Source organism: Helianthus annuus, chromosome 12, assembly GCF_002127325.2.
Source record: "Helianthus annuus cultivar XRQ/B chromosome 12, HanXRQr2.0-SUNRISE, whole genome shotgun sequence".
Classification (NCBI taxonomy): Eukaryota; Viridiplantae; Streptophyta; class Magnoliopsida; order Asterales; family Asteraceae; genus Helianthus; species Helianthus annuus.
The window spans coordinates 137,254,407-137,315,547 of record NC_035444.2 but is presented as its reverse complement, the minus strand read 5'-3'; the positions used below and the strand labels follow the sequence as shown (position 1 = coordinate 137,315,547).

General features: G+C 41.2%; 2 protein-coding genes across 2 annotated transcripts; both read right to left on the bottom strand.

Moving 5' to 3' along the window:
• Window positions 1–7,311: 7,311 nt before the first annotated feature.
• On the bottom strand, window positions 7,312–7,740 carry LOC110893359 (cysteine-rich and transmembrane domain-containing protein B-like). The gene has a single exon (XM_022140470.1). The coding sequence runs from the start codon at window positions 7,738–7,740 to the stop codon at window positions 7,312–7,314; it is 429 nt and encodes a 142-aa protein (XP_021996162.1).
• LOC110893358 (bromodomain-containing protein 4B-like) lies at window positions 7,741–47,747 on the bottom strand. Its single transcript, XM_022140469.1, has 3 exons — window positions 47,563–47,747; window positions 46,343–46,531; window positions 7,741–8,536 (listed from the first exon to the last, which is right to left on the bottom strand). The coding sequence occupies exons 1-3, from the start codon at window positions 47,745–47,747 to the stop codon at window positions 7,741–7,743; spliced, it is 1,170 nt and encodes a 389-aa protein (XP_021996161.1).
• Between the last annotated feature and the right edge of the window lie 13,394 nt (window positions 47,748–61,141).

Genomic DNA, 61,141 nt, shown 5'->3' with positions numbered 1-61,141 from the left:
AGCAAAAAGTTTGGCATTAAAATGTTATGTAAAACTCATTTTACGGATGAAAAAGGTAAAACCGGCAATTACCGAAATTAGGCTATAATCCTATGTTATGCTCAGCCTAAAAATAATTAAAAATCTTCAAAAATCCCAAAATTTTATTTAACATCAGTAGATAAAAAGTTTGGTATCAAAAAATCGGGTTTAGATAGGCTTTATGCTAATTACGCCTTTTAAATACTAAAAAGTTCCTTAGATACGCTATTGAGCATAACTCCCATTCTAGACTTCCAACTGATGTCAAATTTTCGGGACATGTCTAAATATCATTAGCAAAGGTTTTAGTTCATTCATATTGTTAAAAATCTCGGTTTTATGCAAAAAGGGCGTTTTAGGCACTAATGAGCATAATTACGATCAAGAGCATATATTACAAATGATTAGGCACCATGCAATATAACTTCAGAGGGTTATATTACAATGAAACGTGGTCCTAATGGAAGCTTAAAACATAGAATAATTAAGCTTGAACGGGTCAGAACTGAAAGTCAAAGCAAAAGTCAAGCTTTTGTGACTTTCGGTTATAAACTGCCCTTAGACTATTAAATTGTCGGATTAGGACTGATAAAACATGATTAAATATTAATTACCAAGTCATTAGAATGTTAAAATATAATTTAGAACCTCTGGTTTATTAATTTTAATCAAATTTGCAATTTCAGTCCAGTTTGACTTTTTGTCAAACTACTTTGACCCGACAATTAACTGGTCAAATGAGATAATTAGGAGACACCCTTTTAAGGGTTAATCACCTATACTAATGTGGTTACATAACCACTTTCAATTTGATCAGTGGTTAAGCCACATGTAATTAAAACGAAAGTCAAACTGATTTTACTAAAAGTTTGACTTTATAGTAATTAAGCTAAATTAAACAACTAAACAAGTAATTAAAAGCTTACTAATGGTCCTAGCAATCTTTTCTACACTTGTAATCCTCTTGTTACTGATGAGAGCTCCAGAGCAAGTCCCACAAGTGAAGTGTTTGTAAATGTGTTCAAGAACACAAGACTAGGTTCACTTATATAGTAAATTCCATGCTTCTTGATTAATTCCAGGTGTTTTTGGGGGCCCTAGGATCACCCCAGGTGTCCTAGCTAGTAAATTGAACCGACATATAGCTCCAAAGGTCGTTACAACCTAGACTAAGGCGGTGGAACAGCCAAACCCGCACCTGGCAAGGAATTTCTGTTACTGGCACTCTTTGGCGGGCCGCGTAAGACTTAAGGGTGTCTTACGTGGGCCGTGTGGACCGGTTTAACTGGTAAAACAAGTTTGAATATTGGCAGTTTCAGTCCCTGCTTGTTTTTAACCCTTTTTAACTTTGTTGTTGACATATGAGGCCCTTGTAGTCACTATATTAAGGCTCCATGATGAATAAACAAACTTCGTTAGGCTCGGGTTTGTTAAATTTCTTTATGAAAGTAAGTTTTATCAAGTTGACGCTTTTAACCCAAAGTTTGGAAAACATGCTTAACGATCTCGGAATCACGTGAAATTTTTACCACATATTCTCGGGAGCATATTTGAATATTCCGAAGCTTCAGTTTCGTTAAAAGGTCACTCGGAGGTCTGAATTGACATATTGACAATTTTAACCCTTGTAATTTATAATCTTCCGATTATTTTCACAAACGGCTTCTTATACCCAATCAATCACCCATTTAAGAATATTTTCTTCACGTGTGGTCATCCAGAGGCCCAAGTTTGGCATGTTGATACTTTTAGTCCTTTCGTTTGCATATTTTCACTCGTTGTCAACTTTATTCCCTTAAACTCAATCTTTTGCATAATCAGAGTTTAGAACACGTGTCTATGTATAATTGGACACGTTTTTACGTGGTGTTACATCCTCACCCCCTTAAAAGAAATCTCGACCCTGAGATTTACTGGAATAGGTGAGGGAACTTCTGTCTCATAGTGGACTCAACTTCCCACGTATACTCGGGACCTCTACGAGCGTCCCATTTAACCTTTACTATAGGTACATACTTCCTTCGAAGCTTTTTGACTTGACGATCTTCTATCGATATAGGTTTCTCAATGAATCTCAAGCTTTTATCAACTTGTACGTCTTTATGGGACATAGCTAGCGATTCATCCGCTAAGCATTTCTTGAGATTACAAACGTGGAACACATCATGAATTCCACTCAGCTCCTCTGGCAAGTTTAGCTTATAAGCTACACTGCCTACACATTCGATGATCTCGAATGGTCCAATATATCTAGGGCTCAACTTCCCATTTTTACCAAAACGCATCACACCTTTCCAGGGTGACACCTTCAACAGAACTTTATCGCCTACTTCAAACTTTAGAGGTTTCCGTCTCTTATCAGCATAACTTTTCTGCCTGTCCCTTGCAGCTTTTAGGCGATCTCGAATCTGGACAATCTTGTCCATTGTCTCAAGGACTATATCAGGTCCTGATATCTGAGCTTCTCCCACTTCTGCCCAACAGACAGGCATTCTCCATTTCCGACCATATAATGCCTCAAAAGGGGCAGCCTGAATGCTGGTATGATAACTATTGTTATAGGAGAACTCAATCAATGGCAGGTGGTCATCCCAACTACCACCCAAATCAATAACATATGCACGAAGCATGTCTTCCAAAGTTTGAATAGTACGCTCACTCTGACCATAAGTCTGAGGATGGTAAGCAGTACTAAAATTTAAACGTGTGCCCAAAGATTGTTGGAAACTTTTCCAAAAATGAGAGGTGTATCTAGTATCTCTATCAGAGATAATAGCCACTGGTACTCCATGAAGAGCTACAATCTTATCAACATACAACTGGGCTAACTTATCAGAGCTATGAGTCTCCTTGATGGGTAAGAAATGAGCTGACTTTGTCAGTCTATCAACTATAACCCATATAGTGTCATTTCTGTGCCTTGTTTTAGGTAACTTGGTTATAAAATCCATGGTTACCATTTCCCATTTCCAAGTGGGAAGTTCCGGCTGTTGTAGAAGACCTGACGGCTTTTGATGTTCAGCCTTAATCTGGGCACATGTCAGGCACTTAGCTACATGGGTGGCAATAGATGTCTTCAAACCTATCCACCAATAATTTGCCTTTAAGTCTTGATACATCTTGTCACCTCCAGGGTGAACCGAATACTTAGAGTTATGAGCCTCCTGAAGGATCACATCTCGAAGTCCTCCTTGAATAGGAACCCAAATTCTTCCATTCATTATGAGGATTCCATCCTTCCCAGGTGTTAACTGTTCAACAGTTATACCTAGCTTTTCATTTGGAAGATTAACTTCCAAAATAGCATCCTTCTGTGCAGCCAAGAGTCTTTCATCCAAATTATTCTTCAACTTAATGCTCTTGGCATTGATTCTAATCGGTTTAACTCTTTCCTTTCGGCTTAGAGCATCCGCAACCACATTTGCCTTACTTGGATGGTAGCGGATCTCGCAATCATAATCATTTAAGGTTTCCATCCAACGGCGTTGTCTCATATTGAGCTCTTTTTGACTGAACAGATGTTGGAGACTTTTGTGATCCGAATAGATCACACATTTAGTTCCATATAAGTAATGTCTCCACAGCTTTAGTGTGAATACTACGGTGCCCAATTCTAAATCATGGGTGGTGTAGTTCTTTTCATGCACCTTTAACTGTCGAGATGCGTAGGCAATTACATTGCCCCGCTGCATAAGTACACACCCCATGCCGGTGTGTGAAGCATCGCAGTAAACAACAAAATCTTCAACTCCTTCCGGTAGTGATAATACCGGAGCATTGCTCAATCTTTGCTTCAGGATCTCAAAGGACTCCTGCTGCTTTGGTCCCCAGTCAAACTTTACATTCTTACGGGTCAAAGAGGTTAATGGTGCAGCTATTCTTGAGAAGTTCTCAATGAACCTTCTATAATATCCTGCTAAACCCAGAAAGCTGTGAATTTCTGTAGGTGTCTTAGGTATTTCCCAATTCATAACAGCTTCCACTTTGGCAGGATCTACTTGGATACCTTGTTCACTGACAACATGTCCAAGGAACTGAACCTTACGCAGCCAAAATTCACACTTGGAGAATTTGGCATACAACTTCTCCTGTCGAAGCAGTACTAAAATACACCGAAGGTGCTTTTCATGCTCCACTTGGCTACATGAGTAAATAAGTATGTCGTCTATAAAGACAATGACAAACTTATCTAAATATGGCTTACAGACTCTATTCATGAGGTCCATAAATGCTGCAGGCGCATTAGTGAGCCCAAAAGGCATCACTAAGAACTCGAAGTGTCCATACCTTGTTCTGAATGCCGTCTTTGGAACATCTTCGGTTCGAACCTTGAGTTGATGATACCCGGACCTCAAATCAATCTTTGAGAAATAACTTGCTCCTTGGAGTTGATCAAATAAGTCATCGATCCTGGGTAAAGGATAACGATTCTTAATCGTTACCTTGTTCAGTTCGCGGTAATCAATGCATAAGCGCATTGATCCGTCCTTCTTTTTCACAAGCAAAATAGGAGCTCCCCAAGGCGAAGAGCTGGGCTGAATGAAACCTTTTTCCAATAAATCATCCAGTTGAGTTCTGAGCTCTTTCATTTCGATAGGCGCTAAACGATACGGAGCTCGTGCAATAGGCGCAGATCCAGGGAGGATGTCTATCCTGAATTCTACTTGCCTCTCAGGAGGTAATCCAGGTAACTCGTCAGGAAAGACATCAGGATACTCCGAAATGATTGGAATGTCTTCAATCTTCGGCTTTGGATCATTCACTGTCACATGTGCCATGTAAATGACACCTCCATTTTTCAAGCACTGAGATACTTTGAGAATAGACACATTGCTGGGTAATCCGTACTGTGTATCTCCTTGAATAATGACCGATTCACAAGAAGGGGTTTTGATAATGACAAGCTTTTTATCGCAGGCAATTTGGGCTTGGTTATGCGACAACCAATCCATGCCTAAAACTATATCAAAACCAGCTAATTTCATTGGCAGAAGGGATAGCGGAATAGAATGATTCATAATGGATATGGAACACCTATCAAGAAGAGTTGAGGCTGATTCTAAGGTACCATCGGCAAGTTCTACCTCATACTTTATGTCTAGAGTCTTAATAGGCAATTTCAATAACTTACAGAACTTATGGTCTACAAAGGACTTATCAGCACCGGAATCAAATAAGACTCTAGCATAAATATTATTGATGAGGAAGGTACCTGTTATGACGTTCTCGTCATTCACCGCTTCCCTTGCCTGCATCTGGAACACTCTGGCGTTGTTTTTCTTAGCCTCCTCAGGCTTCTTCGCATTCTTGGGGCAGTTGGTTTTGATGTGCCCCTTTTCATTGCAACCGTAACAGGTTGCATCCTTAATATTCCGGCACTCGACAGACTTGTGCCCCTTTTTCTTACAGATCCCACATGGTTTGGCCTGTGGGTCTCGGTTGCACTTGCCAAAATGCCTTTTGTGGCAAGTCTTGCACCTGGGTCTATCACCTGTTTGCCCTTTCTTGGAACCAGAGTTCCCTTTTCCCTTCTTGTTCGATTGAGAGGACTGATCATCCTCTCTCTTCCTCTTCCCTTCTTCAGAATCCTTCTTCGCCCTACTTCTCACAATATCCAAGGTGAGGGATAAAGATAGATCCACAGCGGATCTATAGGTGGTTGGCTTTGAAGCCTTAACATTCCCCTTAACTTCAGGGGCCAGACCACCAATAAAACGCGCAATGCGCTTGGGCTTAGGTGTGACTAGATACGGTACAAGTCTCGACATGGAATTGAAACTAGTCACATAGGATCTACAGTCTAGATCCTTCATCACGAGGGTAAGAAAATCAGTCTCTACGCGCTCTACTTCATGCTGAGGACAATAAGTGTCCTTAACCAGATCAACAAACTTCTCCCATGAGAGATTATACAAATGCACTTTCCCAGTGGATTGTACAAGCGCTTTCCACCATGTAAGGGCATCACCCTTAAAAGATTAGGAGACAAACATAACCACATCCTCTTTAGCGCAACCGCTAATATCTATCACCGTTTCCATTTCATCTAACCACGTCATACAGTCTATCGCCCCTTTTTTCCTGTAAAGTCTCTTGGCTTACAGGATATAAAATACTTGTAGGTACAACCCTTGGCGTGCCTAGGGGTAGGCTCAAGAACTACCTGCTTTTTGGGTACACTACCCTGGTTAGACGAGTGCAGGGACTCACTTTTCTTGTGAGTATGTGGCTGAGAATGGGTTTTTGAAAGAGTTTGAGACCGAACAACACTCGGCTCTTTAAACTTAGCCTCTACCGCTTGAGAAACTGCCGCGGTGATTAGAGCTTGAAGTTCGGCACCAGTAATATTGATTCTGGTGTTGCCTTCTGCTAGATGACTGTTTGCTTCGTCTGAGCCAACCATTTCTGGATACTATAATAAACAATAATAATATTTAAATTATGTATAGATACATCGCATTGATGATCCAATGGTCATGGTATTATTAAACCTTTTAGACCATTTCATGATATAACTAACAGTTAGTAGAACACACGATTCTTTACATTATTAGGCAAGGGAAAAATAGAATTTTCACAACTGCCAATGTCATAGAAGACATTTTATCATTAAGCTTGTCTCTAAGGACATTTAAATAGCTTAGGAAGCTTGCCACAGGGACGACTTATGATCTAATCACCGATCTCTTGGATCGATGATCTTTTAAGGGTCGAACAAAGTTCATAGCCTTATTGACAAGAAGTTTATAACTTGAACTTTCGTTATCATTATCACACCTTAGCTTATAAGCATGCATCTCAAATGGATGTGTTGGTGTATACATCATATTGATGTTTACTAGCCATGATTCGCATTGATCATTTAAGCTATATGTGACTTGGAAGGATCCAAGTACCTTTTGGAAGCTTGTGTGGTTTCTCGTACCGCATAGCTAGGAATGTTAACATGTTTTCAGATGTTAACAAGGATTTGTTATCTTAAAAAGGTTGTACCATCATAGCCAATTAATACTTTGGCTAGGATATACCTCTAAGAGTTTCTTTGGCAGATCAATTAAAAATTGAAAGGATATAACATGGTGTAATAAAATACACAATTAAAACCAATACTGAAACTTCATTAAGAGAAAACAATTACAACTGCCCTAAACGGGACTTAGGAAAAGACAAACTACCCGCGCAGGGGCATACAGAAAGGAAAATAAGTCCACGCAGGGACTTGATACAGAAACCAAACAAATGTCCTCGCAGGGACACGATTACAATCAACCAAGAAAATAGAACAATCCTCTACTTCTTCTTCCCTTTGATAAGGTTCGCAAGGCCTTTCATGAAACTAGTATGCCTTTCCTTGTTCTTCCTAGCCTTGTTCTCAACCTTATCTAGCCTCTCTAGAATTTCTTGTGTTTGTTGCTGTTGATGTAGCTGCTGGGGAGGAGGTGGCTGGTACGGCGGGTACTGGTAACCCTGAACCGGGTATCCAGCTGGATGCATAGGAGGGTAAGTAGAAGGATAGAGGTGGTGATACTGCACAGCCGTAAGGTACGGGTCTTGAGATACATAGTCCGAGGGGTACCCCGATGGGTTCTCATAAGGATTGTACCCGGAAGGACCTGGGTACGTCAGGATTGGGTTATCAAAACCCACAGGCGGCTGAGGTGGTGCATAAGAAGCTTGCGGAGGATTAGCCTCCGGTGCCGCGTTTGAGGGCCCACCCATCTAGGGGTCCTCTGGAATAGGGGGATAGGAACTCCAACCATGAGGAGAACTGAAACGGGGTCCTCCTCTTACGGACATGCGTGCGTTCCTCCTTCGCCTCGGAGGCTCGGGAGGTGGCTGTGGTGGCTGCTGCGGTGGCTCCTCTACCAGGAGTGGTGGTGGTGAGACAGCTTGGAGTTGAGGTTCTTCCAAAGGTGGTTGGGCTGGAGAGCTATGGTAAGATGGGGTAAAGAACCAGTCATATGTATCCATTTTCTCCTGGAACGAGTCGGGCCCACGGTAAGGTGATCCCTGAAATGGGGATCCACTTGATATGCTGATTGGGTGGCCCGGGGTTCCTATTTGCATCTCCGGGTCGGGGTCGTCATCCATTTCCATCTCCTGAGAGAAATGGTCTTCAGGGCCCAATGGGTTGTAGCCAAGAAAATCGTTAACATAATCGGCTGGGTTGAACTGTCCCCGGGAGTAGGGGGAGTCAGAATGATGAAACGAATGGGAATGCAAAGAGTTATGAGATGGGTAAGACTCATGCGAATGGTGAGATTGTTGAGAGTGATGTGAAAGTTGGGGCTCATCAGGAACAAGTGGCCCAAAGGACGGGTGGAAAGAAGGCGATGAGCTTAGCGAGACTGAGTGTCTTGCCGGCTCAAAAGGTTGACCCCACATATCGTGAGAGTCGGACGAGGAAAAGGACGCCGATGGAGTGCGTCTGTGTGATGGTCCAGCTGATAACGTTCCTCCACGCATGGGACCCTTGCCTCGTCCTCTTACTCTTGGAGGCATGTTGGCAAATTTCCTGTTGAAACAAGAAAACAAAAATAAAACAAAACATAATAACAGCAAAGGAAAAGTAAAGATGCATCCTAGGTCATTTGCCTAGACTCGAGAGTCTGGAATGTGCTTATTGTGTCATTGAGATTAAACACAAAAGGTTAGTGTTTAATTCACTCAATGTTGGCTCTGATACCAACCTGTCACACACCAATATTCCACGTATTACCGGTGGGCCCGGCGGGGAGTATCGTGACGTAGTTGATATCATCATAGTCAATATACACAATAATATAGCACAGCGGAAGGCTGGGTGAAATAAACTATTACAAACCATAACGTCTGAGCGTTCGAGTTTGTGAATGTACAGACAGCAATGTAATAAGATCCACAGGCGGATCATAATGTACAAAGAAACAAAAACTACAGACTCCGGGTATCTATTGGATTTGCTAGATCCTCTATAACACCCTATAGCTCCAGCCTATTTCGGGAAGTACCTGTCAATCAATCTTTAGGGAAATACGTCAGTTTACACTGGTAAATACAATTTAACTGACTCGATTTGAAAACATTTAAGAAAATTGATTTAGGTGCACAAGGCACAAATCATTTATAACTTGGGACAATTTTAATAAAATCTTGTATACAGTTTTACATGCTTGTCATACATGTGGGGCCGGTTTGTAAGCCGGACATGATTAACTGACTCACCACTTATAGAACCCACAAAGGAGTTATCCCCAACTTGTGGGTAATTAAATATTTAGCATTTGCATCTATCGGGTGCATGCCTGCACCCCGTGCATAGGTCGTGGCCATTAATAACTTAAATGAGCCGAGGATATCCAGGACACGGTCGTTAACCCCCAATTGTTTATGTTATCAAACAATACAGATTAAAACGGGTTATGCGGATTTATTAAATCACAATCCGGCAAAATAATCCCATACCCGACCAAGCGGTATTATAATACCGTATCCCAAGCCTGTATAGAGAAAATAAGTTAAAAGTATTTACCTAGTGGTAGCAGTAAATTCCTAAGGTTCTTGAAAGGCACTTTTTACCGGAAGCTATTAATCTGTATAGAAGGTTTAATTAGCCTATTAGGATGCTAATGGGTCTTTAATTAAGTCAAGGACTTAGACCGGCTAGCTAGAAGGAAACCTTACGGATCTAAACGCTAGATTTAGCGGAGACTGGGATAGAATGTGATTTAGACCCGACAAGCTTGAATACTTGTATAATATGGGTAAACTAAACACATTCTGGAAAATGAGGATTTAATGATAAGGTTAAGCCCGTTTCGGCTATTTTACGTAAACTAGTCACGTAAACCGATCCGAACGCGTAAAATGCGTAACGGGTAACCGAATAGATTATATACAGGTCTTAACCATTATTATGCTCAAAATATGCTAATATATCAGTAATATATTAACATTTATGCCCAAAAAGCAATTTAAACCAAAATAAATCCCATAAGGGTATTTTGGTAATTTTAATGCCCATAAAAGAGTTTATTTATATAACTGAGTTCCAGGTCTGATTAGATTAGTAAAAACTTGTATTTTAATAAGTTACATCAGTAGGATACCTTAACATATGAAAAATATATCTTTTATAACCAACTATGCACCGAAAGGGCAATTTGGTAATTTTACATAGGCTTATAAAGGTTAAAACAGGTTTCTGAGTTTAAAATCTTTAGCTTATTATAATATTATATAAATTAGTTTAAAATATCAGTAGGTAATGAGTTTTATATGTCAAGTCTAGTTTTGACCCATACTAAGTGCTAAAAATGCTTAAAATGCGATTTAAAGGGCTATTATGGTAAAAATAGGAAATCTGAGATTTTGGTCAGTTTATAAAGTTCAAAATATTATATTTATTATATTTATCAAATAAAATCAGTAGCAAAAAGTTTGGCATTAAAATGTTATGCAAAACTCATTTTATGGATGAAAAGGGTAAAACCGGCAATTACCGAAATTAGGCTATAATCCTATGTTATGCTCAGCCTAAAAATAAATAAAAATCTTCAAAAATCCCAAAATATTATTTAACATCAGTAGATAAAAAGTTTGGTATCAAAAAATCGGGTTTAGATAGGCTTTATGCTAATTACGCCTTTCAAATACTAAAAAGTTTCTTAATTACCCTATTGAGCATAACTCCCTTTCTAGACTTCCAACTGATGTCAAATTTTCGGGACATGTCTAAATATCATTAGCAAAGGTTTTAGTTCATTCATATTGTTAAAAATCTCGGTTTTATGCAAAAAGGGCGTTTTAGGCACTAATGAGCATAATTACAATCAAGAGCATATATTACAAATGATTAGGCACCATGCAATATAACTTCAGAGGGTTATATTACAATGAAATGTGGTCCTAATGGAAGCTTAAAACATAGAAGAATTAAGCTTGAACGGGTCAGAACTGAAAGTCAAAGCAAAAGTCAAGCTTTTGTGACTTTCGGTTATAAACTGCCCTTAGACTATTAATTGTCGGATTAGGACTGATAAAACATGATTAAATATTAATTACCAAGTCATTAGAATGTTAAAATATAATTTAGAACCTCTGGTTTATTAATTTTAATCAAATTTGCAATTTCAGTCCAGTTTGACTTTTTGTCAAACTACTTTGACCCGACAATTAACTGGTCAAATGAGATAATTAGGAGACACCCTTTTAAGGGTTAATCACCTATGCTAATGTGGTTTCATAACCACTTTCAATTTGATCAGTGGTTAAGCCACATGTAATTAAAACGAAAGTCAAACTGATTTTACTAAAAGTTTGACTTTATAGTTGTCACACCCCCAAAATCCACATCGCGGAGTATCACCGCTTGGAGGCGTGACTGACCAGGATTAAGCCACCAATTATATTGAACATGTATGTAATAAGTAAAAGTAAATGTAAATTAACCAAACCAATATGAAAGGTGTTCAAAACATAAGTATAATATCCATGTTTAGCGGAAGCATAATAGTAAACCCAACATAAGTATAAGTTTGAAATGTCATAAATGTTTAACATAAGCATTCACGATCCTTGTCCACAACGACCGCGCTTCCCAGTGCAAGCTCCAAGTGTACCTAACGACCTGCAAGGCATGTAACAGAGAGTCAACAACTAGTTGAGCGAGTTCACAGTGGGTTGTTTAATAATAATGTTCGTTTCATAAATCGTTTGTTTGTTTAGTAACCCATGTATCGTTATTAATTACATCGCGGCCCTCCAGGCATGTGTGCGAAGATTAGTGGGGGTTTCCCATGTATTGTAGACTAGTTTATTTGTATCGCGGCCCTCCAGGCATGTGTGCGAAGATTAGTATAAGTATCGCGGCCATACCAGGCATGTGTGCGAAGAACAGTATCAGTATCGCGGCCATTACAGGCATGTGTGCGAAGAGTAGTGGGGGCTTCCCCATGTATCACTTGTCTAGCAGTATCTATATGTGACCTTTCCCAACCGAGGTCAGTAATCCATAATTCCCAATAATAACGTAAGTACAGATAATCATCCAGTCCCATTCCCTACCCCGGGAATCCCATGCCTTGGTAAGAGTGTGAACTCACCTTGGTTTGCTCGGTATGCTAAGTTATGTGCTCACAGTTAATCAATTAAGTCCTAGAGTACGCACGTATACATAATCAGTTTATATTCACTAAGTCCATGTAAGCATATACAATCACAGTAGTGTTGGACTAGCATTCACGAACAACATAAGACACATATTCAAGTTCATACAAGTCATGCATATCAGCTAACAGTAGTTAATAAATCCAGTTAACTTTAACAGAATTAAACCAGGTTACTGTGCAGATTACCCAATCGGCGAAACGCCCCCTCTCCGACGAAACACTTCTGTTTCGTCAGGTTGTTTCGTCGTAATGGGTCTTGGCGAAACACCTTTGTTTCGCCAAGTCGGTTTCGTCATCCGGTGTTTCGCCGATACTTTTGTTTCGTCCTAACACAATAGCAATAATACTGATTCTTAATAAAATAATCGGTTGGCATTTAAGTACTAGTGGGCCGTTACAAACAGCCAATGGCCTTCATCGGACCGCCAATCCCCACCAATCGAAATAGGCTCATGAAATTTTCTTTGGCAAAAATGAATTTCTTAATCACCCTACATGTCCTCATGTATGCTACTGACATTGTTCTTGTAACCTGTGCACCCCTAGATACCTTTACTAAGCCGCCAATTTACATGCAATACTCCATGAAATCTCATGCAATTCAAAGCAAAGCATAGTGGCTGACAAATTGTTAACCACCTCAAGATGTTATTGGACCAAATAGTTTGGTGGGTTTGACTAAAGTTATGTTGAATAAAGTTATGATCTGTGAACTCATGTGCACTTATAAAATCATGTGTAACTTCATAGGGAAATAAATATTCACCATCATTATGTCTAGGGTTTTCACAAGTTACAACCATTCCTATGATCCTACAGCAACAATATTCATATTCAATTCAAAACAAATAAATGTTAACTATAGACTAACCGATTCAAAGGATGGTCCAAGGATTGTGTGTGTGTGGCGATAAAGCTTCAGGAGGTGGAACTGCCGTCGGTTACACAAGATATCGAGAGAGAGATAGGAGGTGCGATTAGGGTTTCTGTCGAATACTCAATACGCGTGCAGGTTATAACCAAACTTTATGTAATCGATACTGGGCCAAGCCCACTGTTATTTTCGTTGGCCTCATGGTGGACAAAAACACATAAAGTGTTTTCATCCAAAAGTGTTTTCGTGAGGAGAGGGATTTCGTTAACTAACTTTATGAAACATATAATTTTAGAATAGTAGGTGGGTGTTTCGGGTATTAGACAAAGTTCCATTTTGTTAATTATACAACCATATCGATACAAAACATATATTAACATACTCACTTATAAGGCACATCGTATATATATCATAACAACCACAATACGATTTAACGTATTATAAACGTGTACCGTTGTGAAACAAATAAGCCGTTTAAACAAACAACTTAAACAATTACGTGCAATTAAATGTGAAGATGGAAACTCGGAAACTCGAGTTGTCACATTATCCCCAACTTGAAAGAAATTTCGTCCCGAAATTTAGCATGTGGTTACTGAGGAAGCTAGTTAAGTTGTATCGTTTACTGGTTTCCCTGGGGTGTCACATCATCCTCTGGTCACCAACACATTTTCTTAGGCTCTCTAATCCTTCTTAGGACTCTTGTAAGTGTCCTTAACCCTCCTTAATCCTTTCTAGCTTAGCTAATTAAGTAAAAGTCAAACCGTCGTAATTAAGGGTTGACTTCGTGATTAAGCATAATGTGCTCTGTCAAATCACGAATTAAAGTTACCTTTAGGAAGGTAATTATGTGGGTAACAAACCCTTAAAAGGGTGTTTCCAGATTCCCACTCTAAACATGTCAATTGTCGAGTCAAAGCTAATCATAAAAAGTCAACAGAATGCTTAATTTCAAATTAACGCATAATTAGCAATGTAGGTTGTATGTAACCTGTTTGAACATTAATATAACTTGGTAATAAGTATAAGAACATGTTCCAACAAGTTCAACTCGACAATTTTCTGTTTAGACCCGGTTCGGAACCGAAAGTCGCATAGTTTGACTTTCGCTTTGACTTTCAGTTCTGACCCATTTTAGTCAAGATTAAGATTGCCTTAGAGCTTCTTTTGGACCTAATAACATGTTAGTATATCCTCCTGTGATTATACAATGTGGTTCATTAGATATCTTGTTCGTATGCATGTTTCCGTTAAATGCCCATATGTTGACCATTATGCCCAAATGTCCAAAAATCATGATTTTTGAAAATATAAAAGGGTAGACAACTTAGTTACTGAAATATAAACTTGTCCCCAAAATTTGACATCAGTTTGAGGTCTAGATTAAGAGTTATGCTCATTAGCGTAATTAGAAGCTTTCTTAGTAAATAATCAGCGTAATTAACGCATAACCTATTTAAACCCGAATTTTATATCAAAACTTTATACCCACTTATATAATATTTTGGGAATTTTAAAGATTTTTATTTATTTTTAGGATGAGCATAACTAGAGGTTTTAAGCTTAATTCGGCTTATGCCGATTTTGCCCTTTCGGCCATAAAATGAGTTTTACAAAACCTTTTGACCTCAAACCTTTTTCTACTGATTTATTATGTTAAATATGATATGTTGAGCCTTCTGGAAATATAAAAATATCAGCTTTTCTTTTAAAACCCGGAAATGGCTCCAAATCGCCTTTTAGGCATTTTTAAGACATAGTATATGTCGAAACTAGTTTTTACATAAAAGATCTAATACCTACTGATATATTTAATAAAAATATATATTATAACAGTAGAATAAAGTTAAAAACTCAGTTTTCCCATTTTTACCCTTTTAGCCTATGTAAAATTACCAAAATGCCCTTATGAGGCGTAATTGATGTTTAAAATCGTTTGGGGCATAATTGGACATACCTTACTGATATTACAACATATTTGGTGCATATGATCTCAGGAAACTTGCATATGACTTACATGGTTACTCGTTACGCACTTTCGCGTTCGGATCGACTTATGTGACTAGTTCACGCATATTAGCCGAAACGGGTCAAACCGTATCATCTTAGTCTCTAAATTCAGAATGTGTTTAGTTTACCCATATTATACAAGTATCCAAGCTTGTAGGGTCTAAATCACATTTCATCCCGGTTTTCGCATTCCTCGCGATTAAACCATATTTATTCTTTGAAACTAACCGGTGACACGTGGAAATTCGGGGTGTGACATAGTTCTAAGATCGTGGTACATTTTATCCGAACCTGGATGTACCGAGTAGCGGGACTTATGAGCTTCATCCATTACCAGCTCGCGTAAGTTGCCATAATGTGGAACCCAAATGCGTCCTGTTACATAGTAGGCGCTGTCTTCCCTTTGTTCTAATCGTTGCCTTGAGCCGCGTAGGGCTTCAGCCCTGACGTTTTCTGGTTTCAATGCTTCTACCTGAGCATCCCGTATCTGTGCAGGAAGACTAGACTGAATAGTGAGCTGCAATGCCCGTATGCGTCTAGGTGTAGTGTCTTTCCGACTGAGGGCGTCAGCCACAACATTGGCTTTGCCTGGGTGGTACTTGATAGCGCATTCATAATCATTAAGTAGCTCGACCCATCGACGTTGTCGCATGTTCAATTCCTTCTGCTTGAAGATATGCTCGAGACTCCTGTGATCGGTGTAGATAGTGCACTTGGTACCGTATAGATAGTGTCGCCATATCTTGAGCGCGAAAACAACAGCTCCCAGCTCTAAGTCATGCGTAGTGTAGTTCCGTTCGTGAACCTTAAGTTGGCGCGAGGCGTAAGCAATGACTTTATCCCGCTGCATCAATACACAACCAAGACCCTGTATTGATGCATCACAATAGACCACAAAATCGTCTGTGCCCTCTGGCAATGAAAGAATAGGTGTGCTGCAGAGCCTATCCTTTAAGTGCTGAAAAGCCGATTCCTGCGTATTACCCCATCGATAGGTAACACCTTTCTGTGTCAGTAATGTAAGCGGTTGTGCGATCTTTGAGAAGTCTTTGATGAACCGTCTGTAATAACCCGCCAAACCCAAGAATTGGCGTATCTCCGTTGGTGTACGCGGGGCAGGCCAGTTTCTGATCGAGTCTACCTTGGATGGATCAACATGGATCCCATCTTTGTTTACCACGTGGCCTAGGAAATGGACTTCACGAAGCCAGAAGTCGCATTTTGAAAACTTGGCGTACAGTTGTTCCTTTCGAAGAAGTTCCATGATGAGTCGTAGATGCTGTTCGTGTTCCTCATGACTCTTGGAGTAGATCAGAATGTCGTCGATGAAAACGATGACGAACTTGTCTAGGTAAGGCTTGCACACTCTGTTCATTAAATCTATGAAAACTGCAGGTGCGTTCGTTAATCCGAATGGCATGACAAGAAACTCGTAGTGGCCGTAACGAGTTCTGAATGCTGTTTTGGAGACGTCCTCATCTCGGACTCTCAGCTGATGGTAACCCGACCTTAGATCAATCTTGGAGTAGTAGTTCGACCCTTGCAACTGGTCGAATAAGTCATCAATACGTGGAAGAGGATAGCGGTTCTTCACGGTGACCTTGTTCAGTTCGCGGTAGTCAATGCACATCCTGAAAGTTCCATCTTTCTTCTTCACAAATAGTACTGGAGCTCCCCAGGGCGAAGAGATAGGACGAATAAAGCCCTTATCCGAGAGCTCTTGCAATTGCTTAGATAGTTCTTCCAGTTCGGTTGGAGCTAATCGATACGGTGCGCGAGCTATTGGTGCTGCTCCAGGAGCTATTTCAATCTAGAATTCGACCTGGCGATGAGGCGGGAGACCAGGTAAATCTTCAGGAAACACTTGAGGAAATTCGCGTACAACTGGGATATCCTCTATTTTCTTCTCTTCTCTTTCGTTGATGCATCAGTAACAAGTGCCAAAATGGCAGTGTGACCCTTTCGTAAACACTTCTGAGCCTTCAGAAAGGAGATGATACCGGCCACGGCACCACTCTTGTCGCCTTGAACTTCGAGAGGTTCGTTACCAGAACGAGGAATTCGAACGATCTTCTCCTTGCATAAGATCTCTGCTTGTTGCTGGGATAACCAATCCATACCAATAACGATGTCGAAACTACCCAGAACTATAGGAATGAGGTCGATGGAGAAAGTCTGACCCGCTAAGACAATGTTACAACATTTGACTACATGTGTGGCCTCTAAACTTTTACCGTTGGCTAACTCTACGACATGTTTGGTGTTTAAGGGTGTTGGTGTATGTTTTAACATTTGGCTAACTTTCAAAGACATATAACTGGTATCCGCACCCGAATCAAACAGTACAGTAACATAAAAGTCGTCAAGAAGAAACTTACCCATAACCACGTTGGGATCATTCCGGGCATCACCCTGCCCCAGCACAAAAGCACGTCCCCTAGCTTCGTTGTCGTTGTTGTTTCCCCCGTTGTTGCCATTGCCCTGATTGTTGTTATTGTTGTTATTGTTCTGGTTCTGGTTTAACTGGGGGCAGTCACGTTTGAAGTGGCCTTCAGCACCACATTGAAAACATCCTCTGTTGCCTCGCTGCTGTTGTTGCTGCTGGTTTCGTGGAGCAGGTGGTTGTTGCTGCTGATTCTGGTTTGCTGGTCGTGAGCTCCTACAATCTTTAGCCTCATGACCCATCTTGAGACACCGCTGACAACGACCCTTGTTGCACTGGCCGTTGTGATGCTTGTTGCAAGTATTGCACCTTGGGAGGTTTCCTCGATATCCACCCTGTCTTTGATTGCCCGAAGATTGCTGACCAGGGCTCTAGTAGTTATCAGTCTTGCACTGCTGAACTTGAGACTGAGCTGTAGCTGAACCTTTGCTGGAATCCCCATCCCATTTCCGCTTGTTGTCACTGGGAGTAGCGGAAGTAGTAGCACCGGTAGCACTGATACGTTTAGGCAGCCTGTCTTGTTCCACTGCCTGATCCGTGAGGCGATGAGCAAGGCGTTGAATATCCTGGATGTTAGCAAGGTTGGCCGATGTCACGTGGCTTTGAATTTCTGGTGCCAACCCTTTGAGATACAACTCAATGCGTCTGATCGGAGGGTCCACCATAGTTGGACACAGAACGGCCAGCTCGTTTGACCTTTTAGTATATGCCTCAATTTCCGACCCAGTCATCTTCAAATGAAAGAACTCCACCTCTAACTTGTGGATGTCGTCACGTGTGCAGTATTCCCGCTTAATCAGCTCCTTGAAATCATTCCAAGGGGTGGCGTTAGCAGCTGCCAATCCTAAGAGTTGAACTTGCGCATTCCACCAAGTCAGCGCGATTCCTTCCAGTGTGCCAGTGGCGTACTTCACCCTACGAGCCTCAGGGCATTTACACATTTCAAACACAGACTCGAGCTTTTCAAACTAATGGAGGAGTCCCACTGCTCCCTCCGTGCCACTGAAAGTGCTTGGACGACAGTCCATGAAATTCTTGAAAGTGCAAACAGGTGGCTGAGCGTGTTGACCTCCTGCTTGTGCGGCTGCAAGTGCCGCAGCAACTTGTTTGTTGATGAGAGCCGTCAACTGGGCTTGTGTCAAGTTAATGCGTCCAGCCATGATCTTCAAAGCAAATGTAATATAAGTGAGAGAGTGTTCACGAATAGTGCGTTGACAGAAGAGAGTAAGCACATAAGTGTTCTTAAGCAATAACATATAGTAGGCAATGTAGTCTAAGCATACCACGAGAAAAGTTCTATGTAATTCTAGCAAGTAGGTAAAGTAACATGAATAGTAGTACCTATGATGTTGAGCCTTGCACGTGGAGCGAAGCGTCGTTGTGGATCATTGAGCACTGTATTGGTTATAGTCTGGTTTTAATAAAAACGTTTTCCCCATATTAAAACCAAGTTCTCTATAACCAATGGCTCTGATACCAATCTGTCACACCCCCAAAATCCACATCACGGAGTATCACCGCTTGGAGGCGTGACTGACCAGGATCAAGCCACCAATCATATTGAACATGTAAGTAATAAGTAAAAGTAAATGTAAATTAACCAAACCAATATGAAAGGTGTTCAAAACATAAGTATAATATCCATGTTTAGCGGAAGCATAATAGTAAACCCAACATAAGTATAAGTTTGAAATGTCATAAATGTTTAACAAAAGCATTCACGATCCTTGTCCACAAGGACCGCGCCTCCCAGTGCAAGCTCCAAGTGTACCTAACGACCTGCAAGGCATGTAACAGAGAGTCAACAACTAGTTGAGCGAGTTCACAGTGGGTTGTTTAATAATAATGTTCGTTTCATAAATCGTTTGTTTGTTTAGTAACCTATGTATCGTTATTAATTACATCGCGGCCCTCCAGGCATGTGTGCGAAGATTAGTGGGGGTTTCCCATGTATTGTAGACTAGTTTATTTGTATCGCGGCCCTCCAGGCATATGTGCGAAGATTAGTATAAGTATCGCGGCCATACCAGGCATGTGTGCGAAGAACAGTATCAGTATCGCGGCCATTACAGGCATGTGTGCGAAGAGTAGTGGGGGCTTCCCCATGTATCACTAGTCTAGCAGTATCTATATGTGACCTTTCCTAACCGAGGTCAGCAATCCATAATTCCCAATAATAACGTAAGTACAGATAATCATCCAGTCCCATTCCCTACCCCGGGAATCCCATGCCTTGGTAAGAGTGTGAACTCACCTTGGTTTGCTCAGTATGCTAAGTTATGTGCTCACAGTTAATCAATCAAGTCCTAGAGTACGCACGTATACATAATCAGTTTATATTCACTAGTCCATGTAAGCATATACAATCACAGTAGTGTTGGACTAGCATGTGACAACCCTCACTAAACCAGGTATCCGTACGACTTAATTAATAATTAATTACTGCTTAATTACTGTGCTTGCTCACAATTATGATAAACTGCTACTTGAATGCTGCTACGTGTACTTACTTGCATCATACCTTATTTGCTGTCACTCCATTATTTTCATACAGAACTTTAGTGACAACCTTGATGCACAAAAGCACAGTAGCGCAATAAACTGATAACCCATTTAACGTGCTGACATAGCTAGCACCAGGCAGGCACTGCCTCTAAGGCCTGTATGAGCCATAGATAGTTTACTACACTAGTAGAGAGTGTAGGGATATGAGGGTTATAGAACTGCGTCACTAGGTGATAATTATAGTGACCGGATGTGCCTAAAACGTATTTAAAGTACAAAATTCAGCACTTTAATTAAAAATTCAGCATTAAGCTAACTAATAAAGTGCCAAAACATGAGAAAAATATTACTAGACACTTTCCAAAGTGTCGGGAATAAGTTGTGTCACTAAAAATAGTAATAACGACACTTTAAAGCTTTGTTAAGCACTTTAACGGATCACTATCCAACCGAACAACCGGAATTTACCCGGAACATAAAAATATTGCCATTTACACTGTTTATCTTCTTCTGAGCCAGTTAGGGTCCCCGAATACCCTAACACCCGCTATAATGCATAACACGCTAGTAACCGAGTTAACCTCCAACTTAACTTAACTTTATCCTAACTATTAGTTGGAAATCTAACCGAATAACCCCCCCCCCCAACCGAGTTCGGTCACTATGTGACCACCCCTTGTACCTTGATGATTATTTAAATCATCCATGTCTAATATCTAGTAGACACTAAATCCAATGGTTAATCTTGATGAAGTTTGTCTATAAGTAGTAAGCTTAAACCATCATGTGCATTTCACCACATAATATTCCAACACATCTCTCTCTCCCTCCTTGCTCACCTTCGGCCGAAGACACACACCCACACACATCCACCTTTCGATCTTGATCAAGCCATTTCAAGTGCACACAAGTGTTAAGGATCTCATACAAGGAAGCTCGGTGCATTCGGATTGTGAAGGACCTCGTTACATTGCTTTTATCCACGCGATTTCCAACTAGTTTCTTCCCTAGCCTCGAGCTAGTAGTAAGTGACTTTAAACGCCCTCTTGAACTATTCTAAAGTGGTTAAAATGAACTTTGTCGGTTAAAAATTCATGAACTTACAAGAATACATGTGAAAAGTTTACATAAATGATGAACATGTTGGTTAAAAGCATAAGGGTTGTGTAAAATTTGTAAGACTTGTTTTGTGGTGATTATTTAGTGCCGATCTATGTTGTGGTAGCTTGAATCATCATCTAACCCGGATTAGTCATGATCATAAATCATGGCTTAGAGTATGTTAAAGTATGAAAAGGGTTAAATGATGAAACTCTACTACACATTAAACATGAACTTGTGTAAAATCAAATTTTCTTATGAAATAGTGTTCAAAACTAGTAGATCTACGGATCTACAAGTGGTATTTTCAAAGAACCAAGCGTCAAAGAAATCATGTTTTCTAAAACCGGGTTTTTCATAAACAAGAGTGATTTTTGTAAACACACAAGTGTGTAAACACTTGTGTAACACAAAGTTTTGACAAAAGAACTATTTTTGTAAGTGATGACAAGAAGTTGTAAAGATGTAACTTCTTTAAAAACGAGACTTTTAAGAAACCGGATTGATTTATACAAAGATCCACTAAAAACAAAGGAAAGTTACCACATATTTTGGATAAACCACAAGTTCATGTATTTTTGCGATTTATAACTACTTTGACTAGTTTGGTGGTTTGGATATTGTTATTGTTGAATGAGAAAATTGTTGATTTGGATTTTAAAAGAAAATGATACGCTTGAAAGCGTGGCCACCTCCAGTTACAGGGGAAACTCTGGCGAAATTTTTCTAAAACCTTAACACTTGGAAATATTTTCACCACAAGTGTTATAAATGTACTTTTAACTTGTTCTCAAAAATATAAGTTTCGTCACGATTTTTATTTACAAAATTTCTAAGTGTCGGAGGTGGGATTTTCACAAAAATAAAACTTGATAAATATATATTTAGTATATATATTTCATAACAACACTTGTGAGATTTTTATGATTATTTTGTGAACTACGTAAATATTATTTTTAGGGTAAAAATAATATTACCGAATGTTAATGATTCCAAAATAATACGAACGCCTTCATGATAAATAATAAGTTACAACGGTATAATTAATACCACCCGATCTTTATCCGTAACTTACGCATTTTCGGAAAATACTAATGAACGCGTATTTTGACAAGGATATTATTTTGGAAAATTATAAGGATTAAAATATAATATTTTTGGGAAAAATATTTATATTTTGGAGTTAGAATTAAAATATATATTAAGTGAGACTTAATAATATATTCCGAAGATACACAAACGCACAGGTATTAAATCCCCCATCCTTGGGAAGGAGAATATCTACCAAATATTTGCCAAGTGTAAACACGAAATAGTTGTCTAACTATTTTCCCCAAAAACTTAAACCTTAAGGCACGGCTGTCCGTCTAATAGATTTAGTACGTGTAGGCCGTCGCACAACGGTTTGATCAGGAGATTTTCTTGGTAGAGACGCACCACTGTGAGTTCATGTCCCCCTTTTCTCTTAACTGTTTTCAGTTTTCTAAACTGCGGGGGTGAAATACATGTTACTTTGATTCCGAATACTCTTTTTACATGGTATGGTTAGAGTAAGGAGGGTTACATGTATTTCAGGAAACTAAAGATCTGGCGCGGTATGTTACGTTTTCCCGCTGCATATGGGTTACGAGGTCATCCAAGTTTAAGGGATGTGACTTTTTCCTGGATGAGTCACAGTTCTTAAACTGCGTTTATTTCATGTTGGTGTTTATATCTTTCAAACAATGTTTTATGTTGTTAGGTTGTAATTCCCGTTGCATGAGTCAACGTCGTAAGACTATGTTATGTTACTTATGTTTTAAAACTTAATTTGATGGATGATCTTGCATGGTTTTTATTTCATATAGCTCTGTTATGATTAAGCTATGGTATTAAGAAGTCACACCAAAAATTAACCACGCTTCCGCAAAGCCAGGGTGTGACAGCTTGGTATCAGAGCTCTGATCATAGCGAACTAGGATTCCTTCTCGAGTCTAGACTATGATCACTAGGGCTCTCACAAAAACATTTTTACACTGCATACCACTTAAGTCCAGATCCAAAATGTTTTTACAAACAAATGTTGAGCACATTTTATTTATTATTTATAGGCTCAGTCTGGGAGGCTGAGGCTCGGTCTGGGAGGCCGAGGCTCGGTCTGGGAGGCCGAGGTAGTTGTCTAGTGGGACTAGGGAGTCAGTCTGAGAGGCTGGGAGAATTGGCTAGTAGGACTAGGAAGAGCAGTCTGAGAGGCTGGGAGAATTGGCTAGTGGGACTAGGAAGAGCAGTCTGGGAGGCTGGGAGGCTAGTGGGACTAGGAAGATCAGTCTGGGAGGCTGGGAGGCTAGTGGGACTAGGAGAACTATTTGATTGCTTTAATTGGTGACTAATGTGTTTATCTGATTGAATGATTGATTATTTGTGCATATTTGTGTTTGCGTTACAGACATCATGACTCACCAGTGCCATACAACATGCGTATGTGAGTCAGACACTACGGGTCCTAGGCCCATCGTATCAGACGACCGAGAGTCTTCGGAGCATGAGGTACACACTTCAGATGTTACCAGCACGGATGAGGATGACTTCCAGCCCTTCGCGCTACCCGATGCTGTCGACGAGCCCGCTGATGACCCTTTTGCCGGGGACTTACCGCTCGTGGAGATCCCTGCCCCGATACCTTTGGCCGCTTATCCTGCTCTTGACATACTCCTTGACGCCGACGCTGACGACGACGTCGATCTGTTTGATGACGAGCCCCTGGAGGATGATATTGAGGGTGAGGCCCTTCTAGCTGATGGTGGTCTTTTGTTGCTCGTAGATGCTCCTGCTGAGGAGTCACCTGCTCACTCACCCGTCCCAGACTCTTTCGAGTCTGTGGCCTCCGCACCATCACACACTCAGAGTGCGCAGCACTTTTCTCACGGTTCAGATCCTGATAGGGCATCCTCTACTGCCCCTACCCAGAGCTACGCCTTCGATCACGACCTTGATGAGGATTCCGACCCTGTCTTTCCACCTGGGTTTAACCCAGATCAGGACATCGAGTTTATACCCCTAGATCAGCCCATGGAGGACCCAGTTGATCCCGTTGACCCTGCGTTTGCTGACCACGCAGATTTTGAGATGGCATTTGATAACCCAGAGCCTGCCATGGCCCCCGAGCCGGTAGCCGCTCCTGACCCTGTGTTTGAGCATGACCCTATTCATGCTGGCGTACCCATTGTTGACCCTGTGATTGCTGATCTACCCGTTGATGATCACCCTGTTGATGCCCCACTACTGGAGGGCGATCATGTTGTTGCTGCAGCTCAGGCTAATGCCCCTCTCATCGCTGATGTACCCGTTGACCCTATTGTTGCTCCCCTACCTGATCCTGTTCATCTGGAGCCCGATCATGCACTATTCGCGACCCATATTGATCCCCGTTATGCGCACACCCAGAATGGGTGGATTGACGCTGATGATGAACTCCCACCTTTTCCCCCACATACCACCGATGCACGTCACATGGATGTCCCTTTTTCATTCGCTCAGTTCACACCTCCAGCTCGACCTGGAGAGGGTTCCTCGGCTCATCCCTTTGGACATGTGCCGACATCTATCCCAGTTATACCACAGTTTTCTACTGCTATTCCCCCTGTTCCTCCATTCTCTGTGCCACATTTCGATCCAACGAGTGAGCCATTCCTTTGGACGTCACCACCTATTATGCCGCCATCCGACCCCTACCATCCTTTCCATATGGGGTATTCTATTGAGGACATTCTTATGTCGTTTATTGTCCAGCAGGAGGCACTCACACGGCGTATACAGGAGCTCGAGAGAGCCCAGCCACCGCCGTGCCAGTGTTAGGGTCAGACTCACCCTGCTACTTCGCAGCCCCCTCGACCGTTGTTACCTGACTCTGCTGCACGCCTTTTGGCACTAGAGCAGCAGATTGCTTCTTGGTTGCGTTCCCAGAGAGCCATGGAGGAGGATTGGCTCCATTTGCGTCGTTTGTTTTATTCCCATTTTCCCCCTCCTCCACCGCCATCAGTATAGGGCTATCTTATGCAGCATGGGTGGATGTTGGTGAGAAGACGACGATTGCTCTGACCGCATAGCTTTTTGGAGACTGCACACTGATTCTGACTTTTGTTGACATGTATATGGATGTATTGACACTGATTTGATATAGTTTTTGGACTGGGGTGATGTAGCCCTTAGTCGTTGATGTTGTATGACACCATTATGTACTTGTACACTTTACCATGTGGTCTCGATTTATGGCAATGCAATCGCAGTATTCTCATCATATATGATGTTTGATTGATTATTTATGTTTTATGACATGGGATGTTGTGTGATGGATATATTTATAACATGGGATGTTGTGTGATTGATATGATTGTAACATGGGATGTTAAGTGATTAGTCTATTTATAACATGAGATGTTATGTACTATTACTATCATTATATACGTACGCTTTACTATGGCCTGACCCACGTGAACACATTGTTTAGAAGATGCTGTCGAGACGTCAAACGCCAATGCCTACCAATGAGGCAGAGCTTCAGCAAGTCATCGCTGCTGCCATCGCACAGTACGCCACCTCTCAAGGAGGGACTAGTGGAAGTAATTCTGGCAATACTGGCAACAACAATCCGCCTCATGGTAATACTAAGTCATTAAGACATACCATGATCCAATTGGATATCTCTAGCAAGGATGCTAACGCCATTCATCTGTTGTAACGTATGTGCAGGGTGCACCTACAAGCAGTTCCTAGACTGCAAACCTGTCAACTTTGATGGCACCGGAGGTGCTGTCGCTTTTGTTCGTTGGGCCGAGAAGACAGAATCAGTTCTCCGCATGAGCAAGTGTGCTCCAAACCAGCAAGTCACCTACATTTCTGGGCTATTCTTGGACGGAGCCCTGTCCTGGTGGAATTTACAAGTGCAGACACTCGGTGAAGCCGCTGCCTACGCAATGACATGGACCGAGCTGAAAGAGCTTATGCGGCGAAAGTATTGCTCTCACGCTGAAACTCAAAGGTTGGAAACTGAATTTTGGCATTTGAAGATGGAAGGTCCGAAAATCACAGAGTATGTTCAGAGGTTTCACGACTTATCTCATGTGGTACCTTATATGGTCACACCAGAATTCAAGCAGATTGAGCGCTTCATTTGGGGTTTAGCTCCTCAAATCATAAGTATGGTGACCTCATCCAAGCCTGCGACAATTACTAAGGCAATTGATCTGAGCGTGGCTCTCACTGAGGAGGCTATCCGCCTAAACAAGTTTTCTGATGATGAACCAAAGAAGAAGGAGACTCATGTCGAGTCATCCGGGGGTAACAAAATAAAGTTCTCGAACTTCAAGCAAGGCACCAGTGGGGTTGTTAAGAAAGGAGAGACAAGCACGCCAGCTCAAGTTACAACTGGTACTGGAAGGAAAGGAAAAGGGTATATGGGTACCCATCCCAAGTGCAACACCTGCCAGCGTCACCACTCAGGCCGATGTGGTTTAAAAGTATGTGAAGCGTGTGGGAAAACTGGTCACTCGAAGGATTCTTGTTGGGCTATTGTTGGCCGGGGAGGCCAAGAAGGATTTGGAAATAGAAACAATAACCGGGGTGGAAATGGAAATCGCCCACAAGGAAACAATGGAGGAAATGGGAATCGAGGCAACAATGCGAATCTGGCTGGTAATGTGAACCGTAATCAGAACAACAATCAAGCTGGAAATGGAGGTGGAAACGGGCAAAGACCTGGATGCTTTAACTGTGGTGACCTTGGGCACTTTAAGAGGAACTGCCCAGAATTGAACCAAGCCCGTGGAAGAGTCTTCAATATCGAAGCAAGGGAAGCGCGCCAGGATCCCAATGTCGTTACTGGTACGTTCCCCGTGAACCAACGCTTTGCATCCGTTTTATTTGATACTGGTGCCAATTATAGCTTCGTATCGTTAGAGTTTAAGAATATGCTTGGGTTAGCCGCTAGTAAGTTAGATATTCCCTACTCAATCGAATTGGCTAATGGAAAGTTGGTAAAAGCCAATGAAGTTGTCAGAGGTTGTGTAATCGAATTGGGAGAGCGTGAGTTTGCTTTGGATCTACTACCAGTCCAGCTGGGAAGCTTCGACGTGGTGGTAGGAATGGATTGGTTATCAGGCAACAAGGCGGAGATAGTTTGTCACGAAAAGGTCGTTCGCATCCCAACCGAAGATGGTGAAACAATTGTGGTTCATGGAGAGAAGCGTGATATGCCTTTAAGAATTATCAGCTGCTTGAAAGCGCGAAAGTGTTTGCAAAAGGGATGTGCTGCCTTCCTGGCACACATTGTAGACAAGAAAGCTGCTGAGCCGAAAATCGAAGACATCCCTGTCGTGAGGGAATATCCAGAAGTCTTCCCAGAGGACTTGCCTGGATTGCCACCTCAGAGGCAAGTGGAGTTCCGCATCGACTTAGTTCCAGGCGACGCGCCTGTGGCTAAGGCACCTTATAGACTTGCCCCGTCTAAGATGCAAGAACTGTCGACACAACTTCAAGAGTTGTTAGACAAAGGATTTATCCGACCAAGCTTCTCGCCTTGGGGAGCTTCGGTCCTGTTTGTCAAGAAGAAGGACGGTAGTTTTCGTATGTGTATCGACTACCGGGAGTTGAATAAGCTGACGATCAAGAATAGGTATCCTCTGCCAAGGATCGATGATCTTTTCGATCAACTGCAAGGTTCAAGCTTTTATTCAAAGATCAATTTGCGATCTGGATACCATCAGTTAAGGATACAAGAGGAAAGTATCACGAAGACAGCCTTCAGAACTCGTTATGGACACTACGAGTTCCTAGTTATGTCGTTTGGGTTGACAAATGCGCATGCAATTTTTATGGACCTAATGAACAGAGTTTGCAAGCCGTATCTCGATAAGTTCGTGATTGTGTTTATCGACGACATTTTGATTTACTCAAAGACGAAGGCTGAGCATGAACAGCATCTAAGAGCTATTTTGGAGTTGCTGAAGAAAGAACAACTGTACGCCAAATTCTCTAAGTGCGAGTTTTGGCTATGTGAAGTCCAATTCCTTGGACATGTGGTGAATGGGGATGGAATTCATGTGGACCCCACCAAGATCGAAGCGATCAAGAATTGGGAGACGCCAAAGACACCAACCGAGATTCGACAATTCTTGGGTTTGGCTGGCTACTATCGAAGGTTCATTGAGGATTTTTCAAAGATCGCTCAACCATTGACGCTCCTCACCCAAAAAGATAAGAAGTTTGATTGGGGAATCAAACAGGAAGAAGCGTTCCAGCTATTGAAAGATAAGCTTTGCAATGCGTCAATCTTAGCACTACCGGAAGGTACAGAAGATTTTGTGGTATACTGTGACGCCTCGCGTCAAGGATTAGGTTGCGTGTTGATGCAACGCCAGAAAGTTATAGCTTACGCATCGCGTCAACTGAAGGTACATGAAAAGAATTATACCACGCATGATTTGGAACTAGGCGCAGTGGTATTTGCTTTAAAGATCTGGAGACACTACCTATATGGTACAAAGTGTACGATCTTCACAGATCATAAGAGCCTTCAACACATATTCAACCAGAAGGAGTTGAATATGAGACAAAGACGTTGGGTTGAGTTGTTGAACGATTATGACTGCGAGATAAAGTATCATCCAGGGAAGGCGAATGTGGTCGCCGACGCCCTAAGTCGAAAAGAAAGGATCAAGACCATAAGGGTTAGGGCTTTAGAGATGATTATCCAAACCGATCTTTCCTTGTGCATTCGTGCCGCGCAGAAAGAAGCTCTTAAGGAAGGAAACCTTGAAGAAGAATATCTCCGTGGGATGGAGAAGCAATTGGTGCCAAACAAGGAAGGAACGTTATGTTTTGAGAAAAGGATTTGGGTTCCTCTGTTTGGTGGTTTGAGGAAAGTTATTTTTGATGAAGCTCACAAATCGCGGTACTCTATCCATCCAGGAGCGGATAAGATGTACCAAGACCTTAAAGATTATTATTGGTGGCCTAGGATGAAAGGCGATGTTGCTGTTTATGTGAGCAAATGTTTAACATGTGCTAAAGTGAAAGTTGAATACCAGAAGCCTTCAGGACTTCTACAACAACCCGAGATTCCTAAGTGGAAATGGGAACAAATTTCAATGGATTTTATTACAAAGTTGCCAAGGACGCCAAGAGGTCACGACACTATTTGGGTAATAGTGGACCGATTAACAAAGTCCGCGCACTTCTTACCTATCAGGGAGAAGGATAATACGAGCAAGTTGGCTGAAATTTACATGAGAGAAATCGTTACGCGCCATGGAGTACCTCTCTCAATCATCTCTGATAGAGACGGAAGGTTCGTATCAAGGATTTGGCAATCCTTCCAAGAAGCTTTTGGCTCACAATTGAATCTGAGCACTGCATTTCACCCACAGACCGACGGACAAAGCGAACGGACTATTCAGACGTTGGAAGATATGCTGAGAGCATGTGTTATGGATTTGGGCGGTAGCTGGGATAAACATTTGCCATTGGTCGAATTTTCATACAACAACAGCTACCACACCAGTATTGGTGCCGCGCCATTTGAAGCCCTATATGGTCGCAAGTGCAGATCACCGCTTTGTTGGTCTGATGCGGGTGATAGGCAATTGGTTGGTCCTGATATGGTCCAGGAAACCACATATAAGATCGCACATATCCGAGATCGCATCAAGGCGGCTCGTGATCGACAAAAGTGTTATGCGGACCGAAGAAGGAAACCTCTAGAGTTTGAGGTAGGTGATATGGTTTTGTTGAAAGTATCACCCTGGAAGGATGTGGCACGCTTCGGGAAGCGTGGAAAGTTGAATCCGCGGTATATTGGGTCCGTTCAGAATTTTGGAAAGAATTGGGTTAGTAGCATACAAGCTGGACTTACCTGCTGAATTGAATGGTGTTCACGATACATTTCATGTATCAAACTTGAAGAAAAGTCCAACTCAAGATACCGTCGTCATTCCCACAGACGAGATCCATATCGACGACACGCTTCATTTTGTCGAAGAACCGGTTGAGGTTACGGATTGGAAGGTAAACAAAACCCGCCGGAGCAGTGTCAAGCTCGTCAAAGTTCGATGGAACGCAAGACATGGTCCTGAGTACACCTGGGAGCGTGAGGACCGAATGAAAGAAAAGTACCCCCACTTATTTCCCAAGAACCCTGCATCTAGAAGCAGAACTTAAAATTTCGGGACGAAATTTTTCTAACGGGGGGAGAATGTGACAACCCTCACTAAACTAGGTATCCGTACGACTTAATTAATAATTAATTACTGCTTAATTACTGTGCTTGCTCACAATTATTGATAAACTGCTACTTGAATGCTGATACGTGTACTTACTTGCATCATACTTTATTTGCTGTCAATCCATTATTTTCATACAGAACTTTAGTGACAACCTTGATGCACAAAAGCACAGTAGCTCAATAAACGGATAACCCATTTAACGTGCTGACATAGCTAGCACCAGGCAGGCACTGCCTCTAAGGCCTGTATGAGCCAGAGATAGTTTACTACACTAGTAGAGAGTGTAAGGATATGAGGGTTGTAGAACTGCGTCACTAGGTGATAATTATAGTGACCGGATGTGCCTAAAACGTACTTAAAGTACAAAATTCAGCACTTTAATTAAAAATTCAGCATTAAGCTAACTAATAAAGTGCCAAAACATGAGAAAAATATTACTAGACACTTTCCAAAGTGTCGGGAATAAGTTGTGTCACTAAAAATAGTAATAACGACACTTTAAAGCTTTGTTAAGCACTTTAACGGATCACTATCCAACCGAACAACCGGACTTTACCCGGAACATAAAAATATTGCCATTTACACTGTTTTTCTTCTTCTGAGCCAGTTAGGGTCCCCGAATACCCTAACACCCGCTATAATGCATAACACGCTAGTAACCGAGTTAACCTCCAACTTAACTTAACTTTATCCTAACTATTAGTTGGAAATCTAACCGAATAAACCCCCCCCCCCAACCGAGTTCGGTCACTATGTGACCACCCCTTGTACCTTGATGATTATTTAAATCATCCATGTCTAATATCTAGTAGACACTAAATCCAATGGTTAATCTTGATGAAGTTTGTCTATAAGTAGTAAGCTTAAACCATCATGTGCATTTCACCACATAATATTCCAACACATCTCTCTCTCCCTCCTTGCTCACTTTCGGCCGAAGACACACACCCACACACATCCACCTTTCGATCTTGATCAAGCCATTTCAAGTGCACACAAGTGTTAAGGATCTCATACAAGGAAGCTCGGTGCATTCGGATTGTGAAGGACCTCGTTACATTGCTTTTATCCACGCGATTTCCGACTAGTTTCTTCCCTAGCCTCGAGCTAGTAGTAAGTGACTTTAAACGCCCTCTTGAACTATTCTAAAGTGGTTAAAATGAACTTTGTCGGTTAAAATTCATGAACTTACAAGAATACATGTGAAAAGTTTACATAAATGATGAACATGTTGGTTAAAAGCATAAGGGTTGTGTAAAATTTGTAAGACTTGTTTTGTGGTGATTATTTAGTGCCGATCTATGTTGTGGTAGCTCGGATCATCGTCTAACCCGGATTAGTCATGATCATAAATCATGGCTTAGAGTATGTTAAAGTATGAAAAGGGTTAAATGATGAAACTCTACTACACATTAAACATGAACTTGTGTAAAATCAAATTTTCTTATGAAATAGTGTTCTTAACTAGTAGATCTACGGATCTACAAGTGGTATTTTCAAAGAACCAAGCGTCAAAGAAATCATGTTTTCTAAAACCGGGTTTTTCATAAACAAGAGTGATTTTTGTAAACACACAAGTGTGTAAACACACAAGTGTGTAAACACTTGTGTAACACAAAGTTTTGACAAAAGAACTATTTTTGTAAGTGATGACAAGAAGTTGTAAAGATGTAACTTCTTTAAAAACGAGACTTTTAAGAAACCGGATTGATTTATACAAAGATCAACTAAAAACAAAGGAAAGTTACTACATATTGTCACACCCCCAAAATCCACGTGCGGAGTACCACCGCTTGGGAGCGTGACATGACCAGGATCTTAACCACCAATCATATTGAACATGTAATATAGTTAAGTATAGCGGAAGCATTTAACTAAACCCAAACATAAATATTAATGTATGAAACATCATAAGTGTTCAAATAGCATTCACGATCCTTTGCCCACAACGACCTGCTCCTCCCTGTGCAAGCTCCATAATGTACCTAAGGTCCTGCAAGGCATGCAGCAGAGAGTCAACAACTAGTTGAGCGAGTTCACAGAAAGTAAGTTCAGTAATAGAAATGGTATAGCAAGCATTGCGTTCGTTCATCTATCATGTATCGTATTAGTTCGTTCATTGTTCATGTATAGTATTGGTGTCCATCGCGGGCCCTTTCGGCATGTATGCGAAGATTTGGGTTAATACTCCCAAATATCCTAGACTATGTATATTGGTATCGCTGGCCACCCTGGCATGTATGCGAAGTTTAGAATGTACAGTTCGCAGCCTCCCTAAGGCATGTGTGCGAAGATCAGTCATAATTATCGCAGCCAACCCTTGGCGTGTGTGCGAAGATCTGTTCAAGTAGGTATACTAGTCTAGCCGTATCTTATCATTCACCATCCTCACCCTGAGGACTCATATCATTAAGTTCCATTAACTAAGTATGTACGTATAATTCATTCAATCCCATTCCCACCCTGGGAACCCCATGCCTTGGCTGTGTGAACTCACCTTGGGTTGCTCGGCAGATACACAAAGAGAGAGAGAGTTCTTGAACTAACAGTGGTCAACCACGTCCTAACAGGGTTACCACACAAGTCAAGTTTGGTTCAAGTAATGCACGTATGAATCAAAGCAAACACGTATAACACGTTTAACAGTCAAAAGCATATCGAAATCACACTTGTGCGTCTTGGATGGTTGGGCCATTGAGCTTGTGCGAGCCCAACCATCTTGTGCGATATAATTGTCTAGCCCAAACAATACCCGGCCCAACGTATAACAAATTCAACATAACAGTCTCGGCCCATGCAAGAGCCTTGTGCGATCCTATTGGGTTGTGCGGTCGGTCTTTGGGCTTTGAGGCCCAACAGTAATTCAAGAAACATCACATTGTGCGATCCAACTAAATCAGCCCATTATATATATATACGGCCCACATAGTTTAAACAGACCACATCTTGTGCGATTCATTTATTTTTGTGCGACAGAGTTGGGTTGTGCGATCAGTGTGGGCTTGTACGATCCAGTCATCTTGTGCGGTCCGTATCAGCCCAGTCCAGCACGCACGTCCGGCCCAACCCATGGCAGCTTGTGCGATCCAAGGGGATCTTGTGCGACCGAGTTTGTGCGAATGGTCTCTTGTGCGATCGAGAGGCCTTGTGCGGCTGGACTTAAGTGAATCCGATTTTATGCTAAACAGTTATGTTGTTCCCATAATTCAAGCAATATTGTTACAATCACCAATTAATTCGGTTGACCAAAATAACCGTTTCCTTAGTTACAATATTCAATTAACACAATATCAACCAATCACTTAGTAACATATAGATCAAACAGGGAAATCAAGTATCAACTTTACATGAACCCTAAGTTAATCAAAACATAATAACATGTCCATCATCTAATCGAATTGTATGATTTGGTCCGATTACTAGCATACATAATAGTTTAACAATTACATCTATCATCCGCATATGATCACACTCTTCAGCCGATTAACAATCATTCAATCAAACATCATCATACAACAAATCCGAATATATAACATGGTGGCCGATTAACATCTATTATGCTTCAGATTATTTCCATACTATCCGATTAAACACATGATAGCCGATTCCATGTCAAGTAACCATGTATCATTAGACAAGATCAATCATGTTAATCAAAAATCCTATTCACCACACAAGATCAACATATAGCATGTTCAAACATCAAACATACAACCGAGTTAATAACAAGACACTAACCGATCATGAGTAGAAGAGGATGATCCGAATGCCTTTGGTTCGTGAGAGAGAGGAAGAGATTAGCTAGGGTTTGTGTGTGTGAGGTAGGTTGTAACAAATGAGGTGCAATCCCCTCATGTGTGTATGTTTGTACGAGCAAAAGAAAGCAATGGGCCGGCCCTTACTTGGGCAGCCCTTGAAGTCCGAACACAAGTAAAACGGCCCAAAGGGCTTGTGCGAGTGTGGGTGTTGTGTGATCGGCCATTTACTTGCATACATATAATATATACACAACATACATAACACATTATTCACAAGGTTCACGTAACATTCATTAATCAAGGTATCACATAGACACGTAACGTTACATCAAAGTAAGTCTAAAGTTCGAGTTGTCACAATATCCCTAACTAATTAGAAATTTCGTCCCGAAATTTGGTATGCACTCACTGAGGAAGCTAGGTAAGTTCAATCGTTCACTGGTTTTTCCTGGGGTGTCACATCCTCCCCCCGTTGATCTGGAATTTCGTCCCGAAATTCCGAAGTAGTAGCTTCATCCTCAGTAGTGGTTGCATTGGTTCCGAATAAATGGGGGTACTTTTCTGTCATCCTGTCTTCGCATTCCCAGGTGTCCTCTGGGCCACGTTTGGAGTTCCAACGTACTCGAACAAGAGGGATTCTCTTGTTTTTGTGGACCTTCACATCCCGGTCCGTGATTTCAACTGGTTCCTCGACGAACTGTAACCGCTCGTCGATAGTGAGTTCTTTGAAAGGAATGATGAGGGTTTCATCTGATAGGCACTTCTTTAGGTTCGACACATGAAAGACATTGTGAACTGCCCCGAGTTCAGCTGGTAGGTTTAGCTTGTATGCTACTTTGCCAATCTTTTCTATGATTTCGAATGGTCCGACGTACCGCGGATTTAGTTTGCCCCGTTTGCCAAAACGTACCACACCCTTCCAGGGTGAAACTTTTAGTAAAACCCGGTCCCCGACCTGAAATTCCAAAGGCTTTCTACGCTTGTCCGCGTAGGCTTTCTGACGGTCGCGTGCTGCCGCCATGCGTTGTCGTATCTGTGCTATCTTTTCTGTGGCGTCCACTACAATCTCTGAACCCGTAATCTGACTATCCCCCACCTCTGCCCAACAGAGAGGTGACCGGCATTTACGCCCGTACAATGCCTCGAATGGAGCGGCTTGAATGCTGGTGTGATAACTATTATTATACGAGAACTCCACCAAAGGGAGATGCTTTTCCCAGCCGTTGCCGAAATCAATGACGCATGCCCGAAGCATGTCTTCAAGAGTTTGGATCGTTCGCTCAGACTGCCCATCCGTCTGAGGATGATATGCTGTGCTCGTGTCTAGTCGTGAGCCGAAAGATTTGTGCATCGCTTGCCATAGTTCTGACGTGAATCGTGCATCCCGATCCGAAATGATAGAAATGGGCACCCCGTGCCTCGAAACAACTTCCTTTAGGTAGATGTCTGCGAGAGTGGAGAACTTATCCGTTTCCTTTATAGCTAGGAAGTGTGCAGACTTGGTGAGTCGATCCACGATCACCCATATGGTATCATTCCCACGCTGGGATCTAGGTAGGCCTGTAACGAAATCCATGGAAATTTCTTCCCATTTCCATTTAGGTATCTTAGGCTGCTGAAGTAGGCCCGCTGGTTTCTGGTATTCGACCTTGATTCTCGCACAGGTCAAGCATTTTCCAACGTATGTAGCGATGTGGGCCTTCATGCTAGGCCACCAATAAGTAGTTCTGATATCGTGGTACATTTTATCCGACCCTGGATGTACCGAGTAGCGAGACGTGTGTGCTTCATCCATCACAAGTTCGCGTAGACCGCCATAAAGTGGGTCCCAAATACGCCCCGTTACATAGTAGGCGCCGTCTGCCTTCTGATTGAATCGTACGCTGTAGCGCTCGCACGCGCCGAGGTAAAGTGTCTTTCCGACTGAGGGCGTCCGCCACAACATTGGCTTTGCCTGGATGGTACTTGATGGCGCATTCGTAGTCGTTAAGTAGTTCAACCCATCTTCGTTGACGCATGTTCAAATCCTTCTGCTTAAGGGTATGCTCGAGACTCCTGTGATCGGTGTAAATCGTGCACCTGGTACCGTACAGGTAGTGTCGCCATATCTTAAGCGTGAAAACAACAGCTCCCAGCTCTAAGTCGTGCGTCGTGTAGTTCCTTTCATGAATCTTGAGTTGACGTGAAGCGTAAGCAATAACCTTGTCGCGCTGCATTAACACACATCTAAGACCCTGAATGGATGCGTCACAAAATACTACGAAATCGCCCGTGCCCTCTGGCAATGAGAGAATAGGTGCGCTGCAAAGCCTATCCTTTAGGTGCTGAAAAGCAGTCTCCTGGGGATCTCCCCAACGGTAGGTGACACCCTTCTGTGTCAGTAGCGTAAGCGGCTGAGCGATCTTCGAGAAATCCTTGATATACCGTCTGTAGTAACCTGCCAAACCCAAGAATTGGCGTATTTCCGTTGGCGTACGTGGTGCAGGCCAGTTTCTGATCGAGTCTACCTTGGATGGATCGACATGGATCCCATCCTTGTTCACTACATGGCCTAAGAAGTGGACTTCACGAAGCCAGAAGTCGCATTTCGAAAACTTAGCGTACAGCTGTCCCTTCCGTAGGAGTTCCAAAATAAGGCGTAGATGCTGCTCGTGTTCCTCCTGACTCTTGGAGTAGATCAGGATGTCGTCGATAAAGACAATCACAAACTTGTCTAGATAGGGTTTGCACACCCTGTTCATAAGGTCCATAAATACGGCAGGTGCGTTCAATAATATCAACCCATCCATCATATCAAACATAAAGTATAGTAGTTAAAATAATTCATAAAACCCAATACGATTGATGTTCAAACCAAACTTTGTTTGAATAGCGGAAACATAATAATGAAAACCCAAAATAAGTTATAAGTTCAAATATCGTTCATTGCGTCTCCTCGTCCTAACACGAAAGCTCGACCTCTTGCCTCGTTGCTATTGTTGTTGTTGTTTCCCCCGTTGTTGTTGTTGTTCCTGTTGCCCTGGTTATTGTTGTGGTTCTGATTCTGGTTCAACTGAGGACAATCGCGTTTGTAATGACCTTCTGCCCCACACTGGAAACACCCCCGGTTTTCGCGCTGTGGCTGCTGCTGCTGTGGGTTCTGAGGAGCTGGTGGTGGAAGTTGCTGATTCTGATTAGTTGGCCGTGAGCTTCTGCAATCTTTGGCTTCGTGCCCTAGCTTGAGACATCTCTGACAACGTTCTTTGCGATACCTTCCACTGTGGTGCCTGTTACACTTGTTACATAGTGGGTGTATTCCCCGGTATCCACCCTGCTCCTGACTGCCAGATGATTGCTGACTCGGATTCTGGTAGTCATTCGTCCTGCGCTGCTGTGCTTGAGACTGAACGGAAACTGATCCCCTGCTGGAATCCCCATCCCATTTCCGTTTGTTGTCGTTGGGTGTAGCAGAAGTAGCAGCTGGAGTAGTAGTTGCACTGACGCGTTTGGGCAGCTTGTTCTGTTCTACCGCCTGATCTGTGAGTCGATGAGCAAGACGCTGGATGTCTTGGATGTTGTCGAGGTTTGCCGATGTAACATGGCTCTGGATCTCTGGCGCAAGTCCCTGGAGATACAACTCAATGCGCTTCACTGGAGGGTCCACCATAGTTGGACACAGAATGGCCAGTTTGTTTGACCGCTTTGTATAGGCTTCAATCTCTGACCCCGTCATTTTTAAGTGATAAAGCTCGTTCTCCAACTTGTGGATATCATCACGCGTGCAGTATTCCCTCTTAATGAGTTCCTTGAAGTCGTTCCAGGGTGTGGCGTTAGCAGCTGCCAACCCTAAAATCTGAACTTGGGCGTTCCACCAAGTTAGTGCTATTCCTTCTAGCGTGCCAGTGGCGTATTTCACCCTGCGAGCCTCTGGGCATTCGCACATCTCGAATACAGACTCGAGCTTCTCAAACCAGTGGAGGAGTCCCACTGCCCCTTCTGTGCTGCTGAAAGTGCTTGGACGACAGTCCATGAAGTTCTTAAAGGTGCAAACTTGCTGCTGCGCTGGTTGACCTATTGTGTACGAATAGGGCAAAGTTTAAATACAAGGGCTAGTTTAGGAGTGTAGGATCTAAAGATCCTAGTGTGTGCTATACTGCAGGGTATACTACCTGCTTGAGCGGCTGCAAGTGCCGCAGCAACTTGAGCTTGAACGAAAGCCTCTAGCTGGGCTTGAGTCATGTTAATTCGTCCAGACATGATCTTCATAGTAATAGTAACGCAAGTGAGAGTGGTTCGCGAGTAGGGCGATGACAGAAAAGTGTAAGCACGTAGGTATTCTCATGTAATAAGTCATGTGTATCTAAGAGTAATGCGAGCAAAGTTCTAAGCAGTTCTAGCAAACAGGCAATAAACATAAACCTTATTACCTAGGATGTCGAGTCTTGCACGTGGAGCGAAGCGTCGTTGTGGATCGTTGAGAGCACTGTTCTGGTTATAGTCTGGTTTTAATAAAAACGTTTTCCCATATTAAAACCGAGTTCTCTATAACCAATGGCTCTGATACCAATCTGTCACACCCCCAAAATCCATGTGCGGAGTACCACCGCTTGGGAGCGTGACATGACAAGGATCTTAACCACCAATCATATTGAACATGTAATATAGTTAAGTATAGCGGAAGCATTTAAGTAAACCCAAACATAAATATTAATGTATGAAACATCATAAGTGTTCAAATAGCATTCACGATCCTTTGCCCACAACGACCTCCTCCTCCCTGTGCAAGCTCCATAATGTACCTAAGGTCCTGCAAGGCATGCAGCAGAGAGTCAACAACTAGTTGAGCGAGTTCACAGAAAGTAAGTTCAGTAATAGAAATGGTATAGCAAGCATTGCGTTCGTTCATCTATCATGTATCGTATTAGTTCGTTCATTGTTCATGTATAGTATTGGTGTCCATCGCGGGCCCTTTCGGCATGTATGCGAAGATTTGGGTTAATACTCCCAAATATCCTAGACTATGTATATTGGTATCGCTGGCCACCCTGGCATGTATGCGAAGTTTAGAATGTACAGTTCGCAGCCTCCCTAAGGCATGTGTGCGAAGATCAGTCATAATTATCGCAGCCAACCCTTGGCGTGTGTGCGAAGATCTGTTCAAGTAGGTATACTAGTCTAGCCGTATCTTATCATTCACCATCCTCACCCTGAGGACTCATATCATTAAGTTCCATTAACTAAGTATGTACGTATAATTCATTCAATCCCATTCCCACCCTGGGAACCCCATGCCTTGGCTGTGTGAACTCACCTTGGGTTGCTCGGCAGATACACAAAGAGAGAGAGTTCTTGAACTAACAGTGGTCAACCACGTCCTAACAGGGTTACCACACAAGTCAAGTTTGGTTCAAGTAATGCACGTATGAATCAAAGCAAACACGTATAACACGTTTAACAGTCAAAAGCATATCGAAATCACACTTGTGCGTCTTGGATGGTTGGGCCATTGAGCTTGTGCGAGCCCAACCATCTTGTGCGATATAATTGTCTAGCCCAAACAATACCCGGCCCAACGTATAACAAATCCAACATAACAGTCTCGGCCCATGCAAGAGCCTTGTGCGATCCTATTGGGTTGTGCGGTCGGTCTTTGGGCTTTGAGGCCCAACAGTAATTCAAGAAACATCACATTGTGCGATCCAACTAAATCAGCCCATTATATATATATATACGGCCCACATAGTTTAAACAGACCACATCTTGTGCGATTCATTTATTTTTGTGCGACAGAGTTGGGTTGTGCGATCAGTGTGGGCTTGTACGATCCAGTCATCTTGTGCGGTCCGTATCAGCCCAGTCCAGCACGCACGTCCGGCCCAACCCATGGCAGCTTGTGCGATCCAAGGGGATCTTGTGCGACCGAGTTTGTGCGAATGGTCTCTTGTGCGATCGAGAGGCCTTGTGCGGCTGGACTTAAGTGAATCCGATTTTATGCTAAACAGTTATGTTGTTCCCATAATTCAAGCAATATTGTTACAATCACCAATTAATTCGGTTGACCAAAATAACCGTTTCCTTAGTTACAATATTCAATTAACACAATATCAACCAATCACTTAGTAACATATAGATCAAACAGGGAAATCAAGTATCAACTTTACATGAACCCTAAGTTAATCAAAACATAATAACATGTCCATCATCTAATCGAATTGTATGATTTGGTCCGATTACTAGCATACATAATAGTTTAACAATTACATCTATCATCCGCATATGATCACACTCTTCAGCCGATTAACAATCATTCAATCAAACATCATCATACAACAAATCCGAATATATAACATGGTGGCCGATTAACATCTATTATGCTTCAGATTATTTCCATACTATCCGATTAAACACATGATAGCCGATTCCATGTCAAGTAACCATGTATCATTAGACAAGATCAATCATGTTAATCAAAAATCCTATTCACCACACAAGATCAACATATAGCATGTTCAAACATCAAACATACAACCGAGTTAATAACAAGACACTAACCGATCATGAGTAGAAGAGGATGATCCGAATGCCTTTGGTTCGTGAGAGAGAGGAAGAGATTAGCTAGGGTTTGTGTGTGTGAGGTAGTTTGTAACAAATGAGGTGCAATCCCCTCATGTGTGTATGTTTGTACGAGCAAAAGAAAGCAATGGGCCGGCCCTTACTTGGGTAGCCCTTGAAGTCCGAACACAAGTAAAACGGCCCAAAGGGCTTGTGCGAGTGTGGGTGTTGTGTGATCGGCCATTTACTTGCATACATATAATATATACACAACATACATAACACATTATTCACAAGGTTCACGTAACATTCATTAATCAAGGTATCACATAGACACGTAACGTTACATCAAAGTAAGTCTAAAGTTCGAGTTGTCACACATATTTTGGATAAACCACAAGTTCATGTATTTTTGCGATTTATAACTATTTTGACTAGTTTGGTGGTTTGGATATTGTTATTGTTGAATGAGAAAATTGTTGATTTGGATTTTAAAAGAAAATGATACGCTTGAAAGCGTGGCCACCTCCAGTTACAGGGGAAACTCTGGCGAAATTTTTCTAAAAACTGAACACTTGGAAATATTTTCACCACAAGTGTTATAAATGTACTTTTAACTTGTTTTCAAAAATATAAGTTTCGCCACGATTTTTATTTACAAAATTTCTAAGTGTCGGAGGTGGGATTTTCACAAAAATAAAACTTGATAAATATATATTTAGTATATATATTTCATAACAACACTTGTGAGATTTTTATGATTATTTTGTGAACTACGTAAATATTATTTTTAGGGTAAAAATAATATTACCGAATGTTAATGATTCCAAAATAATACGAACGCCTTCATGATAAATAATAAGTTACAACGGTATAATTAATACCACCCGATCTTTATCCGTAACTTACGCACTTTCGGAAAATACTAATGAACGCGTATTTTGACAAGGATATTATTTTGGAAAATTTTAAGGATTAAAATATAATATTTTTGGGAAAAATATTTATATTTTGGAGTTAGAATTAAAATATATATTAAGTGAGACTTAATAATATATTCCGAAGATACACAAACGCACATGTATTAAATCCCCCATCCTTGGGAAGGAGAATATCTACCAAATATTTGCCAAGTGTAAACACGAAATAGTTGTCTAACTATTTTCCCCAAAAACTTAAACCTTAAGGCACGGCCGTCCGTCTAATAGATTTAGTGCGTGTAGGCCGTCGCACAACGGTTTGATCAGGAGATTTTCATGGTAGAGACGCACCACTGTGAGTTCATATCCCCCTTTTCTCACTGTTTTCAGTTTTCTAAACTGCGGGGGTGAAATACATGTTACTTTGATTCCGAATACTCTTTTTACATGGTATGGTTAGCGTAAGGAGGGTTACTACTTAGATCATGTGAGTGGGTAGGCGCAACTTGAGGCCATTAATCCTCATTGTAGGACCGAGGGACAGTAGCGGTAGATCTATCTGGGTGTATCGAGCCCAGCCCCAGGCCCAGCATAACGGACCTCGGGGTGACTTTGTACCCAACGCAAAATCCGCTAGGTTTGAGTCTTCCTACTTGCACTTCACATATATCAATGGCCTTGCAAACCATTGGTGATCTCTTTTTCCTTATTTGCTACATACCAGGATTTTATACATACAAAGGTTTTTATTACATACTTACACATGAACTCGCTCAACATTATTGTTGATTTTTCCAACTTACATGTATTTCAGGAAACTAAAGATCTGGTGCGGTATGTTACGTTTTCCCGCTGCATATGGGTTACGAGGTCATCCAAGTTTAAGGGATGTGACTTTTTCCTGGACGAGTCACAGTTTTTAAACTGCGTTTATTTCATGTTGGTGTTTATATCTTTCAAACAATGTTTTATGTTGTTAGGTTGTAATTCCTGTTGCATGAGTCAACGTCGTAAGACTATGTTATGTTGCTTATGTTTTAAAACTTAATTTGATGGATGATCTTGCATGGTTTTTATTTCATATAGCTTTGTTATGATTAAGCTATGGTATTAAGAAGTCACACCAAAAATTAACCACGCTTCCGCAAAGCCAGGGTGTGACATAGCAATCATGAACAACATAAGACACATATTCAAGTTCATACAAGTCATGCATATCAGCTAACAGTAGTTAATAAATCCAGTTAACTTTAACAGAATTAAACCAGGTTACTGTGCAGATTACCCAATCGGCGAAACGCCCCCTGTTTCTCCGTGACCCCTCTCCGACGAAACACTTCTGTTTCGTCAGGTTGTTTCGTCGTAATGGGTCTTGGCGAAACACCTTTGTTTCGCCAAGTCGGTTTCGTCATCCGGTGTTTCGCCGATACTTTTGTTTCGTCCCAACACAATAGCAATAATACTGATTCTTAATAAAATAATCGGTTGGCATTTAAGTACTAGTGGGCCGTTACAAACAGCCAATGGCCTTCATCGGACCGCCAATCCCCACCAATCGAAATAGGCTCATGAAATTTTCTTTGGCAAAAATGAATTTCTTAATCACCCTACATGTCCTCATGTATGCTACTGACATTGTTCTTGTAACCTGTGCACCCCTAGATACCTTTACTAAGCCGCCAATTTACATGCAATACTCCATGAAATCTCATGCAAAAGCATAGTGGCCGACAAATTGTTAACCACCTCAAGATGTTATTGGACCAAATAGTTTGGTGGGTTTGACTAAAGTTATGTTGAATAAAGTTATGATCTGTGAACTCATGTGCACTTATAAAATCATGTGTAACTTCATAGGGAAATAAATATTCACCATCATTATGTCTAGGGTTTTCACAAGTTACAACCATTCCTATGATCCTACAGCAACAATATTCATATTCAATTCAAAACAAATAAATGTTAACTATAGACTAACCGATTCAAAGGATGGTCCAAGGATTGTGTGTGTGTGGCGATAAAGCTTCAGGAGGTGGAACTGCCGTCGGTTACACAAGATATCGAGAGAGAGATAGGAGGTGCGATTAGGGTTTCTGTCAAATACTCAATACGCGTGCAGGTTATAACCAAACTCTATGTAATCGATACTGGGCCAAGCCCACTATTATTTTCGTTGGCCTCATGGTGGACAAAAACACATAAAATGTTTTCATCCAAAAGTGTTTTCGTGAGGAGAGGGATTTCGTTAACTAACTTTATGAAACATATAATTTTAGAATAGTAGGTGGGTGTTTCGGGTATTAGACAAAGTTCCATTTTGTTAATTATACAACCATATCGATACAAAACATATATTAACATACTCACTTATAAGGCACATCGTATATATATCATAACAACCACAATACGATTTAACGTATTATAAACGTGTACCGTTGTGAAACAAACAAGCCGTTTAAACAAACAACTTAAACAATTACGTGCAATTAAATGCGAAGATGGAAACTCGGAAACTCGAGTTGTCACAATAGTAATTAAGCTAAATTAAACAACTAAACAAGTAATTAAAAGCTTACTAATGGTCCTAGCAATCTTTTCTACACTTGTAATCCTCTTGTTACTGATGAGAGCTCCAGAGCAAGTCCCACAAGTGAAGTGTTTGTAAATGTGTTCAAGAACACAAGACTAGGTTCACTTATATAGTAAATTCCATGCTTCTTGATTAATTCCAGGTGTTTTTGGGGGCCCTAGGATCACCCCAGGTGTCCTAGCTAGTAAATTGAACCGACATATAGCTCCAAAGGTCGTTACAACCTAGACTAAGGCGGTGGAACAGCCAAACCCACACCTGGCAAGGAATTTCTGTTACTGGCACTCTCTGGCGGGCCACGTAAGATTTAAGGGTGTCTTACGCGGGCCGCGTGGACCAGTTTAACTGGTAAAACAAGTTTGAATGTTGGCAGTTTCAGTCCCTGCTTGTTTTTAACCCTTTTTAACTTCGTTGTTGACATATGAGGCCCTTGTAGTCAGTATATTAAGGCTCCGTGATGAATAAACAAACTTCGTTAGGCTCGGGTTCGTTAAATTTCTTTATGAAAGCAAGTTTCATCAAGTTGACGCTTTTTACCCAAAGTTTGGAAAACATGCTTAACGATCTCGGAATCACGTGAAATTTTTACCACATATTCTCGGGAGCATATTTGAATATTACGAGGCTTCGGTTTCGTTAAAAGGTCACTCAGAGGTCTGAATTGACATATTGACACTTTTAACCCTTGTAATTTATAATCTTCCGATTATTTTCACAAACGGCTTCTTATACCCAATCAATCACCCATTTAAGAATATTTTCTTCACGTGTGGTCATTCAGAGGCCCAAGTTTGGCATGTTGACACTTTTAGTCCTTTCGTTTGCATATTTTCACTCGTTGTCAACTTTAGTCCTTAAACTCAATCTTTTGCATAATCAGAGTTTAGAACACGTGTTTATGTATAATTGGACATGTTTCTACGTGGTGTTACAATTGTGCATCCGAAAGAGTCTTACTCGTGTAGTGTATGGCAATGGGTTTCTTATCAACCCGTTGTCCCAACACGGCCCCCACCGCGTAATCACTTGCATCGCACATAATTTCAAAGGGTAAAGACCAATTTGGCGATTGCAAGATTGGGGCCTCAACTAACTTTTCTTTCAAATTGTTAAAAGCGTTTTGACAATTTTCGTTAAAATCAAATGGTTGATCTTTTAACAACAAGTTACATAGGGGCTTGGTTATGTCACTAAAACCCTTAATAAACCGCCGATAAAAACCCGCATGACCTAGAAATGACCTAACACCTTTAACAGTCGTGGGATACGGTAAAGTAGATATAACTTGTACCTTTGCACGGTCAACCTCTATCCCACGACTTGACACCACATGTCCCAACACAATTCCCTCTTGAACCATAAAATGGCTCTTTTCCCAACTTAGGACCAAACTAGTTTCGACACACCTTTTTAACACTTTATCTAGTTGGTCCAAACAAGCCTCAAATGATGACCCAAAAATTGAGAAATCATCCATGAAGATTTCCAAAGACTTCCCCACCATATCTGAAAAGATACTCATCATACACCTTTGGAAGGTGGCGGGGGCGTTACATAGTCCAAACGGCATTCGCCTAAATGTGAAGGTGCCGTAGGGACAAGTAAACGTGGTCTTTGATTGATCTTCTGGATGGATGGCAATTTGGTTATAACCAGAATAGCCATCTAAGAAGTAATAAAATTGCTGCCCCGACAATTTCTCAACTATTTGATCAATGAACGGTAAAGGAAAATGATCTTTGGAAGTTGCGGTATTCAACTTCCTATAATCAATACAAATTCGCCACCCGGTTACCGGCCGAGTGGCTACCTCTTCACCTGCGTCATTTTTTACGACTTGTATACCCGCTTTCTTGGGAACCGTCTGCGTTGGGCTCACCCATTGGCTATCCGAGATCGGGTAAATGATACCCGCATCGAGCCATTTCAACACTTCTTTCTTCACCGCCTCCCGCATATTCGGATTCAATCTTCGTTGTGCATCTCAAACGGGAGTCACATTCTCTTCCGTGATGATTTTGTGCATCACCACTGAGGGACTAATACCCTTCAAATCCGCAATGGTCCATCCAATCGCCGCCCGATTGGTGACCAAAACATCCATCAACTTCTCCTCCTGTTCCACGGTTAAATTTGATGTAATGATAACCCGGAGTGTATTGCCCTCTCCAACGTAAGCATACTTGAGATGCTTCGGCAATGCCTTCAACTCGACCTCCGGAGGCTCTACTAATGACGGCTTCAATTTAGTATCTATGCTCTCCGGTAAACTCTCAACTTGGTGTGTCCATGTCGGTTTTCCCTCTCTAACCGCAAGCACCTCCAAACTCTTCACTTCCTCATCTATGCTCCTTTCCACCTCCACCTGTGACCTGTCAAACATATAACAATCCTCCATTGTGTTTTACCATCCACGACTATGTCGCAAAGAGGTATACACGTGTCAACAATGTCTGCCATATAGCATTCATCATCGACTGGAGGGTTTATAAGTCCGGAAAAAACATGCAACCTCAACCTTCGGTTTCCAAATGTCATGTCAACCGTTCTTGTTTTGCAATCAATTTGAGAATTTGCGGTTGCTAAAAACGGTCGACCCAAAATCACCGTAGGTTGCTTGGTTGGGTCCTTGGCCACATAATCAAGTACCAAAAAGTCTACCGGATAGTAAAAATCCTCGATTTTTACTATCACATCCGAAACAATTCCACGGGGTAGTTTGGGTGTCAAATCGGCTAACACCACAGTGGTGTTTGATGATTGAAGTGGACCAAACTCATATTGGTCATACAAACTACCCGGTAGAATGCTCACGCTAGCACCAAGATCTAGAAGTGCCAGGTTGATTTTAAAATCGCCTACTTGAATTGAAATGATAGGCGCACCCGGATCTTGGAGCTTGGGTGGAAGTGCACCTGAAAGAATTGAACTCACATTTTCAGTTAAATCTAATTTTTTAGGAAACTTATGAGTTCGTTTCTGGGTACACAATTCTTTCAAGTACTTAGCATAAGACGGTACTTGTTTGATTGCATCCAAAAGAGGTAAATTAATTTTTACTTGTTTAAAAATCTCCAACAACTCTTCTTGTTGTGGACCTCTTTTGTTTACAACTTTCTTAATGGGTCCCTTCAATGCTTCGGGATAAGGGGCGGTATTAGCCTCCACACCCTTTTCCTTAGCCTTAGGGACAGGGATGGTCACAATGGGAGTGTTATTCTTCTTTTTCAAGTCATTTTTATTTTGACTTGTTTGACCATCCTCATGCTCATCCTCACTAGCATCTTCCACCACCCCTTCAACAAACTGGGGTGATGGTGGCTTGACACCACTATCTATGACTCGACCACTACACAAAGAAATTTGATTAATTGGTACCTCACGTGTGTTTCTTGAGCTTGACCCTTGATGCTTAGGGTTCACCGCAGTGTCACTTGGGAGCTTTCCCGTGCTTCCTCTCATTTGAGCCATCTCCTCCGCGAGTTGGCCCACTTGCTTCTCCAACGCTTTGTGAGATTTATCCCTCACTTCAAATTCTTTCTTTACTTCGGTTGTAAGGGTGGTCATAGCATTCATTAGAGCGTCCATCTTAGAATTGAACGAGTCGTCACCTTGAGAGTTTGATGCACCACCCCCATTTCCACCTTGGTTGTAACCCCGTTGATAGTTGCCTTCATGGTTTTGATATCCTTGGTTACCACCTTGGTTGTAATTCCTTTGGTAACCCCCTTGGTTACCACCTTGACGGTTGTTGTACGATGACCCACCTTGTAACATTTGTGCTTGTAATCATTGTGAACAGTTCAATTATCAATAAAACAATGTTATTTGATCCCAATGATTGTTTGGTTGTGTTTTACATTTTTCATGTTTTGACTTTTGTTCGATTTTAAACTCTACATCACTTTCTGGAGAATTATACGCGAACTGGTGCGTAAACGTACTCAGTTTAATGCGACAAATACTCCGGAACATCAACATATACTCAACATACCTTAAATATCCTTTACATAGCTTAGAAATAGGCTTTGAGAGGTTCGGTGTGCTAAATTAAACTTTTGGATCATTCAGGGACTAAAAGTGTCAAAAAGTGCATAAGTTTGCACTTTCGCGCATAACTTACATTCTGAATACATCCGGACATCCAAAAATTTATGTAAGCATCTTAATATTATCCCTTAGTGTTTGGCATGAGAAAAATCCATTCGTCGCGCAATTTGGATCGTTTTTCGCGCTTATGCGCATTCCGTCGTAACTAACCGAACATCGCGATCGTACGACCAACGAACCAACATCCGACATATTTTTGAGCATGTTTCATGTCCTCAATGTTTAGGCATCATTTTAGGGCCTTAAAAATGGCTTAACGGGCCTTGAACGTGTCGGAAATGGCCTTAAACCATAACCGGGACCTAAACTGTCATTTTTGAAACTTGGTTTCTGATCAGAACCTTCAGGCGACCCGCGTAAGCCTAGGGGCAACCTTCACGCGGGCCGCGTCAGCCCTGCTGATGCAGAAACTCGTTTTCCTTACAAAAAATAGCCTTTCAAGCATCCAAGGGGCAATGCCTCTTCACAATCTCTGGGGTTGGGGTCACATTTTGATACCACAACATCTTGACAAGTGTACGAATGAGATCAAGGCACGATATTCAAGAAACGATCCTAACGGTCTTGCTTTTCCTATAAATACCCCCCCCCCATTTTGGTTAAAACCCACAAAATCTGATCTAAAGCTCTAAGTTGAGGCCTTTGCTTCATACCTGAGCTCCTGGATCGAGATTAGCTTTCGGGGACCCTTCGTAAGTGTTCTTTCGTTCTTTTATCGCTTTTCGAGTGCTAAAGTCAAACTTTGTTTGACTTTCTGTGTTGACCAGCCTATTGTCAACATGAAGTTCGTTTGAACTTCATAACGTGAGCGTGATCACGATGGTTATAGTCCATAGTGACTATACCTACTGATTACCACGTTATCTAGGCTCAGTGACGAGTCGTAGTTTCGGCCAAAATGCGCATTCTTGCGTACTTTGTAACCAAACTACTCGTGGGTATCAAAACCGTTTGTTTTGATACCAAACCTGTTTTCTAAACTTAGTTAAGCATGTTCTAACATGCTTAGCTCGTCACTTTTAGTATAGTGCTTATATAGGGTCATAAGGTAAGCGATCTAAACAATCGCTTATACTTTCGAACCCGACCCATTTGGTTGATCATTAGGATCCGACCAAACACTTTAGGTAACCATAGTTGTATAGGGAATAACCTTCCGAGGTTATACCTTATGGTCACGACGTTAGGCGTTCCAAACGCGTTTTACGCGAACGACGCGTTAAAGTAGCATAAGCTACCTAAACGGGTCGTAATGGGTCGTAAGCGCTTAGGTTAAGTTTCATTTTAGTATGTGGGCTTTGTTAAACCATATTACACGAGTCTCCATACTCGTTTGGTTTACAAACCCTCATTCTATCCAAATCCTCCGATTTAGGTCCGGTATATTAACATAATTACCTATATTAGGTGACGTTTGATATCCGTGATCTCTAGCATTATTTGGTTGTTATACAAGAACTTCAAAGCAATCTCAAGTGAGTACATAGACCCCTCTTTTACTGTTTTCCAAACTGTTTTGGGGTGAAACACATGTGCCTACTTGTTACTTTCATGCTTTCATATCATATGCTTGTTATGTTCAATAGTACATTTATAGTACATGATTTCATTGTGTTTTATGCTATGTATGCCCATTGTGTGCGTACTTAGTACATTGTTTTACATTACATTTTATGCTATGTATGTCCTTTGTTGCATACTTAGTACATTTGTTATTCATCACATGCTCACATTTTGGAATGACATTTGGTTTGTTCAAATGATACAATGTACATTCATTAACATTAGCTACGCCACCCGTTAGTAGGTAATGGTACCATAGGACTTGACAACTCCCATTCCTGAAATCTCGGGTTTGTTTGGATTGGAAGGAATGACCGAATTCGATAAACAATAACACAGATAGACCTTTAATTTGTTTAAAGGTCTATCACCACAGTCACAAAGGCTTGAATGTATGCATTTTCACAACACCGCATAAATGTTTGTATCAGTATAGCATGCAATTGTTCCACAAAACATAACTTTGACTTAAACTATGTTTAATTCAATACCCTGTTTTTGTGCATTTCACCTATGGCCCAATTGATATATTTTCACATGCCATACATGATATTTTGGATACACATTACAATGATTTACATTACACATAAACAATTTGACATTGATATACACATTAGACATGGACATTTTGATATGGTTTACACAATAACACTTGACAATTGATTTATAAATAAACAATTTACATGGTGGTTGGTTTGGGTAAATGGTTTGAGTAACGTGGCGTATGTAATATGATACAAACATGGTGGATACGCCGCTGGTACTTCCTATATATAAGTGTTTGTATAATATTACATATCGTAGCGTTATCTAAATCATTTCAGTATAGACATATCACATTTCACACATATAACATATTCTTCACAAGACATTATTTTTACAAACCACTTATCTTATACAAACTCATTTTACTAGGTTATTCACTTAACCTTACATTTAATTATACATATCATCTGATCTTATCGTTTTTCAAATGATTTACAAGACAAAGCAAATTACAAGGTTCATGACTAAACATTTTTTCAAATATAAGTCATGAATTCTATTTTCACAAAACCTATGTATCTCACAAGCATTTTTATGCTGACGTACCTACTTTCACATGTGTTTTCAGGAGCTGTTGCTTAGGATGATGATTGTGACACTAGGGCGGACCTGTGCCTTAGAGACATAAAACGAAGTTAGACGTAGTTTAATTATGTTATAAACTCTTTATTTCCTGTTTGCTGACAATGTAACACGCTTGTTTGATAAATAAAAATATAACTTTGTATGCCATGGTTGTGAAACAAATAATTCTATCTCAACACTCCCCGACGTTTCCGCCGCGGTTACATGTTATACGCGGTCGGGGTGTGACAGAAGAGTTGGTATCAGAGCCAATGGTTATAGGGAATTAGGTTATTAGTAATGCTTTGACCTAGACTATAACTTTCTAGGACCCTAACACAAGTTATCTTGTGTTTAGATTTTGAAACATGCACTTCACCTATCCTTAGGTGATAACCACAACGAGAACTTCGATTCCGAATCCGCTTTGAAAATTAAACATCTGTTCTAGGATGATTGATTACTAGGTTTTGAACCCTCTGTTATAAGGTTTTGAACCCCTTTCGAATTTTCAAAAGTCTCGTCAAAGTTTTGGGTTTTAATAGTGTGAACACGTGCGAACTGGAAGAGTGAATGCCTGTCCCCTGAGTTTTCTGTCTAAGGCTAGAGTGTTCGTACAAATCCACATAAACGGACCAGTCACTCTTACCTGGGAACTCTTGGGGTGAGTGTTCACTTATAGGCGAACATGTCTTCGCGATACATTATTTTTGACCCATTTACTCTGACTAGACATTGCGTGTCGCTTGTTTGCTTTGCGATGCGTAACCACCATCTTTGTTTTTGTTGAAATTGTTTCATCTCATTATCTTCATCCAATCATCTCACTCGTTTCCTTTCATGTTTTCCTCTTCTAGAATGCCTCCTCGACGCGACAATCAGGTAGCAAATGCCGAACTGGCAGAAATTATTGCACAACAAATGGCTGCTGCACTCCCAAACCTCTTTCCTCAATGGAACCAAGCCAACAACAACAACAATTCTCCATGCAATTTCAAGAATTTTAACTCGGCTAAACCACTCAAGTTTGGTGGTTCTGAGGGAGCAACTGGGCTTCTTCAATGGGTCGAGAGCATTGAGAGTACTTTCCGTCACGTGCAGTGTCCTGACAATTGCAAGGTCGAGTTTTCTTCGAGTGTGTTTCAGAAGAGAGCTCTTACGTGGTGGAACGGGGTTATGAGGGATCGCGGTGCAGAAGTTGCTCTAGCTCAGACATGGGCTGAACTTAGGGCACTAATGATGAGGGAGTTCTGTCCTCGTCATGAGCAGCGAGCTTTGGAAAGGTACAGTGGCGAGCACCGGGCATATACAGATAGGTTTGAGGAGTTGAGTCTGCTTTTCCCGACAATGGTTGCCCCACTCGACAAGGCTATCGAAAGGTACACCGACGGCCTACCTGACTCGGTACAAGACATCATTACTGGTAGTAACCCTACCACACTCCGTCAGGCGATCGAGTTATCAGTGACACTGACTGAGTCACAGATATGAAAAGGAAAGCTGCACAAAAAGGGTGACAAGGGTAAGAAGCAGGCAGCTGACAAAGAAGATAGCAAGAAAGGTCAAAACAAGAAAGGAAAGGATTCTGGTTCCTCAAGGGGGTTAAGGAAGCGTAAGGCTTCCCAAAATTTTGCGGTCACTGCCCAGGTTAACCAGGCAGCTCCCAACCAACCCGCACAGCCTCTAGCGAAGAAACCTTATGCAGGGAATGCACCTTTGTGCAATAGATGCAACGGTCACCATCAACCGAAATTTCCGTGCCGTATCTGTACTAACTGTGGGAAGCCAGGTCATCTTGCTGGTGTTTGTCGTTTTGCTCAGAATCAGGCAGTTCAGAACCCAGTTCAACAGGTTGCTCAGCCTCCTACTCAGCAACAGGGTTAAGCTGCACGACCTCATTTTCCTCCTGTTTCATGCTACAATTGTGGGGATCTGAACCACTACAGAAACCGGTGCCCAAGGCTAGCCAACCAGAATCAGAATCAGGCTCAGGCTCGAGGTCGAGTCTTCAACATGAACGCACAAGAGGCACAAGCAAATGATAATGTGGTGAACGGTACGTTCTTTATTAATAATCAGCCAACATCTGTTCTTTTTAATTCGGGTGCCGATAAGAGTTTTGTGTCGTTATCTTTTGAACCATTGCTTCGCGTGTCTAGAACGAAACTAGGTAAACCATTGACAGTAGAAGTGCCGAGCGGTGAACCCATTGTTCTTAATTCTGTTCTCCGCAACTGCCAATTGAACCTTAACAACCATCTTTTTCCTATTGACCTCACGCCTATGCAACTTGGAAGCTTCGACGTTATTGTGGGTATGGAATGGTTAGCCAAGTATCGCGCAGAGATAGTTTGTTTTGAGAAGATCATTCGCATGCCGCTTTCGTCAGGTGAGATCCTACAGGTTCGTGGTGAGAAACCTGCTGGTGGTCTCAAACTCATGTCTTGTTTTAAAGCTCGGAAGTATCTGCAAAAGAACTATGTGGCATTTTTGGCACAAGTTGTAGCAGATAAGGGCAAAGGTAAATCTATTCAAGATATTCCTGTTGTTTGGGATTATTCTGAGGTTTTCCCTGAAGACTTACCTGGTCTACCCCCAGCACGCCAAGTCGAGTTCCGTATTGATCTCGTACCTGGTGCAAATCCCATTGCCAGGGCTCCATAGCGTCTTGCACCGTCTGAGATGCAAGAGTTGTCTAAGCAGCTTCAGGAACTCTCTGACAAAGGTTTTATCCGTCCTAGCTTTTCACCTTGGGGTGCTCCCGTTCTTTTTGTCAAGAAGAAGGATGGATCTTTCAGGATGTGTATCGATTATCGTGAGCTTAACAAGCTTACCATCAAGAATCGATATCCCCTACCTTGCATTGATGATCTCTTTGATCAATTGCAAGGTGCTTCTTATTTTTCAAAGATTGATCTGTGATCTGGATATCATCAACTTCGTGTACATGAAGAAGATATTCCCAAGACAGCGTTCCGCACTCGTTATGGGCATTATGAGTTCACAGTCATGCCATTCGGTTTGACTAATGCTCCTGCTGTTTTCATGGACTTGATGAATAGGTTCTGCAAGCCTTATTTGGATAAGTTCATCATCGTTTTCATTGATGACATCTTGATTTATTCTAAGACGCGAGCTGATCATGAGCAACATCTTCGTCTTACTTTGGAACTCCTAAAGAAAGAGCAACTTTTCGCCAAATTCTCCAAGTGTGAATTCTGGCTTAAAGAAGTTCAATTCTTAGGACATATTGTCAACGAACAAGGTATTCATGTAGATCCCTCCAAGATCAGTGCGATTAAGGATTGGGATATGCCTACTACTCCTACTGAAGTTCGTTCTTTTCTTGGTCTAGCGGTTATTATCGCCGCTTCATTGAAAATTTCTCAAAGATTGCAGTTCCTCAAACTGCTCTAACTCAGAAGAACAAGCTATTTGATTGGGGATTCAAGCAAGAGGAAGCGTTTCTGACTTTGAAACAAAAACTTTATGACGCGCCTGTCCTAACCTTGCCCGAGGGCAATGATGATTTCGTCGTTTGTTGCGATGCATCTAAATTAGGTCTTGGTTGCGTCCTGATGCAAAGAAACAAAGTCATAGCATCAATTCTTTAAATCGAGTGAACGCTTCATGCAACGGTTCACTCGATAGTTGCCGAAATGATCTTATCTCATCCCTAGCGTCGTCAGTTTTCGCCATCGAATAATATTTGTCTAAAAATGCTTTGTTGGTGCAGTCATCTGTCGTCTTCGTCTTATGTCGAGTCTCGGGTTTGTTGCGGATCTGATCAGGAATGACATCAGGAAACAAGGAAATTGATGCTGGCCGTTTGGATGAAAGCTGGCCGTTTGAAATGATGCTGTCCGTTTGAAATATAATGTAATCGTTTGAGAGGTGGTCGTTTGAAACCCTTTCGTTTGAAGGGTGACCGTTTGAAGGATGGTATGTCATCTTCAAACGGTCAGGTCCTCCCTATATATAGGGTTCAAACAGTTTCAGTTGTAACATTCTGTTTTTCCGATAGCGAAGCTCTGTCGAAGTGTCTCCATGACTGTATTTGCTTTATAATCGATACAAGAGACAATTAATAGTGAATCCAAGCTAAACAAAGACCAAATCAATGTATTCCGCCTCTGATTCGGTCTAAGCGCTCTTCTGATCGACTCATCAGGTCGTTTCACGATCCTACAATTGGTATCAGAGCTCAGGAGGAAGAGTTCTTATCGTTTAGTTCGTTTTCGCTAGCAAATTCTGATTTTCTACACCTTCTTTCACGAAACTGATACTTTTTACGGTTAAGATCAGCTCAAATCTTCACACTATGTTCGGAATTGACAATTAACAAAGCCTTGAAAGTTTCAGCTTAAAATTCGACGTAAAAATGGTGAAAATTAACTGAATACTGGTGTCCGTTTGAACGAGAACAGTATCTGACCGTTTGAAATTGTCATCCAATCGTTTGAAACAGGATCTTCCGTTTGAAATTCATCAATCGTTTGAAGCATCGTTTGAAATCAGGCTTATACCGTTTGAAATGAACATGACCGTTTGAACGATCGTTTGAACACTTCTTGTCCGTTTGAATATCGTTTGAACTTGGCTTCAGACCGTTTGAAAAGAGATCCGATCGTTTGAAAGCAATCACCTCCGTTTGAAACTGTTCCTACCGTTTGAACAATACCATCCCGTTTGAAAGTTCACCGTTTGAACCAATTTTCATTTGAAAAAGGGATTTAGGTTGAACTTGGATATATTTGAACAATGACGATGGTATTTGATGAACAAGAAAACAGTAAGCTTGAAGATTTTAATAATTGGTATATGAGAAATATGGATACCGATTATAGAAATGTGAGTTCGGATATTTGGGCTAAAAGTTTTGAACTATTCATATGTCAAAAGGATGAAACGTTGAAGGAGATGGAAACACGGTTTAAAATTTTAACGGACAATTTGTGGAGAACGGGTATTAGAATGACAAATGATGAATATATATCGAAATTGACAACTGCATTACCTGCTAAATGGGATGAGTTCATGGTTGAGCTAAAACAGAAAGATTTTTTTCCAGAGCTTTTTCCATATCAGTTCTTTAATGAGGTTAATGCAGAGTATTATAAGGAAGAAAAGAATCCGAGATGGAAAAGAATTTAAATAAATTGGAGTTGGATGTACTTATTGAAGTTGATAAAAGAATTTGTGGATTTCTTGCAACAAAGAGTACTCTGAAATATGATATCAAAAGGAAATGTTATATTGATGATAGTATGAATCCTTTTGATTTTGTTAAACTCTTTTGTGCAGGAACATACAAGATGGAAACAAAGGATACTCCAAAGAATGAGGAATCTGTAGAGTTTGGATCTTCAAGTTCTGCATCAGTGTGCTCAAAATGTGACAGCTTCAAGACTGAAAATGACAAACTCTTGAAGGATGCGGAAAGTTTGACATCGGAAGTCAAGAAGTTAGAAGATGTGAAGCAGGCTGATGATAAGCAGATTCTTATATTGCAAGAAAATTGTGAGAAACTAAAAGCTGAAAATGACAAACTGTTGGATGATTTAAACAGTTTGAAATTTGAAAACAAGTTTTTGAAAGAAAAAGAAAAAGACTTTGAAAGTAAAAAGAAATCTTCAGAAGATGAGGATTTCTGGATTAAACTGGAAAACAAGAATCTAAAAGCAAATGAATCAAAATTCCAAGAACAGATAAAAGTTTTGGAAAATGAAAAATTTGTTCTTGAAAATTTGAAGAATGAGAATGAAGAAACAATCAAGACTCATTTTGGGAGAATATCTCGGCTTGAAAGTGAAGCTGAGAATTCAAGGAACAAAATTGAGGAACTTGAAAAGAAATTGAAAGGTTTTGTGACATCATCCGAGTTTTTGAATATCCCCTGTCCAAAACCGATCAATTCTGTTCCAATAAGTGACGATGTCACAAACTTTGACAATGTCAAAGTTGAAGATTGCGATGATAAATCTGATGATGTAAATGAAAAATTAGAAAAACAAAAATTGTTTTTAAATTTTGAAAAAAAATTTCAGAAAATTGTTCTGCAATCAACTGAAAAAGTTGAATGTTCTAAGCAAAAACCTTTGAAGAAGAAAGTGGAACAGAAACAAAAAAATAATAAAAGTTCATCAGATCGTTCATCCAATCGCAATGAAAAATTACAAAAAGTAAAAAATGAAAATTCAAAAAATGTTGGTAATAAGTGGTGCAGGTCGGACCACAGTGTTCAAAAGCCAAATCCAGCAAATTTGAGGAAAGAATATCACCAAGCCAGACAATGCTATGATCTGAGCGTTTGGTGTGAAGGTGGTATACGGTACGATAATAGAGTGTGTTACCGATGCGGTTATCAAGGACACATTGCTGTTAACTGCCGGAGTTGGAGTTATGAGACCAGGAGATGCTACAATTGCCAAATCAAAGGTCACGTTGCCAGAGATTGCCCAAGGAGATCGAATGACAGATTGAGGGTTAAGTCTCAGAAATTGGCAAAAATTCCAGTCAAGGTCAAGCCCGAAGAACAGAAAGTTCAAGAAAAGAAAGTAAAGCTTTCACAGGGGCAGAAAGATCGACTGAGGAAGAAGAGGAAGAAAGCTCGAGAGTATTTGGAGAAGATTTTGTCCTCGGGTTCATCCGTTGGAAAGAATAAGAGTTCTGATGAATCAACTTCCTCGGCTGTAAAGTCAAGCAAGACGAATTCATCAGATACAAATCTGAGGACGAAAGAAGAAAAGAAGAAGAAGAAAATGGTCGGCGATGAATCTGACGTGTCAAAGTCAGACAAGCCACCTTCAGGCAATGAATCTGACAGATCAAAGTCAGACAAGCCAGGTGCAGGCAATGATTCTGGTTCGTTAAAGCCAGAAAAGCCTGGTGTTAAGGTAAAAAAGGATAATTCGGGTTTAACAATGGATGATGAAAATTTTCCACCATTGTTGAACAAGAATTCGAAATCACCCAAGGATCGTCAGGCTTGGGTGAATCTGTTTAAATAGAAAAACCTGACTTACCGGAGATCCCAAGTTGGTAATCGTGGATCATGAATCGGCATCTTTCTTAATCTGTGTTTAAAGTTTTGCAGGATTTGCCGGAACTCCCAGATTTGTAAGCGTGGAGTAGGAATCGGCACCTTGAGAATTCAACCAACAGATGGTAATTGGTTGAAAAACAGGTTTGAGTTGTATGGTTGTGATTATTGTAAATGGTTCAGAATGAGAACTAGTTGATCTTACAAATGGTTAAATCAAGGTCATTAAATTGAACTTGAGTTAACTATTATTCATAAATTTGGTGAAACAATGTGATGATTTTACCCCAATTTTTACAAAAGGTAAAAACAACTAAACTTATTTTCCGGAAAAACCATTTTGGTTAAAACAAACTTAAGTGTTTTGAAATCTAAATGGGAAAATAGTTTGTTGTGAGGGGGAGTTCTGATTGTTTATGCCAAGCGAATAGCGAATTGAAGTGATTCAATATCAGTTGTCATGTTCTGTACAGTTTGTTTTCAAATTTTCATTAGATGTATTTGAATTTTAGGGGGAGTAAGAATTTTTAGAAAATCCAAAAACATCAGAAAATTTGAAAAAGACAAAAACATGATAAAACTGAAAAATGAGTTTTCGTTGCATAAAAGAGGAAATGATAGTGCATCAGTGGACTATCACGACACGCTAAAGAAATGTATAGTAAAAAATGTGATAAACAATCTTACTGTGGATGTGTCAGTAGGTTTTCGCACATTCAGTAAATTGAAACGAGATATAAACATAATTCAAACTTGCTTGATTCGTGGGTAACTATTCTTGAATATATGGGTAACCCCCGAAATCTTGTTTGAAAGGTCCCGTATTCTGAGATACTAGGTCTTTATGCTCAGTGATATCTAGGGTATTATCCCGGGACTTCTGCTGTATGGAAGTACTGACCTAATCCCCGGATAATACTTTTCGCAAAAAGCTTGAAACATAGCTTCACCCTCAGCACGCTGATGAAACAATAAAATTGATAGTCGCTGCTGTTGAAATTAAAAGATCCTCTAAAGGGGACCCACCTAAAGTCGAAGCCGTCATCTCTCTGCGTATACGGAAGTATCGACCTGAGCTCTCACGGCCCTCGCACATAACCCCTTTACAGATATCATCTGTGGTATACTCACCTGTAAGACTGAATATTGGGATCTGGATACAGGAGTATATTCGAGTGGAGTGATACACAATTAAGTTTAAGTTTCGAAAACACTAATATCGTATCTCGGATCAGTTGAACTTTGTGTGAAAATTTAAGTGGACCAGTATACTGACAATCTAGGTAAACTGTTTAGAACTAAAAATGAAATCAAGCTTAACGGTGTTGGTGATTTGTCTCATAAGCTGATATGATCCTCTTACACGAACTCACAAAAATATGTTTGTACATATTTCATTTCTGCATTTAATTTTTGCATTTATGTTTCATATTTTGAAAATCCAAAAAGATTTTCGACAACTGATAATGAAGAGCTGATATTCAAAAATTCAAGTGCTGAACATGATGAACAGGTTTGGGAGTGTGAGATTAACAGAAGGAATTTGTTTTAAGAAAGAAAAGTTTGATTAGTTAATCAGGGATATTAATTTGAACTTGGTGTAACTATTTCTAGTAAGTTTTTCTTATTGATTTAAGTAAAAACTTATGTTTCGATGAGAAGTGTGTAGGAAATGAGCTTAACAAAGATAAAGCTAGGATTTGATCTCAAGGTGATAGCAAATTCCAGATAGCGATCCCATCATGATGAAAGGGGGAGTCTGACGAGGCTAGAGCCAAAGAGAAGAAGATCCTGGATAATATGAAAAGCTGTGAAATGGAAAAGACAGATAACGATCCTAAAGCTGATGATGCTGATGATCTGAAGAAATGCCAGCATATCGCAAGGGGGAGTCTGAAGGCTTGCAAGAAAAGACTGAGAGTGAAGTCTAGAGACTGATAAAGACTGAAGATTGTGAAGACTCGACACTTAAGACTCGTCAACATCTGAGGGGGAGTCTGTTGGTGCAGTCATCTGTCGTCTTCGTCTTATGTCGAGTCTCGGGTTTGTTGCGGATCTGATCAGGAATGACATCAGGAAACAAGGAAATTGATGCTGGCCATTTGGATGAAAGCTGGCCGTTTGAAATGATGTTGTCCGTTTGAAATATAATGTAATCGTTTGAGAGGTGGTCGTTTGAAACCCTTTCGTTTGAAGGGTGACCGTTTGAAGGATGGTATGTCATCTTCAAACGGTCAGGTCCTCCCTATATATACGGTTCAAACAGTTTCAGTTGTAACATTCTGTTTTTCCGACAGCGAAGCTCTGTCGAAGTGTCTCCATGACTGTATTTGCTTTATGATCAATACAAGAGACAATTAATAGTGAATCCAAGCTAAACAAAGACCAAATCAATGTATTCCGCCTCTGATTCGGTCTAAGCGCTCTTCTGATCGACTCATCAGGTCGTCTCACGATCCTACATGCTTGTTGCATCTCACCCCATGTCCGAATGCTATTCGCCAGAAGTGTGAGAAACCATTATTTTGCCTTGTCTTTCAACGAAAATTGGAACAAACGAAGCTTGACCTCCTCTAGTGCGAAGTTGTGCCCTCCAATAGTGTTGCAAATGGACGAAAACTCCGCCAAATGCGTATACGGCTCATCATTAGACCTCCCATTGAAGTGGGGAAGTATATTGATGTAATGCGGCTTACAATCAAACATTCTCCGTTCGCACACTATCGGAGAGTCATTTTCGGTAACTATTGGTCGAAAATGGTCATTCACTCCCCGTGGAGGTTGTTGACGACATTGTGGACCATTTACTTCTTGATCACCCGGTCTTCGATTGTCCCTTCGATCACCGCCCCTATCACCTCTTCTATCGTCTCTTCGATTTCCACCTTGGTTACCCCTTTGGTTACCCCCTCCCACGAAACGAGGAATCCGATTAGGGTTGCCATTGTTGTTGTTGTTGTTGTTGTTGTTGTAAAACCCATCATTTCGGTTCCTTTGATAATTGTTTCGTGGTTGACGGTTGTTCTCGTAACCATCATTTCTTCCAACTCCATACCCGTAATCATCCTCCCCAACATAATTGGCGTGTTGGTAGCCAAATTCCTCATCTTCATACCCTCTTGCATTGTAGCCATTACCCCGATTCACGTATCCCCAA

What these genes read in the sequence shown, in the direction of transcription:
- LOC110893358 (XM_022140469.1), bottom strand. Translation starts at nt 47,747, where the DNA reads ATGGACGCTCTAATGAATGCTATGACCACCCTTACAACCGAAGTAAAG. An exon ending in GTGAACCCTAAGCATCAAGG is followed by an intron (nt 46,532 to 47,562) that starts GTCAAGCTCAAG and finishes TATGTTTGACAG; the next exon opens with GTCACAGGTGGAGGTGGAAA. An exon ending in GCATTGCCGAAGCATCTCAA is followed by an intron (nt 8,537 to 46,342) that starts GTATGCTTACGT and finishes TTGTTTCAACAG; the next exon opens with GAAATTTGCCAACATGCCTC.
- LOC110893359 (XM_022140470.1), bottom strand. Translation starts at nt 7,740, where the DNA reads ATGGGTGGGCCCTCAAACGCGGCACCGGAGGCTAATCCTCCGCAAGCT.